This window comes from Dasypus novemcinctus, chromosome 4, assembly GCF_030445035.2.
Source record: "Dasypus novemcinctus isolate mDasNov1 chromosome 4, mDasNov1.1.hap2, whole genome shotgun sequence".
In the NCBI taxonomy this organism is placed as follows: domain Eukaryota; kingdom Metazoa; phylum Chordata; class Mammalia; order Cingulata; family Dasypodidae; genus Dasypus; species Dasypus novemcinctus.
The window spans coordinates 35,431,483-35,503,571 of record NC_080676.1 but is presented as its reverse complement, the minus strand read 5'-3'; positions in this window follow the sequence as shown (position 1 = coordinate 35,503,571).

Genomic DNA, 72,089 nt, shown 5'->3' with positions numbered 1-72,089 from the left:
TATTGGACACCATTAATAGCATGTAGTCCACGTTTTCCTACTTCTAGTATTCACCTGACCCCAGTCAGGTAAGTGAATCCTGCAGGATTAAATTCAGTGATACCCCTCATCATAATTTTATTTTAATTCTCATATACATACTCTTCCCTACACTTAGAAATATTGGTTATTTTCTCATTATATTAGGAAAATGAACTAATATATAAAATTGTCTGTATCTTGTCTCTCTCAACTATTAATGCATTATAGAAATTCTTACACTGTAACTGGAATCAGTTCCCAGAATATCTGTATAATATTTTATGATATTGAAATATTTATTTAACCCTTCTCCTCTTACTTCCACATAGATGGACTTTTAAAAATTTTCTATTTATATTTTTATTTTGTTAGGACTTTGCTATTACAAATAATACTTCAAAAGACATTCTGAAGAACAAATTGCTGAGCACAGAGCTTTCCAACATGTTATTCTTTTATTTTTCTGAGACAATAAGTGCATGTTTAATGCAATAGTTTTAAAAATATGCTTTTATTTCTACAGTATGGAGTCCATAATTGGGATTTCTGAATTAATGAGTGCATTTGTAATGCAATTGATTTTGAAATATGCTTTTATTTCTATTGTATAGAATTCCAAGAATAGAATTGCTGGGTAATGATATGCATTTTTAATGCAACAATTTCCAAATAGAGCACTAGGAAAATCTAGAGTTCAGTGAAAGCTTTTTGTTTTTATAGTTGTTATTCTTGTTTATTAAAAGATTGAGGGATGTATACTATGTAGTAGATAAGGTCTCACTTCTTTGCTTCAACTAGAGCAGGTCTGCTTTTATACATATATACTGCTATGACAGATGTTGTTAGCTATTAACCATAACCCATTTCTCTCTTTTTCTGGGTACATGTAAGAGTTACATTTCCTAGCTTTCCTCCTGTTAATTATTACCTTAACAGAGTTCTAGACAATGAGATGAGATGAGAACAAATGAGATAAGTCTCTTCTAAGTCTGGCCAATAAAAACTCCCTACATGTAGAAGAAACATCCTACATGAAAGATTTATCCCACTTTTCCTTGACTCAGTGGAGACTACCATAGTGAACTTGGCAGCGATGTGTTGAAGATATGAGACCACTCTCTCAATCTAAGAGATTGTAGGGAGATAGAGTCCCTGCTGATGAGGTACAGTCACCTTGGGAAATTATTTTGCAAGGAGAAGAAAATAATTTCTTTGAACACATATGTTTTAAGGTCTATTTTTTCTACATTTATCATTAACCTAACTAATAATATTAGCATTCCATGTATATTATTCAAGGTTCTCTAGAGAAATGGAAACAACAGGGTATGTGTGTGTGTGTGTGTGTGTATGAAATGAGATTTATTATAGGAATTGGTTCACAGTTATGTAGGGGAGGGGAGGTTGCAAGTTGGGAACTCCAAAGGTTTCAGTGAATTTCTCAGGAGTTGCTGCTGGCTAAAGATGAGATATAACTTTTTTTTTTTTTTCTGACTGGTAAAATCATCAGTTCTTTCCTTTAGGCCTTCAACTGATTGGATGAGACTTATTTCATTCCTGAAGACAATTTCCTTTGTTGATTGTAGATATAATCAGCAATATATGCCATCAACTAATGATTTAAACCTACAAAATATCCTCAAAGTAACAATCAGGTCAAATTTCTGACAATGAAAGAGACATTTCTGACAATGAAAGAGAAATGAAGCTAAAATAAATTTTGTTGGTCATGCATATATGCCTAAAATGATTCATCTGGAATAAATAATTGATAAACAGATAATCCAATAAAGAAAGTGAATAGAGGAGCAGATGTAGCTCAGTGGTTTGAGTGCCTGCTTCCTATGTCTGAGGTTCCAGGTTCAATCACCAGTATCTCCTAAAAAATAATGGATAAAATACTTGAATTGATGCTTAAGAAAGAAAATATCTAACTGGCCAGTAAACATTGGAAAGCTATTTAAATTTCTTAGTTATCAGAGAAATGTAAATTAAAAACATAATATGATACCATAACATTCTCTTAAGAATAATGACAAAGAAAGAGAAGAGGAAGTAGAGCAACCAGAACTCTCATGCACTGCTGGTCAGAATATAAATTGGAATAAGCACTTTGAAAAAATGTTTAGCAATATCTTGTAAAGCTGAATTTATACACACCATATGATCTAGCATTTCATTCCTGGCTATACATTCAGTAGAAATGCCTGTGTCTGTTCACCAAAGGATATGAATAAATTATTCATAGCACAATTTGTAATAACCTCTGTTAACTAATCATATACTATCAATAGGAAAATCGATAAATAATGGTATATTGGTGCAGTGGAATACTATGCAGCAATGAAATTAAATGATATATAACTACATATGATAAAGATGACTCTCATAAGCAGGATATTGACCAAAAGAAGCCAAATGAAGAAGAGTGTATGTGTATGATGATTTAATTTAAAGTAAAAATAGCCCAATCTAATATTGGTTAGAAATCAAGAAAGAAGCTATCTTCAACTAGAAATGGTTTATTGACTGGAAAGTATGCTTGGGGCCACTTCTCAAATGCAGGTAATACTTAATTTGACTGCTATTTACACAGATTACTTCATTTTGTGAAAATGTATTGGAATGTACTTATGTATGTCCAATTTTGTGTATATACATGCACATCAAAAGAGTTTTTAAAAATGGAAGTTACTGAATGAGAATTGTTTTGTAATCATATAACAAAAGAGAATCTATTATAAACAACACAAAAATGCAACAGAGTCTAAAAATTTCAATTAAAAGTCTATATGAAATTATTTTATTAACATTTGATTTGACAGGCATATTTAAATGAGCACCATAAGGGTCACTGTAATTTCTGTAATTTTATTGAGTGTTTCATTACTCCAATTGTAACAGGGTAAGCTTCTGAATAGAGACTATTTTAATAGTAATTCTTAAAATAACATTGTTATTTTTGCATTAATATTTTTATTCCTAGAGTTTTGAAAAATCCAGTCAATGCATCTGCTTGAATTGTATCACATTTAATTTTTAAAATATGGAATGTCTGAAATTTTATGGGAAATTCACTTTTAGGAATTGCAATCATGGACTATTTATAAGTAATATAGTGGATAGAGTTAGCAAAACATCATTTTAGCTTTTTGATTTTTTGCCTTATGCCTTGTTTTGTTTTCTCTGACTACAGAGAAAACGGTGCTAAGAAATTATCATTTTTTTCTCTTTAGGGAATATTTCATAATCTTTGGCCCCAAGAACCCAACTAATCTCTACTCCTTTAGGAAGGGAGGCAAAAAGAAAGAGCCCTTGAGTTTTACTGTTAGAAAAAGAAAGCTCTCTGATGCTTGTGTGGTATCTAAGAGCTTATAATAGCAATAATATATGCAGGTTTGCAAAGCGGTCAGCTAAGCAAACCTATATACACTTCTGTGGTGATGTTACGCATTTGAAAGTACCAGAACCAAAGAATGCCACTTTGGGAACCCAGAGGATATCCTGGATTGTCTGACACTAAAAGAATGGAGTTGCCTTTGGAATCAATCTCAATGAAAGATAATTCTAACCTCTGCCTTGAACAGGTCCAGCAAGGCCGAAAGGCACCAGGGTCCTGACTGCAAGTAATAAGAATATGGAAGATGCGTGTTCAACAGCATCACATCGCGACACCTGGATGTAAGAGCAGCAATGGGTGGATTAAAAACTGGAGCTCTCACTGATTTTGAATGGAAGTTGAGAGGATATCTTTTGAAATGTGTAGATTTGAAAATGGATTATAAATTATTTTAGAAATTAGAATCTGGGTGGATGGGATGTCAAAAAAATATTAGACTTTGTTCTACTTGGACCATGGTTTCTAAAGATGGTTTTAATTTAATGTGAAGAAGAAAGGAAATCGACCATACTAGCATCAGAGTATTGTGGAGCATTCTACATTGTTTTGGGATTAACATATTTTTGGTACCAAAAAAGCAGATCTAAAAATAAGAGAAACAAATTTTTAAAAATCTAAAAGATATATAGACATTGAAGAATAGCTTGCTGCGAATAAACATAGGGAAATGTTTGTGGATGTATTTAAGTAACATGTAAAAAGCATGGAATATTTCTGAGAAAAAAATCCAATATGAAAGAATAATGAAATTATATGGAGTCAAACACAAAGATGAGTAAATATATTTCTTTGTACCAATATATTGAATATTGAAACCAGTCTGAGTCACCTTTGTTCAAAAACAATATTGACAGAATAAAATAAAATAGATTAAAATGGGGAAAATTATGTCAAATGGGTATATAATGGAGAATGAAAAATTATTTCATTGAGAACAGACAAGAGCTTGACTTAATTGGCTAAAAATTAATTACAATGAAAAATGCATGATTTTATCCTTTTATTCAATATACCACTACATATTTATTAATGGTTAGTCACTCCACTAGGCTATAAGAATGCATTAAGATGAGAAAAAATAGAAACAGAGTCTACATTCATAGATTTTGTGCATGCTTTACCTCATTTTATATGTATAGATATGTACAAAAATGTACCATATGTTTGCCATATAATATAGGGTTCTATAAACTATGGCCAATGACGAATCCTTTCTGCCATTAATTTTGCATGGCTCATGATATATGAGTTATTTTTCCATTTTTAAATGCTTGAAAAATACCAAAAGAAGAATAACATTTTGTGACATAAGAAAATTGCATGAAATTCAAAATTCAATAACCCTAAATACAATTTTCTTGGAGAACAACCACACTCATTTGTTTATAATTGTCTATGTTTTTTAATACATTTTTAAAAGATTTATTTATTTATTTCTATCCCCTTCCCACCTCCTCCCCCCCCAGTTGTTTCTTCTCTGTGTCTATTGCTGCATGTTCTTCTTTGTCTGCTTCTATTGTTGTCAGTGGCACGGGAATCTGTGTTTCTTTTTGTTGCATCATCTTGTTGTATCAGCTCTCCGTGCATGCGGCACTATTCCTGGGAGACTGAACTTTCTTTCATGCTGGATGGCTCTCCTTATGAGGTACACTCCTTGCACGTGGGGCAATATTGAAAATATTTGTCAATTTCTGATAAAATACCATGTGGTTCTATATCCCATAAATCTAGTGTTCCAGGTTAGTTATGATTAGGCACAACTCAGCCACAACCCATGTGGAAGGTAAAAGAAGCACTTAGTTTGGTAGTTGTCCATTTTGATATGGAAAGAAAATATTTGCACTTTTTTTACCAATTTTTTTCTTCAAATGTACCAAATTCATTCTACACATATCAATAAATATAAAGCTGTATTAAACATGTATATTCATAAATAAATACACATATACATATGCCCATCAGAGAAACAGTACAGTGAACAGTCGTGGGTTTGGCAGGACTTCCAAGTTGATAGGCAGATCAAACCGGGTTTTGTGATGAAGAAAAATGATTCTTTTCATTGACATTCCATCTTATGAATTATCCCTAACATCTTAAAAATGGGGCAGGTAAAGGGAAAAGGGAGGCACAAGATGAAAATTTTAAAAGAATTAATATATTCTATTCATATGCTTAGCTTTTAATAAAATAACAATTTTGCTAATATTTAATTAAAATCTAATGAGTGTTACTTGATAGGTCTGGAAAAGAGGTTACTCAATATATATATACCACAAGAACATTGTCCTACAAATTCAGGAATTAGAAGTCAAATGTCTTCTAGCATCAGAGTATTATGGAGCATTCTATACTGAATATAATTTCATGTATATTTAAAGGAAGACACTACTTTAAGGAGTGTCAATACTTGTTCTAAAGTAAGCAAAAGTCACCTACACAAACTTTTAGGAGGACATATAATTAGTGAAAACATAACAGCATGTAGTGTGCTTATCCTACATGGTTTAATTTTTTTCCCATATTAAGGTAAGTATTTCCATTTTAGTATTTAGAATATAATGTAAAGTTATAGCCTGGTTATTCTACATGGTAGGTAATATCAAATCGCACTGCAACTAAAATCCAAAATATTTCATGATTACTTTATGGTTTGTCACCTTATTCACACTTACACTTTGTCATTATGTTCCTCTATGCTCCTTAGACATTCAATTTCCTTTTGTCTTACTCTGTTAGCCATATCACCCTCTAAATTAGTAACATAATTAGATAAGGCAATAACCAAGAACATTTTATTTTCAGAAATTAAATTGTATAAATTGTATTTTTTGGTTAGTTCTTTTTAAATTATAATCTCTATAGTCAAATAGCAAGCCAGCATACATTTATATCTGTGAAATTTTTGATGTCATGGTAAGCTCTAAAAAATTACAATATTTTCAAAATGCATTGGGATAAAGTGATGGGTCTCTTTACTCCTGTCAGTGATGGGTAAGGGGGATCCAGATAACTAAGAACTCACCCAACCCCACTGAGGTCTGAGTGGACTAAAATCTTGGGTGTCTTAGCTGAGCTCCCCAAGAGTAGACCCTGAGATAAACTATTTCAGGTAGATAGTTTATTTAGGAAGTCACATCGCAGTGGTGGAATGAGGAGCAGAGGAATCAAATAGAAAAAGGGAAGCGTTGGATAATGTTGCCCACCACTATGGGCCACTGGACCTCAGTCACAAACTGTCTACCCAGTGTGTAAAAAGGGGAAGGAAACGTTTATTTATCTATGGGCTTCCAGTTTTCATTGGTCAGTGGTGTCCTCGTAGACACTGACAGGCTTCACTTCTGAATTGCACGTACCATGAGTACTCAGTGGGTTTTGGTGCCATTTGTGGGCATTAGTGAGAAGGCCTAAAACAAAATGTGAAAGGCATACAGTAAGGGCCCAAGGTGAGGTTGCACCTGTAAAAGCTGATTGAGATGTTCGGGGACTTCTTATCACAGCAGCCACTAGAGGAAGAGATGGAGTTAGGAGGATGCAAAGTGGTACAAAGGAGATACTTGTCAGCCTTGTGCAGATAGTAGCCCATTAACAATGCATTGGCAGCTCTCCATTATTGGAACCTTTAGTAAATCTCTGTACTTAAATTCAGAAGCAATGAAAAAAAAGTTTGGGAAAACACAGAATTATTTCTCCAGGTTAACTTTTCATTCAATTAATTCAAATATTGGTTTGTTCAGTTATCTGCCTCCTTACCTTCACATGTAAGATTCTATCTGGTTTTACTACTTTTTTACTTGTTAACAAAGCTTTACTTCATTTTTAAGTGTTTTGAACACTTGAGATATAATTCACATACATTAATTAACCCGATTTGAAGTATGTAATTCAATGAATTTAGCATATTCACAGGGTTGAACCACCATCACGACAATCTAAATTTAAAACATTTTTGTGACATCTAATTAAAAGAAGCCCTGTACAAATTAGCAGTAAAAACCACGAGTTACTACTTCACATCCACTAGGAGGATAAAAATGAAAAAGATAATAACAGGAGTCAAAAAGGATATGGGGTAATTGGAACTGTCATACATTGCTAGTGGGAATATAAAATAATGCAGCTACTTTGGAAAATAACATTTTCAATTCCTCAGGTTTAAACATAAAGTTACACTATAGCATAAAGTTACCATATAACCCTGCAGATCCACTCCTAGGTATATACCAAAGAGAATGGAGAAATGAAAATATATGGCCATACATAAACTTGCACATGTATGTTCATAGTAGCAATATTCATAATAACCAAAAGGTAGATACAACTCAAATGTCCATTAACTGATAAATGAATAAATAAGAGGTCATATATCTGTACAATGGAATATTACTCAGCAATAAAATATGAAGTATAGGTACTACTCAGGAAGTCACAGACACACTCTCAGCCATCATGTCCCAGTCCTCTATCCTCCCTCTTCTACTGTGTGATGATGTTGAAGTCTTTCTATTCCATAACCCTGGAGAGATGTTAGGTTTAATGAAAAGACCTGGCCGGACCTTAAACCAGGAAACTGGGAACAGGCACCCCCAGATGCTTAACAGGTCAGATATTTTCAGTGGCAAGGCCTCCTCCTCCTGGAGTGGATAAATACTTCACACTCAAACAGCTCAGGGTCTCTCCTGTCTGATGCAAAGAGTGGCATGTGGAGCTGCCACCTACCAACTCTGACCTGAGCAGTTTGGCCTTCTCAGGAGACTAGCCACAATGGAATCTCTTCCCCCGCTCCTTTGGGCATGTTGGGCTATGTAAGTAATAAAGCATTCATTTGCTGAAAGTTTCTTTTGTGTCCGAACTTGTCTTCCTAACTCACTCCACAAATTTATGGCATAATATCAATTAAACTTGTAAACATACTAAGGGAAAGAAGCCAGTCACAAAAGAGCACATATTGCATGATTCAATTTATGGCATGTCCAGAATAAGCAAACGTGTTTATTTCTTCATTTTGATGCTGACTTGACAACCTTTTATATCACTGTCCCCTTATGATTGATCTTCTTCTCTATGCATGATGTATCAACCCATCCCATATACCAATACACACACACACACAGACTTGTGCCCTTGCAACAATGCTAAGAAGTTTGAAAGATAAACCATCCTGACTGAGGAGAGTTAAGACACCATCAGGAAATCTGCAATATATTCAAGCTAAATACAACACAGAATCAAGTTCAGCCACAGATGAGAACAAGTGATTGAGTCAGTTCCACACGATTACAACCTTGAAATGGCACTTTCCTCTATAATAACCTTCAATAAGGTTTTGTGAAATCTTATTAGATAGTTAACCTTGTGTATTTTAAAATGGGAAGTATCCACCAGAAATTCCATTTGTGTTTGGTCTGGCAGACTTCACAGCTATATATTTAATGACCATAATTTAACGTGCTGATATTTCTCCCTTTCATATTTCTGGTTTTGAGGAATTATGGTCTGTTGTGCTCTAATAGCAATATCCATTGAGTTATTAGAACTCATTTCACACTCTCAATTTTAATGGATAATAATAACCCTCCCATTGCCATGTTATCACTAGATGTTTTTTATTCTTGGAATGATACAAAATCCAGATACTTTTATAGTCTTGCAAGTTTGCCTCTTGAAAAGATGAATTCAAGTAACTCAATGCCATTACTTGATTAATAGTTTTCATTTAAAATTTTTTATTAATATCCCTTCTTAGTAATTAGGCATTACCTCTTGCCTTATTTCATAAAAATAAAATATATTTGTGGCAACATTTTAAATGAAAAATAGTTTCTAGTAAAGATTTACTCATTCAAAATTTTCAAACATAGACTTGAGAGTAGGTAATGAATCTGTCTTAAATACATTAGGGAAACTCTATGTACAAAGAGGAAAGAGCACTGAATTAGGAGTCCATAATAGATCCTGATTTTCTAATATACCTAGAGGCCTAATAAAAAAGACACATAATTTCTTCATATCAATTTCTTCATCATAATATTACAAAATTAGAATAGATGCTTTTAAGGACTCTCCCAATTCATATATTCTTTGATTCATATATAGTCAGCTCTTGAATATCTGTAAGTGAACAGACTTATCTCTTCTTTGCTATTTATGGGCACATGAAAGATGCACTTAACTGAATAGGCATTAATGTCATTATAAATAAAATAACCATATATCCTCAGAGTATAATGTTTAATCACATTGAATTCCCTTGTTTTCATAATGATTGAGCTCTTACTAAAACTGCATACATGGACTAAAAAAAATTGTATAGCCAATCCAGTACAAATTCAAACTCAGTGAAGGAATTATTTGTACTTCCTTCCTTTATGTAGACACCCATATTTTCCTGTAACACTTTTGGTAAAAAAAACAAAACAAAGACTTCCAATAATAAGAAGCTACATTAACACAACATGGCAGCCTATTCAATATTTTAACAGGTTCAACTATTCAATTCAATCAAATACATATTTATTGAGCAGGTACAGCAATGTAGTTACTTTTTAGGCAAATTATAATATTCTTCCTCATACTGTGGAGTGAGTTGCTAAAATGGCACATGATGGGAAAGCAAATTTAAGGCACACACACAAAAAAATTTTCAGCAAATGATCTCTTTATTACTTGCACAAAATAGTCTATAAAAGCAACTGGTCTATTTGTTACTTACATAACACAAATAATTCAAAAGAGCAGGGAAAGAAATCTCATTATGCCTTTTCTCATGGAGGGGGGTGTTGAAAACTACACAGAACAGGTCCCACTACATGCAGGGGAAGACAGACAAACCTAGACTGCTTGAGTGTGGTTTTTATCCACCCCAATGAAAATTCCTGTTCTGATAACTGATCTGGGGCTGCTAGTTTCTGATTTAAGGTCTGCTGGGTCTTTTCATTAGAGGTAACATCTTCCCCAAGTTGGGAATGGCACACAAAAGGAAAAGAGGCAGTGGAAACAGAAGGTCAGAGGTTGGCCACTTAGTTCGTGTTTGTGACTTCCCCAGGGAAGTTGGTGGGGTAGTTGAGTGTCTAAGACTTCCCTAATAAATACTGAACTTAAGTGATCTTCCATTATATTTTTTCCCATTTGGATTATATAATTAATGACAGAGATTGATATGCCTTCCCACTGTGATTATGTTTTCAAATAAATTGAAATGGTGGCCCTATGTATCTTTGTTAGAGATTTCATTGTTAATTTTCTATTCAAAGAAGAAATTTGATTCTAACACTCTAGTGACATATTCAGCATAGAGGAGAAAAATGATAAGGAGTATAGATACTTTCTCTCTTCAGTTGTCTTTTCATGTGATTTCTGTGTAGCCTTGACAGGCAAGTTTGCCCTATTCTATGGGTAGTTAGATGACATTTCCTTCATAAATTGTCAGCATGTTCTATCTTCAAAATTGTAAGGATGACCTTAAACAAAGACAAATGCCTTGTTAGAATACTAAATTTCTTCTTTAAAAGTCCTAGCCTTCAGAAGAAATATCAAGATCTTTTTATGTAAGGGCACGTCCAGAACTTTGAAATGCATGCAAGTTAATAGCTCTATGTTAGTGTTTTCCTCACCTTAAATATATATATATATATATTAAGGTTAACTTAAAATTTGGCAGGTTTTCTCTAATTCTCTAATTAATAGTTATATTAATCATATATTAATAGCTATATTAATCATATACGAAATCACAATAAATTTTAGTAGATTACATTGGTATCTCTCTTTAATTTTTATTCTTTCCACTCAACCTTAAAATACTCAAGGGTATGCTATCATTTGGGGCTCCCCAAATTGTCACTCTTGATCTCCTTTCTATACTTCAGTTAAAATATATATGTATTCAACTCAGGATTTATGTGTTTTAAAGGGTTTTCTATTATTTTTACATGTAGTTGATATATGATAATTTGGTTACAAAATACTAATCTGAATTTCTCTCTACTTTTGTATACTATGTGCATGTATAGAGACAAAGATCTTCACTTCTTTTATGTAACACTCAGAAGGACACTGTGTTCACTAATAAGTGGACATATAAGTCAGACAGAAGGCAAAGATGATATCATTTCCTTTCTTTATGCAATATATTTTACACAGGGCAGAGAAGTTACCAACCTTCAAATTAGTATAATCAAAAATAACATCAAGTGAGTTATATGTTTTTAGAAATTTAATGTACGTGTTGTTCACTTTTTCATGCAACAAATATTTACTTAGTAGTACTGTGTATAAAGAACTTGAGATACAGAATTAGAAAGAAAAAATAAAACAGTCTACTTTCAAGGAAATATCTTGTCTAATTTAGTGTAAACACCAGCCCAAATAGTTGTTTACCATAAAATAAAGTGGTTCCTAACTTATAAATTTAGTGGCATTTATAGTATTTGTATATAAACACAGTAGAATAATAAGTTCAGGAGCATAGACAGCTTCTATGAAGTCTCCACATGGCTGCAATCATGATAAATAATCTAATTTTTGTTTATCATTATGATTTTGTTTTAGGTTTGGAGAATTAATTTCAGGGAGTCAAATTATTTTTCTTTTGCATTTTTTTACATGCCTGATTCACCTATCATCTAAAGACATTTTTCCTCCATAGTAATTTTAAAGCAATCAAATCTTAGAAGTCTTAACTGCTGCATAAATTTTAGAAAGGGGATGGTGTAAAATTTCAAAGCTAGCAATGTAACTGTTGGACAATCAAAGGAATAAATAAAAATCAGAGTGTAGCAACAGAGAATATCACTTTCATACTTTGAAAAGGTAATGCTTCTTTGGCTAGAGAACTGATGTTATCAAAGCTGCTATTTCATAGTTAAGGCTTTTCTACCTGAACACCTAAATTTTACCTTTATTTTTTTCTGCATTATATGATAGCTGTATCTCATGTGTGGTCTTCAGTAATCTTTGACCTCTGGTTACTTTGCTCCCTGTCATATAGCTGCATTTTTATTTGAGCTTTGTTTGTGGTCATCTTGCTGCTGTTTTGTTTATTTTAATGGTTAATCCCAAAAGGTCTAGTAGAAAGAGAATTTTGTTCCTTGGGGGAAGAAAGACTAATTTCTAGCTGTGTTTTCCCCAAAATAATCATGCATCCTGAGGATGTAATCATTGTTTCTCCCTCAAACAAAAGTATATATTTTAATGCAAGGGCCAGCAAACTATAGCCTGCCATCAACTTTGCAAACAGAGTTTTCATGGAGCACATCCATCCCCATCTATTTATGAACTGTCTGTAGCTGGTTTTGTTCAGGAACGTTGAATAGTTGTGCCAAAGACTATATGGTCTGCAAAGTCTAAAATATTTATTATCTGCTCCTTTACAGAAAATCCTGAGTCCTGGAATAGAGGAAAAGAAGTAATTATTGATAGGCAGAGAATAGTAGTAGAAATCAATACGCAGAGTTGGCACTACTCAGCAGGAGAAGGAAGAAGAATGGATGGAATAAAGGAGAGAAAAGCAAAGAAGACCTAAAAGTACTAGAGGAAAAATATGTGTTAATGCACATATGAAAAAAATTTAAAGGCCAACAAAATCTTAGTAGTGATAATTACAATTATATGTTCTGGTACCATAAATTAAAAATTAGGAGTGTTATGAAGTCAAAATGTAGCAGGCCAGAAAGAGGCAAGATTTGGGTCAGATATCTAAATAATTCTGATATAATAAAGTGTCTGTCTGTGTGAATTAATCTGATTTTAGGAGAAAAGCATGAGAGAGCTGTTCATGTATTTTGTCTAGTTTTCAAGAAACATACTTTGGGCAAACATGATGTAGAACTGGAGAGTTAAAGAAGGATATACAAGAATTGATGAGCAATATACTAACTGGCAAGTATTGGGCAGCAATTATCTGTTAAGCCTTTACCCAGGATCCATCAGCCCACCCTCTGCTAAACTGCAGTCTGGAGAAGTTTAATCCTGAGGAAATTCTAATCACAACTGTAGCCTCCTTCTAAGGATTGTAGTCCTAGAAGGAAGGAAGAGGTTTAATTTCAGAAGCAACTCAGGTGCCAACTGTCCTCAATGGTGCTGCCTTTGATGCAAAGATTGACCAGAAAGCAATCTGTGCTTCATGGCAATGCCAGGAGAGAACTCCATCCTTCATCCCAGTGGAGGAATATGGCATCAGTTTTGTGACCATCAACTTCCACACAGAGCAGACGTACGGATACAAGTTGGTGAATTTTGTGGTAAATGAAGTTGTTGGTCAATGTTAACAGTATGTGTTATGTCTGACGATTTCCTGAAGAATATTTAAACCATCCAGCTTGATCTTGTAACCTTTCCCCTCAGACTCCACCTCTTTGTGGAGGTATCTTTTACTCAGGAATTTTTGTGCTTTTTTCGTTTCTGATGTAAAGCTTAAGTTTCAGATAGAGAAAATAGTGACTTCAGTTGTATATTTTGGAAAAGGAAAGACACAAGGTAAAAAGAGGAACAGGGTAATGTCTTCATCACTGCAACAAGGCTAGAAGTATTTTAAGCTGTGATAGTGGAGCCTGAGAGACAAGAAGTATTTTTATAAACCAAATAACGAAAGGACAATAGATCCTAAGGACAAGAAAGAAAGTGAGTGAACATTTGCCCTAACATCTCTGGCCAGTTCTCTGCTGCAAATTCCCTATGCAATAGAAATTAAAACCTCAACAATATAAAATATTGTTTAATTTGACAAAATATAATCCAGCATTGGGGTATATAATAATATACAATTATTTTCTTTGTTCTAGATTACCGGTGTAAGAATTCTAACAAAGTCAGTGGTTGCATCTTACATGATTACGCGTTGTCACATCTATTTATTGACCCATTAAACTGGGAGTAAGGCAAAACAGGCTGTAATTTGCCTATGACCCAACCTACATAGAGTTTAATGGCATGAGAAAAGATAAAATAATGTTAAGGTTTTGTGGAAGGAGATGGTATACCTCGCAATTGGTGCATTGACCTAGATTTTTATAAGGTATAAATATTCTCCAGTTACAAAAAGGCATTAGTTTAGTAGTGAAAATTGAAATACTAAAGTTGTGATTTAGCACAGACCTCTAGTATCTCCAAAAAGCAAATGTAATTTTCTTAACAAAACTATGAACAACATAATCTGGTCCTATATGTTTCTTGAATTAGTAGCATCAGAGATTTAGGTCTAAAATAATGTTTTGTTTTGTATAAAAATATATTGAAAAATCATTAGTAAACTGGTTCTTGGTCAACATATAATGTTGATTAGAAAAGAATCTGTTTAATGACTTTAAGGTTTTGATAAACTATGGCATAATGTAGAAGCAATTTTTATGTTTAGATATTTTATATGTTAAGGCCTGCCATTTATCCTAGAGCAATTCCATTTTCTCTGCTGATTCTGTTTGCATCAAATAACTTTATATACACCTTTAAACCAATTGATATAACTTATTTCCAGAAGATTGTGACATGATATTTTACTTGCTATGATTCCTAATATAATCATATACATTCAGTTTTTCAAGACCACCTGGGTTCTTTGGCACAGCAAACTGAGAGGAAAAATAATTCTCAGTGCATTATAATTTTAAATTAAATAACATGCCTTCTTTAAGAACCAGACATTACAGAATTAAAGATATGTGCAATTATCATTACAATAAAGAAGAATTCATCCACTCAGAATCCTCCCTCCCTCCCTCCCTCCCTTCCTTCCTTCCTCCCTAGTATAATTTTTTTCTCCTCTGATGACTAGAAACCTTCAAGTAGGTACTTGGTCCAACTTATTCTAGAACTTTAGAATGACCCATGTTTAACTGATCAGATTTTTTCAGCATTTCTTTATTTGATTCTTGCTCTGGATATGTGGCACAATTTTTAAGATTGCATTATTTGCACAGTTGTTTCACTCCTAGGAAAAATCTTCCTTTTCTCTCCTCCTCCTTAAGGAATCTTGATCTGTTATGTTTGTTTTTGTATTGCCTCAATAGTTGTTTTTTTTTTTTTAAACAGTCCTTTCATTGCCTCTGACTGCTTTTACCTGGAGGGGAAATTCCTGGAGAAGGGTCATTGCAGAGAGGACTCTCCCAAGACAGTATTTTCCTGCCAAAACAGAGCCAGGGATGCATGCATGTGGTGTAGACTGGTTCCAAAGTGCCCTGGGGAGGGGACTAGAAAGGACACCAAATATTTCTCTAATGGCTCCCCAAAGCTGTGCTTTTCTGACCTACTCAGCACATGACCATCTTCAGCCAACTGTTCCCCCCAGCTCTAAGAAGGTACTGTGATTTTAAATCTCCATCACTTCCACCCCTTTCAGTGTTGGTTCACCCCTGCTGGCCAACTTTGTCCAGTGTGTGTTGGAACAGTAGCTCAGAGCTGGGACCCAGTGGTTGAAATTCACTAATCAAAAGCTGTGATCAGTGCTCCTCAATGCCCCACTTTTTTTTGGGAAAATTTTTGGGGAAGACCATTTTTGGGGAAGAGCTGCACTTCAGCAAACCCTTTCATGCAGCCCTAAAAAGGCACGGTGTCTTTAAATCACCTCCAACTCTAGATTTCCTTTTAAACTTCCTACATACTTACCTAATTTTCCTATGTTTCTGTGAAGGCATTCGCATAGGGAACATAAAATGTATTTGAATTTCTCCAGTCTTACAGTCTGTTCCTATTTCTTGTTTTATTGTGAAAACAAATTTTTCGAAGTTTATTTTTTCTCATTTTCTCTATTTATTTCAGGAGGAGGCTACTTATTACCCCCCCCCCCCCCAAATTATAGACATAGGACTGTGTGTCAGTTATTTACCTACATTCTAAATCACTTTATTTTAAATTTTCTCTGTTTTGGGGATGAAAATTGGCAAACTATATTTTCCCAAATCTGTTACCAGGTAGCTTCTTATTAGGTTCTGCTAATGAGATGAGCTGTGGGGGAATTGAAAAAGAATAAAGGGGAGGCAGGGACATGCTGCTTCTTTCTAACTTTGGTGGATATTCTTTAGCTGTTGCAGATGGATAAGCCGTCAGTCTCAGCTTCCATAGGTACTTCTACTATCACTATGCCATGATTTATCATGGGTAGGCAGAGTATTACCTAATGGCATCTGAGGCCAAATAAGAGACCCTTGTCCAAATAGCAAGATTCTGGTAATATCACGTCTTCCATTTTTTCACCTGCCACTGGGGTCATAGCTGCATCATCAGTTTCTATCTGGGTTTACTCATCCTTCACTTTTTTTATTTCATTCTTTGAAAACCTGTGTAACCAATTTCTTGTACTATGTCTACATTGTCTGAAATATATTGGTAAAAGAAGGATCAACTTCACTTTTAATTTTATTGATTTTATTGTTTTTTAGAAAAGGACAATTTATTTGAACTTTCTACTTCTTCACCAAGAAAGCTTCCTCATCTGTTTGCTCCTTGTTTTTTTGTGTTTTTCTTTTGTTTGTTGTTTGTACTCTGTCTGTTGGTTGTTTTTTTTTTTGTTTTTGTTTTTGCTCATTGTCTACTCCTTCTCTCTTCTGTTTTTATTTTTTTGTTTTTAGGAGGAACTAAACCAAATCTGGAACCTCTCATAAGAGAGGTGGGTGGACAACTGTTTGAAATACATCCATTCCCTGTTTGTTTGTTTTGGCTCATTGTCTGCACATTGTTTTTTCTCATTGTCTGCTCATTGTTTTTCTTGGTGTCTGCTTGTCAACTGCTATTTGTTTGCCTTCTTTAGGAGGCACCAGGAACCAAACATGGGATCTCACATGTAGGAGGCAGGTGCTCAACTGTTTGAGCCACCTTCCTTCCCCTGATTTTATTATTTTAAAATGTGTCCATTCTTAAATTATTTTTCCCAACATCATGAATAATTGCTCTTTGGAAATATTAGTCTATTTAATATTGACAAAAATCATGAGAGATGATTATTTCCAAGTTTTAAGAACAAAGAAACTATGACTCAGAGAATAAGGAAAGTAAGCTTACACACCTAGAAAATAGTGGAGGCTGTCTTTAAGTGCCAGCACGTTCACTGAAAAGCAACTGAGTGTACATGTTGAATGAATAGTACAAAGCCTAGAACTGTATAATACAGCAAATCCTGTGGTGGAAGATGGACTGTGGTTAACAAATCAAATATCAGAACTTTCTCTTATGAACTATAACAAATATATAATATAATACAGGGTTTTAATAATTGGGTAGGTTGTGGGGGAAATTAGACCAAATATAAAATATGGGATTGTTAGTAGTAATGTTTTGATGATACTCTTTCATACTTTGTAACAAATGTTTCAAATCAATCCTTAGTATCGGTGGTTGGGTGATGTATGGGAGTCATGTATGATGATATGCATGTTTGTTTTGTAAGTTCACAACTTTAACTATTCACTTATTGTCTATGTATGTTCATGTATGTATGATATACTTCAATAAAATTTTGTTTAAAGGAAACCCATGATTTTAATGACTGCATAAATTCTAGTATAGATTTCAATATCCAACAATTAAATAGTAAGGCTCCTAATCAGCTTTAAACATATCCTAATGATTTTATTTGAGAATATTTTCCTTTTCATAGCATTTCTTTATTATTTTTTTTAACCCCTGATATGGCTCCCTCATCTTTTTATTTGTTGTTTTTGCTCATTATTTGCACTTGTTTTCTGCTTGCTATTTCTCTCTTTCTTTCTTTTTTTTTCCCCGCTAATTGTCTGTTTATTTCTTTAGGAGGCACCAGGAACCAAACCCAGGACTTCCCATGTGGGAGGTTGGTGCTTGAGTCACATCTGTCCCTGCTCATTGTTTTTATTCATTGTCTGCTCATTGTTTTTGCTTGATGTCTGCTAGTTGCTCATTTTTTGTTTGTCTTCTTTAAGAGGAACCAAGAACCAAACGCAGCATCTCCCATGTAGGAGGTGGTCACTCAACTGCCTGAGCCACATCTGTTCCCATTTTCATAGCATTTTAATATGCTAATATTTTCTTATGAAAACCTGGAGTTTCAAGCATCATTTTTCTGGAAACATCCCACTACTACGTATATACCCAGAAGAACTGAAAGCAAAACTCAAACAGATATTTATACACTGATATTTATAACAGAATTATTCACAGTTGCCAAAACATGGAAGAAACAGAATTATTCACAGTTGCCAAAACATGGAAGAAACCCAAGTGCCCATCAACCAATGAATGGACAAACAAAATGTAGTATATACATACAATGGGATATTATCTAGCTATAAAAAGAAATAAAGTCCTGTTATATGCAACAACACGGATGAAACTTGAGGACATTATGTTGAGTAAAATTAGACACAAAAGGACAAATATGGTATGATTTCACTCTTGTGAACTAATTATAATAGGCAACCTCATGGATTTAGAGTTTGTTATGAAGTGGGGAGTTGTTACTACAGATTTCCTCCCCCCCCCCCCCCCCATGTAAGTGAGTGGTAAAGGTTAGGAATTGGATGGTGGTAATAGTAGCACATTACTGTAAGTGTAGACAAGAGCACCAAACCGTACAGGTGAATGAGTTTAATAGCAGAAAATTTTAGTATGTATATATTACTACAATAAAAATTGAAAGATAAAATTGAACTGTACAACACAGTTAACCCTATTGTAGATAGAAGACTATAAGTAATAGCACAAATATAAGAGTGTCCTTTCATGAATTATAACAAATGTATGACACCAGTACAAAGTGTTGATAATAAGGTGGTATATGGGGAAATATACACCTAGTGTAAACTATAGATGATAAGTAATCATACTTTTTAAATAGTCTTTCATCAACTGTAACAAATGCAACTACTGTTGCACTATAATTATTTTTAAAAAGTGCTATTATAAATTGTAACAAATGTTCCACATCAATGCAAGATGTTGGTGGTATGGTGGGGTATGGAAATACTGTATTTTATGCATGGTTGTTTTATAAACCCACAACTTCTCTCATAAAAAATATTACATACAACAGTAATCTAGGCATCAATTTTCTTAGTCCAGAACTAAGGGAACTTCAAAAGATATTGAAATACAGAAAAGAATGATCCCGAGACAAGAAGTCAGTGCTAGTTATTAAGGAGTAGTTTAAAGAAACAGTACATAAGTATACGGAAAGCATTTGCAAAGCAGTGCATATAAAATATGAATATTTTATCTAATGAAATAAACTGTAATATAAATACATGAATTTACCAAAAGACATTGTCTTATTTAAGAGTTGATAGCTATGTTCTTCTATTTGTGGATTGTAATGATGAGATGGGATTTTTAATTAGATGAGTTAAGAAGTAGAGTCTGAGACATATTAAAAAAGCACAAACTAAGGATTGTGGGAAGATGGCAATGAACTAATAGGCAGAGCCGAATGCTTTTCTGAAAACAACAAAGAAATAGTCAAAAGCAGTCTGAGGGACCTGGTTATCAGACAAGGACAGTGCTACACAACTCCCAGGAGTGTGAGGAAGAGGGAGATGAAGAAGCCAAAACAACAAACACAAGTTACCAAGCCCCCATGGTAGCTGGGAAGGGCTCCCCTACCTCCACCCCCAAGATATTAAGATGGGGTGAAACCCCTGAATCATTGCCGCTAGCTGAGAGGGGAACAGATATCTTCTTCCCTGTCAGCTGTTTCAAGGGGAAAGGGAGAGTTAGTCGGGGACTTTTCTTCAGTGACTTTGGCCTGCAGAGTCCATTTAAAACCTACACTCTGGAGATTCAACACAGGATCACAAGAAAGTCAAGACTGAAACACCTCTGTGGAAGGGTGTGCTGACGGGCGCCATCTGCTGGCAGGTCTGTAAATTGCACAGCCAAAAACTGTTGTAGAACTCTCTCTATCCAACCCCTGGGGGAAAACCTGTGCTCCACTACTAAGTCCTGGGCCCAATTCTGATAGCTTAAATGGGCCAATTTTAAAGACTTAGAGTAAATAGAGCCAAATATCAAAAAAGAGCTGTGAAAAAAATAATAGGCAAGAGAGAGAAATTGGCCATCAGATTAAATTCACCAACATATTCAGATGCCTAAACATGAGCAAAAAATTATAAGCCAAAAGAACTAAACAAATATCCTGAAAAGATACAGGATTTAAGACAATCAGTGAAAATTACACAACTATCTTAAATCATTTCAAAGAATTTAAAGCAAATATGTCTAAAGAAATAAAGTATATCACAGAGAAACTGGGAGAGCATAAAGAACTATTTGAAAGCTTGCAAAGTAAAGTAATGGGGATGAAAGATGTGACAGATGTGATTAAAATACATTAGAGCCACATAAGAACAGATATGAATTGCCTGAAGATAGAATTAGTGATTTTGAAGACAGAGCATCTAAACTGGAAAGGACAGGAGAATGGAAAGTGTGGAGAATGGAGAAAATGGAACAGTGTCTCAGGGAATTGCGTTGACAGCGCAAAATACACAAACATTATTATTGGTGTTCCAGAGGGAGAAGAGAATGGAAAAGGGGCAGAAAGAATATTTAAGGAAATAATGACTGAAAACTCCCCAACCCTTAGGAAAGACAAGAATATCAATATCTGAGATGGACAATACACCCCAAACAGAATAAGTATGCATAGACCTACCCTGAGACACCTACAATTAAGAATGACAAATATCAGAGACAAAAAGAGGATTTTGAAAGCAGCAAGAGAAAAGAAAATCATCACATATAGGGGAAACTTGATAAGATTAAGTGCCAACCTCTCATGGAAAACTGTGGAGGTCAGAATAAATTTGTATGATATATGTAAAGCATTGAAAGAGAAAAATTGCAAGTCAAGAATTCTGTTTCCATCAAAACTGTCCTTCAAAAAGGAAGGTGGGTTCAAAGTTTTCACAAACAAAAGCTGATGGAATATGTTACAAAAAGACCAGAAATAGGAGAGATACTAAAGGGAGTGCTGCAGCCTGAAAGGAAAAACAAAACAAAACAAACAAGGGCAAGAGATTTGGAGAAGAGTTTAAAAGTGAAGATTACTAGGATGGGTAAACTAAAGGGTAAAAAGACATTCAATAGAATGATATGAGAACAGAGACCTGAATGTCAAAATAGATGAAGTAAATAATGTCTTTATGGTGATAATAGTAAACGTTAGTGGATTGAACTCCCCAATCAAAAGACATAGACTGATAAAATGAATAAAAAACCATGAGCCATATATATGTTGTCTACAAGAGACCTACTCAGATGTAAGGACACAACTGGGTTAAGAGTGAAAAGTTGGATAAAGGTATTCCATGCAAATAGTAACCAAGAAAAAGAGCTGGAGTAGTGATACCAATATTGGACAAAATAGATTTCAAATGCAAAATTGTTATAAGAGATGAAGAATGTCATTATATCTTAATAAAAGTGGCAATTCCCTAAGAAGAATAAACTATACTAAATATTTATGCACCTAACCTGAACAAGAGGCACACCTGGCAAAACTGAAGGGAGAAATAGATATCTTTACAATAATGTCTGGAAACTTCAATACACCACTCTCAGTATTGAATATAACATCAGGAGAGAGGATAAATAAAGAAATATAGAGCTTGAATAATATTAAATATGATATAGACCTACAAGACATCTATAGAGCATTGCACCCAAAAACAGCAGGTTGTACTTTCTTTTCAAGTGCTTATGGATCCTTCTCCAATATAGACCATATGTTGGGTCACAAGACAAGTCTCAATAAATTTAAAAAGACTGAACTGATACAAAACAGTTTCTCTGATCACAACAGAAGGACAATGGAAATCAATAATGGACAGAAAAATGAAAAATTCATTAATATATGGAGGTTAAACAAAACACTTAAATAATCAGTGGGTTAAAGAAGAAATTGCAAGACAATTCAGCAAATACCTTGAGATGAATGAAAATGAGAGCATAACATATAAAAACCTATGGGACACTGCAAAGGCAGTGTTATGAGGGAAATTTATAGCCCTCAATGCTAACATTAAAAATTAAGGAAGAGCTAAAATTGAAGATCTAACTGTACACCCGAAGGAACTAGAAAAAGAATAACAAACTAATCTTAAATCAAGCCAAAGGAAAGAAACAGTAAAGATCAGAGTAGAAATGAGTGAAATCAAGAACAAAAAAATAATAAAGAAAACCAACAAGACCAAATTTTATTCTTTGAGTACATCAACAAAATGGATAAACCCTCAGCTAGACTGGCAAATAAAAAAAGAGGGAAGATGCAAATAAATAAAATGAGAAGGGAGGCATTACCAGTGACCCTGCAGAAAGAGAGAGATCATGAGAGGATAATATGAACAACACTGTGCCAAAAAACTAGACAATTTAGAGGAGATGGAAAAATTCCAAGAAACGTACAAATCACCTACCTGGACCTTAAAAGAAATAGAAAAGCTCAACAAACCAATCACAGTAGAGATTTAAACAGTCATCAGAGACCTTCCAAAAGAGAAATGGTTGGGACCAGATGGCTTCACAGGTGACTTTTATGAATACTTCAAAGACAATCTAAAACTAGTTTTGCTAGTTGAATTGAACAGGAAATGTTACCAAGCTCATTCTATGACGTCTACATCACCCTAACACCAAAACCAGACACAAATACTATTTAAAAAAACCCTTACAGACCAATATACCTAATGAAAATAGATGCAAAAATCCTCAACAAAATATTTGCGAACAGAATCCAAAAGCACATCAAAAGAAGTATGCATCATAATCAAATGGGTTTTACCCAGGTTTGAAAGGATGGTTCAACACAAGAAAATCAATTAGAGTAATAAACCACATTGATAAATTGAATAAGGAAAATATCATGATCCTCTTGATTAATTCAGAAAAGGCATTGGACAAAATACCCTTTTTTGATAAAAACACTCCAAAAGATAGGAATAGAAGGAAGCTTTCTAAAGATGGTAAAGTGCATATTTGAAAAATCTACAGCTAGCACAGTATTCAATGGTGAAAGACTGAACATTTTCCCACTGAGATCAGGAATAAGAAAAGCATGCCCATGTCACCATCACTATTCAATATTGTGCTAGAGGTTCTAACTAGAGCAATTAGGTTAGACTAAGAAAGAAAAGAGGGCGGTGGGGTTGAATGGGACCTCATATTTTTTGAAGGTAATATTTTTAAAAAATGAATTAAAAATTTAAAAAAAAGAAAAAAAAAGAAAGAAAAGACACTCACGTTGGAAAAGAATAAGTAAAACTTTCACTATTTGCTGATGATGTAATCCTATATGTAGAAACTACTGAAAAATTCACAACAAAGCTACTAGAACTAATAGATGAGTTCAAAAGTGTCAGGACACAAGATTAATATAAAAAGTCAATAGCATTTCTTTTTTAAATATATTTTATTTACTTTTAAAATATACTTAGATTACATTAAATGTTACAAAAAATATATCAGGAATTCCCATAGTCCTCACTCCCCACAGTTCCCACTTTTTCCCATATTAACAACTTCTTTCATTAATGTGGTATATTCATTGCAATTGATGAACACATTTTGGAGCATTGCCATAAGCATGGATTATAGTTTACATTGTAGTTTACACTCTCTCCCACTCAATTCTGTAGGTTATGGCAGGATATATAATGGTCTGTATTTGTCATTGCAATGTCATTCAGGGCAATTCCAAATCCCAAAAATATCCCATATTATACCTCTTTGCCCCTCTCCCTGCCTTCAGCATTTCCTGTGCTCACTGTCTCCACGTCAATGATATAATTTCTTCCATTGCTAGAATCACAATAAGCCTATAGTAGAAGACCCATAAGTTCATTCTAGTCCATAATTTATTCCCCAGTCCTGAGGATTCTGTGATGGTGATGCCCACTCCACCTCTAATTGAGAGGGGGCTTCAATCCATTATGGCTGATGGATGGGACTCACTTGTAGTTGTAGACTCTCTCAGTTCCTTGGTGTGGTGGTTATCCATCCTTACCTCCTTGTTAGTTGTCCTGGGGTGAGTCTAATGAACTGGAGATTAGGTATTGCAACTCTGCTGCAGCTCAGGGTTCAGCTGACACATGTACAGCCCAGAGATTCAAGTCTCTTGGATATACACCTACCAACTCTAGCACCAACTTAGGGTTCAAATAAAAGGGACTGAAGAGGTGTGTGTAGAGAGATCACATCTGAATTCAACTCTGTCACACTCAGGAACACAAACTCCAAAGTAGGGCTCACTGTCAAGGCACCAAACTCCAGAGCTGTCTTCTATTACTGTCAGACCTAGGTGTCCTCAGAGCCCTCAGGAGCCCCACTATTTGGGGTAGTATCTACTTTGCTATCTATGACATCCTGCTGAGATGTGCATGAGTGTTACCTCTCTGATGACCTTCTGACTCAAGTTGAAGTCTCTTAGCCATATAAACTCTTTTGTCTTTACCTTTTCCCCTTTTATTAAAAGTCTTTTTTCCAGTTGCATCACCAGCTGATGCTTGGTAGTAATCCCTTGGTGCCAGGGAGCTTCATCCTTGGGAGTCATGTCCCATACTGGGGGAAAGGTAATGCATTTAAATGCTGAGTTTGGCTTAGAGAGTGGCCACATTTGAGCAACTGGAGGATCTCAGAAGGTAAACCTTAGATACTCTACAACACAAGGCTAAGTTGCAATTTCAAGAGCAAAGGCATTTATAAGCATAGTCATCAATATCAAGGGCCTATCAATGAATCATCCTTCTTCACTAGCCATTGCCCCTATACTTGGGGAATCATTGCTTTTCCATTAGAGAATGTGGCAGAGTTCTCCAGCATGGGAATTCACTATTCTTTATGTGTGTGTGTGAATCCTACCCACTGTGGCAATGCCTTATGAACATTTCAACATATTTATATACCTTTTATATACTACTGATGTGTAATCTGAGGAGGAAATTGGGAAAAAATTCCACTTATAATAACTAAAATAATTAAATATTTAGGAATAAAATTAACCAAGGACATAAAGAACCCATATTCAGATACTGTAAAACATTGCTAAAAGAAACCAAAGAAGACTTAAATAAATGGAAGGACATTCCATGTTCATAGATTGTGACTAAATATCATTAAGATGTCAATTCTATCCAAACTGATTTACAAATTCAACATAATCACCAAAAAATCCTAAGTCTTTTTTGCATAAGTGGAAAAAACAATTATCAAATTTATTAGGAAGGATAAGGGACCCTGAATAGCCAAGAAGTTCTTTAAAAAGAACAAAGTTGGAGGACTCTCATTTCCAGACTTTAAAATATATTAGATATCTAAAATGGTAAAAACAGCACAGTACTGGTGTAAAGACTGATACATTGGAAAATGGAAATGAATCAAGAGCTCAGAAATAGGCCCTCACATCTATAGTTAGGTGATTTTTGACAAGGCATTCAAGGCCTCCCAGTTTGGCCAGAATATCAATCTACTCAACAAATGATGCTGAGAAAACTGGATAGCTTTATCTAAAAGAAAGAAAAAAAGACCCCTATGTCATACCTTATACAAAAATTAACTCAAAATGGATCAAGGACTTAAATATAAAAGTAATGACCATAAAACTGCTAGAAGAAAATATAGGAAAACATCTTTAAGATCTTATGGTAGATAGTAATTTCTTAACTTTACACCCAAAGCATGAGCAAGAAAAGATAAACTATGTAAGTGGGACTTCCTCAAAATTAAACACTTTTGCACCTCAAAGGACTTTGTCTAAAGGGTAAAAAGGCATTCAACTTAATGAGAGAAAATATTTGACAATCACATATCTGATAGAGGTTTAATATCTGTGATATGCAAAGAGATCACACAACTTAACAATAAATAACAAACTACCTGATTTAAAAATGGGCAACAGATTTGAAAAGACAATTATCCAAAGAAGAAATACAAATGGAAAAGAAACATAAAAAATGTTCAATATCACTAGCAATTAGGGAAATGCAAATCAAAACTACAAGGAGATATCATTTCACATCTATTAGACTGCCTATTAAAAAGTCAGAAACTTTTTAACTTGGAGAGGATGTGAGAGATACAAACAGTTATTCACGGTGGGAATGTAGAATGGTACAGACACTGTGAGGGACTGTTTGGCAGTTCCTAAGGTAGTTGAATATAGACTTGCCTTGTGACCCAGTAATATCCTTACTAGGTATATACCCTGAAGAATTGAGAGCAATGACACAAACAGACATCTGCACGCTGATGTTCGTAGCAGCATTGTTCATGATAGCAAAAAGCTGGAAATAACCCAGGTGTCCATCAACTGATGAATAGATAAACAAATTGTGGTGTATACACATGATGGAATATTATATATGGGTAAGAAGCAATGAAGTCATGAAACATATGACTACATGGATGAACCTGGAGCACAATATGTTAAGCGAAGCAAGCCACATACACAGGGACAATTACTGATGATCATGGAATTGTAAACTAAATATACTGTGTAAAATCATGGGACTAATAATTAGAATACAAGCCATTAGAAAATAGAAACAAGCTAGGGAATGGAAAGCTGAGAGTTAATCTGTGCAAAACTGGTAAAAGGTTGTTTGTAAATCTTTGGAAATGAATAGAAATGGTTAAAACATATCATGCTGATTGTAACTAGCAGTGCTATTTTATATGGATATGACTGTGGTTGAAAAGGAAAGTCTAAGGTTCTGTAGCTTTCTAGGAGGAAAGCTAAAATCTGCAACATGGGCTTATAAAAGTAAAATCTCATTTAAATACAGATATTACATATATAAGATGGTTTTTATAAAATATAAATACAAATATACTAGAAAGAAAGTAGAAGAATAGCAGCTATGTACAGCAGGCAAGGCATAGAGAGATTGAAAGGTGATGAAGATTTTTTTTTTTATTATTATTATTATTACTACGAAAGTTCCCTGGGAGCGATTGGGGTGATGAATGCACAAATATGTGATTACATAAATACCAATGACTGTATTCTTTGGATGGATTTATGCTTTATTAATATGTATCAATAAAATTGAAAAAATAACTAATCAGACCAAAAAAAAAAAAAAGGCACAAACCAAACCAAAACCCTCCACCATGTTCATACTCCGCACTTCATGGACCATGCACCAAATGATTCATGCATAATCAGCATGTGCTATTGCAAAATAATTATTGAATATTAAGTGTAAATACCTTGGAGGAAAACAGTAGTCCCTTGGGGTTATTTAAATTTGATATCGGAGAATGAAATAATTTTAGCAAGCAAAAGTCTCACTTAATTGGTTGGGTTTTCAGCAAATATGCAAAAAAAAACAAAGAGCAAATATATTATTAGGTAAAAATGAACATTTGAGAATAGAATTTTAATGTGATAGAATTTTAATTGGCTTCTTTAGTAAAGTGGTATACCAGACAAAAAGTAGCTTTAGTGAGGTAGCTATGCATTCTCATGTGTAAGACAGACTGCCAGGATCAAATCCTACTACAGTCACTTAACTTCTTGTGCGAACTTCATTACTTAATATCCCTGTGTCTCAAATTTTTTTTTTAATTTTCAAATCAAGGATAACAATATTACAGCTTTGTATGTTTGTAAGGACTGAATGTGTTAATAAAAGTAACATACTTAGAAGAAAACCTGATTGATATATATATATAAAATGCTCAAGAATATGTACCATTGTTATTGATGATGTTGAAATTTGACAGATATTTTAAATTTTCCTTTGTTCAAGTATTTAGTTCACTTTCATGGCATAATGAAATTTTCATAAATAAAAGTTGGCGAATAGGGTAAGAAATGAGAAAACTAATGACAATTACCTTACCTTTAAATAAAAACAAAAGTACATTTCTTCTATTCTATTTCCTCTTTCGGTTCATTTCTAACCATGGCAGTCTCTTCACTACAATCGCATTGGGATCTGCCCCCACTTATTCTTCAAATACATTAGTCTTTTTTATATATAAATATTTGCACACATTTTCTACCCTCCTCTTGGAAAACTACTTTTCCCACCCCTGCCTCCTATATTCAAATTTGTCATAGCTCATATTTAGTTTATTATTTATCTTTTCAGGGCGGATTTCCCTTATATTGCATTAGGTCCTAACACACAAGCGTCCATAGAATTTTACACTCTTTACAACATACACCGTGTTTTCAATTTTGTTTTTAATGCCTTTCTTTTGCATTACAGATAAGCTTCCTGGGGGCAGAAGTCCTTTCTATCTTATAAAAAAACTGAAACCCTAGTCTATCTCAGTGCTTGGGATTTAAGACCCACTCTGTAAATGCTTGCATGATGAATCAATATTTAAATATTTTTTGAAAAATAAGTGTTGGGTTTTCTGTTTTTGAAGTGGTAAAGCAACTTTTATTGGATTGACCTTGCTACAAATAACAATTAAAAATTTTAGACAAAATATTCTGTTAAAGTAACCAACAATTTGAAGTCTATGGAAACTTAATAAAAGCAGACAGAAACTAGATGCATTTTATCATTGAAAGAAGTAAACCCTACCAGATGAGATCCATCTTTATATATGTTTTCCCCTGAGGATATTTCCCAAGTAGCCTGATATGGGGAAAGAGGAAAACCACAGTGTTTCTGGCCTGATCTATTAAAGAACAGAATTAGGTGCTATTAGAAAAGATGAAAATTTGTGGGGAGAATTCCTGGAAAGGAGGGAACAGAGTTGGGAGAGCCCCCAGATTGGCATATAATCTCCTGTCCAGCCCTTGGCTAATCCCTGAACAAAGCCTGCATGGAAAGACTCTAAGGAACCCAAAGAACAGAAATACCAGAATGCTTAAGAGAACTGGACAGAAACTTGAACTTTTACCCATGGCAGGAGAGAAAACATATATGGAGTTTGAGTCCAGCCAAGCAATAGTGCTTAGTATATACTTAGGAAATTCCACAGGCTAATGCTATCAAAATGTTAAGTCAAGATTTCATGATTTCAAGAATTTCGGCTTGTAATTTAACAGCACGCTTTTAAAACAATCAACATTCTTCAGAAGGTAACAGGATTTACAGTCTCTTCAATGTGTCTCTCACATAGCCCCGCATACAATCCAAAACCACAACACACATGAACAGGAACATATAAATCATATTTTTGGAGAAATAGAAAAATACTGAAAAAGAGTATTAAAGGGAAGAATTCAGAAAATGCCAAATCATACAAGACAGAAGTCAGAAGAAACCAGAGAGGCGAGAGATTATGACTACCAACACTGGGAGAAAGCCAGGCCTTGCCTCCATCTTGATTTTGGACTTCTAGCCTTCCGAAACAAGAGACAATTACAGCTTGTCATGTAATCCAAACTGCTGTGTGATATTTGTCATAGCAGCACTGTAAAAATAAAACTTGCTGTCTAATATCAGAATCCAAAATCCATCTGATTTTTGCAGGGGTAAATTAAATAAAATGGGTATCCAATATGACAGTCGCCTTCTAACAGGTATGTGTGTTTCAATGATGTACTCTATTACTGGGCAGAAGCCAGTGGAATATAGTAGAATTAGACCTTGCACTTATAATTTTTAACTACTTGTAGATACTGCATAGATCCAGAAGCATAGCAAAGAAATAGAATCAGTGTGAAATACAGAAAGTGTGATTTGACATTTGAGCTGGCAGAAACTTTTGGTGAGGAGTCCATAAAACCCAATAAGGTCCTTATAGATGATATAGGCAAAGTAATACAAATCCACATTCTCAACTGACTTCCTAAAAATAGTAGATTGCCAATAAGAACAGGGACTTTTTTCTATTCTGGTAATAGAAATTCTTCAGAAGCCCTCTAAATGTCTGGATAGCTTCAAAATTGCTTGCTCAAAGACATTAAAAAATTTACTGAACTCTTTCATTAAGATAATCATAGTTACTGAGCTGATCCCAGACTCTTGAACTCTGTGGTGAAAAGGATGTTGTTGCTTTTGCCTTGACATTTTTTTTATACTTTTAAAATTAAAGTTAATAAATCATAAAGAATGTTATATTAAAAACATAAAAAACATGAGGTTCCCATATGCCCTGCTCCCCAACCCCCAGCCCATCATTTTTGTACATTGTGCTTTATTGAAGACATATACATCAAACAAAAAAAGTTACATTAAAAAATATAAGAGGCTCTTGTATACCTCCCACCCTTCCACCCCACTCCCCCAACACCAACAACCTCCTCCATCATTGTGGCACACTCATCACACTTGGTAAACACCTTTTGGAGCACTGCTGCACCACATTTTTGAAGAACAAACTATCATTTTCATCTTCTCAAGAACTTTCTGCTAAGTGTCATGTAAGAGGGTCATAATTTCTGTAAAAAAGTGGAGATTATTAAATTTTAAATTCCAGTAGTTACTAATTGAATACTAGAGTTTTATTCCTCACGTAATTCATCATTTGTAAACTCTGCTGCTGTAAAGTGTTGTTGTTGTTGTTTTCTGGCATTCCTAGCTTGGCAACGTTCCCTTTCTATAATTTAATTGAATCCCAATTTCTTTATCACCATCTTGTTTACAAAATATGGGAGATATTGTACCATCTTGATAATAAGTTATTTGGACCACATTGTTGTTATATTTTCCTACTCAGTTACTTCTTTAGTTTCTGTGCCACCATTAAAATTTACATAGTAAACACTATATACCTTTGCTAATGTCTAAAAAATGTAGAAATGATTTCTCTAACTGTGGTGCATCAGTTACACTGTTGCCACAATTTTAAGCTAGCTATAACCTGTATAAAACAGCAGTCTTCATAGTTATTCTTAAAATATTAACAAATCATATTTATTTAATTGACATAATAAAAAGCAATTAGTGATCTTTCTTTTCTCAGATACAATATATGAGCACCATGACTGTACTCTTTTGTCTACGAATAAAATAGTTGCCCCCCAAAATCAGAATTTGCCAGGTGTCTCTAGCAGAAATGACAGTCACAAAAATACTTCAGGTTTTAAAAATAGTATTTGGATTCCAGTAATTTCAACTTAAACTATATAAGGTTAATTAGTAGTAGTTGGAAGCATTCTAATATTAATTTTAAGAATATTAAATAAATAAAAACTCAGAAAACAAGCACAATTACAATGATAGACCGTAATACCTACCTTTTATTTTTCTCTATCATTATTAATAAATGAACAGGCAGAATTTTTACATGGTCTTTGGATTCACCTTTTGGTTTACCTGAAGTACTCCAGAAATGTCTTTCTGACCCGTATTTCCTTCCCTTAAAGATGCTGATTCCATTTGTACTAATTAAGCAGACTATTTTCATACTGTAAATGTCTAACTATGCTAATATAAAAAGAAATAAAATAAACCTTTTTTTGAATTTGTGTTTGAATTAGGAAGATATACTATTTATTTTACAGGAAAACTACTGTCATGGACAATATGGTCTCCAATTTTTCCAAAATCCATCCTTTGAAATATGGAGATTCACTAGTTGGTTTTTTATTGACTTAGCTTATTTTAAAGAGATTTAAAAAATATTTAAAATGGAATATCATCTATGAAAACAATCTCATATTTTAAACAGTCCTCTAGATTTTCATTTATTCTAAGAGTTATCATATTATCAAAAATGACTGCTTTGCCTATTGGCACCAATAAATTTGACTATCTTGATATCATATATCAGGAAAAAAATAAAGCTTTTAATCTGAATATAAATAATAATGGATTTAAATAATTTTGTTTAAATTTGGGTGAAAAAATTTATTCTTCCATTAAGATTCAATTTATGAGAATTGACAAATTATAAGTACAAAAGCACAAAATATTTTTTAGTCCTGAGCAAAAAAAAGGATATTAATTTAATTTAGAATCTATTTGCAAATATTTTCCATGGGTCATTCTAGAAAAATTTCCAGACTTAAAATATTAGCAACTGTAAAATTCATAAACCAAAACAAATAACTACATAATCCAAATAACAGGTGCTAATTCTAGACATTAGAACACTTCCAAAACAATGTGTTCATTTTATTCTTAGGAAGATAAATTGATATATTGTACAAGGCAATTAGCATGAAGATGACAGACATACATCAAAATGACAAGTTTGATATGAGATAAAGTTTATTGTCTGTCTGATGTCTGACATGGCCATGTCAAGGACAGTACTCAGTTTCTGGGCTATAAGGGAGCATTCATTCAGAAAAGAGAATAGACAACTATTAACAAGCAAGCATAAATGGAACTCTGCAGTGAACAATTAGAAAATGTTCATTCTTTTCAATAGCACATTGAATATTTATATAAATCCACAAAGTAATATCCCCAAAAATAAGTTCTACACATTTCTAAGAAGCAATATTATTTAGAACAGGCTATTACCACAATACAATAAAGACAGATGTCAATAACTAAAAGAAAAAAAAAAAACTCCACACAAGCAATATAAACTATTTAACTCCCAGGTGAAATAATAAATCTTAATGGTAATTAAGAAAACATTTAAAAATAAAAATTACAATCAAATTATGGGATCCAAAGTAAATATCTCATCTTAATCCTGACCTACTCTTAAATGTATATATTAGAAATGGTAAACCTGGTACATGGTGACCTAGAGAGGGTGGAGGTAGGGAATCAGAGCTCATGCAAAGCAATGATACTCTGCACACACATAGGTACAGATAAACACATTCCCTGTTTTTTGTTTGTTTGTTTGTTTTTTTAGTTTTCCCAATAGTTTTTTTTTTGGTCTTTATTTTTTTAATGTTACATTAAAAAAAATGAGGTCCTCATATACCCCCCACTCCCCTCACCCCATTCTTCCCCCCATAACAACAACATCCTCCATCATCATGAGACATTCATTGAACTTGGTGAATATATCTCTGAGCACCGCTGCACCTCGTGGTTAATGGTCCACACCATACCCCACACTCTCTCACAGTCCACCCAGTGGGCCATGGGAGGACATACAATGTCTGGTAACTGTCCTTGCAGCACCACCCAGGACAACTCCAAGTCCCCAAAACACCCCCACATCACATCTCCTCCTCCCACTCCCTTCCCCCAGCAGCCACCATGGCCACTTTCTCCACACCAATGCCACATTTTATTCAATTACTAATCACAATAGTTCATGAATAGAATGTCAGTAAGTCCACTCTAATCCACACTCTATTCCTCCATCCTGTGGACCTTAGAATGGTTGTGACCACTCCACAACTATATCAAGAGGGAGCTTAGATTCCACATGGATGCTGAATGCAATTCTCCTGTTTTCAGTTGTAGGCACTCTTGGCTCCCTGGTGTGGTGGTTGACCTTCTTCACCTCCATGTTAGTTGAGTGGGGTAAATCCAATAAACCAGAGTGTTGGAGTTTCAAGTCTGTTGAGGCTCAGGGCCTGGCATGGTCAGTCAGAGATTCAGGTCCCCTAGGTATACATTAAACCCCAGCACCAACTACAGATCCAGTAAAAGTAACAGGAGAGACTTGTGGACAAAGATCACATCTGAGTCTAGCTCCATCACACAGAAACACAAACTCCGAAATAGGGCCAACTGGCATATATTTTCCACTGGAAAGGCTTAGAAGAAGCAAGAATTCAACTGCAAGGAACATGTCTAATGACAGATGTTTGTTTCTAAATACTGTTTTCAAACAAAAGGAAATAGGGTTACTGGAAGAAATGTTGAATTCCAGAGTTTGAACAATGATAGTAACATGATCCTGGAAAATCTTATTGTGCCAGGAAGTATAGAAATGATTGAAATATAAACAAGGCATGTAAAAAGGTACAAAAGCCAGCTTGATGAATTCTTACTCAAAAAATCTGTGATATTTCAACAACAAAATAAGTTATGATAATGAAACATTACAACCTATTGTATGAAATAGAAATCATTACTCGATGATGATATAAATAAATACACATATAAAGTGAAGTTTAGAAAGGAATAGAATATTTGTATTATCTCAAGTAAAATTATTAAAGACAGAGAAAAATAAACATTTCAGTGGGCATAAGCTGGCATACATCACTTTAATCAACTGGTTAAATTTCATATCAGTAATTAGGCAAATCTGAATCATGTGCCACCATATAGAGGAATACAGTGCTACTTCTGGTATACCTGCCAAAGGAGTAAAACAAATCTATTCATGAAGAAACAACACACAAACCAAAAATTGGTAGTAACTACAAAATAACTGGGCTGTAAATCTTTAAAAGAGTCAAGGTCATGAATGCCAAAAACAGGCTGAAGACTTTCAGAATGAAGGAGACTACACAGACATTTTAACAAAGTGTAACACAACATTTTAAACTGGTTTTGATTTATAAAGGACAATATTGGGCTACTAGTGAAATCTGAACGGAATTTTAGCATTAGATGATAGTAATATATCATTGTTAATTTTCAAACATTGGTGGTTGCACTGTGACTATGTAATAAAATGTTACTGTTTGTAGGAAACATTATTCAGGAGTGACAAAACAATATGTCAGAAGATTACTCTCAAATTGTTCATGTAAAAAATTATTTGTACTGTATTTACAACTTTCCCAAGTTTGAGCTTGCTTCATTTATTTTTAAATTAAAAAATGAAAAGAAACACAACAGAAAAAAATAAAGGACAGAAAGGATATGAATTTTTTTTACTATCATTGTATTTTTTGTACGAATATTTTTGTCCTTTTTTAAAGATACATAGATCGCAAAAAATGTTACATTAAAAAATATGAGGTTCCCACATACCCCACACCCCACCCTCCACCCTACCTCCTGAATTTATTTTATATATGTGCAATCAGTATTTACTTATCAAGCATTTATTATACTCTAGATAATATTTTAGGTGTCCAGAATTGGACAAACTATATAAAATCCTTCCCCTTGTAGATACATAAATACAATAATATTAACAAGATGCATAAATAAAATACATAGTGTGTTATGTGTGAAAATGAAATAGTAAAGTGGGGATAAGTTAGGTGTATATATATATCTGTGTGTGCAAAAAGGGGTGAAATTTTAGGTAGGGTGGCTAGAGAAGGCTTCTATAAAAAGGTGGAATTTCAATAAAGAACCAAATGAAGTATGAGAATGTGTCAATCCATATTGAAAACATGACCTCCCAGGAAAAATGAACAACAAATGCAAATGCTTGGTGTGTTGCAAAATGTGAGGAAATAAAGACAAGGTGAAGCAAAGAATTAAATTAAATTAGAGACAGAGCCAGGGGCTGATCATTGAATTTTACTTTTTGGTTTAATAGAAAGCTACTGGAAGATATTTTTATGCAGAGGTGAAAATTATTTTTTAAAAGATCAATCTCGATATTGTGTGACTAATAGACTGTAAGAGTGAAATAGAATCAGGTCAATTCTGGGATTACTGCAGCAGATCAAGTGTCAGATGATTTTAGCTTGAGTTCAGGGTATGCCTTGAAGGTAGAACTGACATACTGACAAGGTTTGCTATATTTTCAGCATAATATGTGAAAAAAAATAAAGACTTACACCAAGGTGACAAATGTGATGACTGTTATGAAATGGAGGTGTTTCAGGTAGAGATACCTATTAAAGCATTAATGAGGATATGTGAATATAAAGAGGTGTCTGTCAGAGAAGAGTTTCAGGTAGGAGATGAGAACTTAAAGGTAAGGATTTTGTTAAGTACATTTAAATTCTGTGATTAAAGATACAATCTAATGAAATAGCGTAGCTAGAAAAGAGAATTCCCATGACTGAACCATGCAGTTAAGATTGGGAAGAAGGGAGGTATCCAGGAAAAGAAAATGAAATGAAGCGGCAGTTAGGTTAGAAGAAAACAATGTGTGTGTGTGTGTTTTTAAAAAGTGAGTCAAATGCTGCAGCAAAGTAAAATAAAGTGAAAAATATGTATTCACTTTTAAATTTGGAGATATGAAGGTCACTGGTGACATTGGCAAGAGCTGATTCCATGGAGTGATGGGAGGAAAAGACGATTGGAATATGTCCAGAAAGAATAAGCATTAAAGATATGGATACCGCTAATAGAGACAATGTTCTTGAGGAGTTTTACTATAAAAAGAAACAGCAATGTCCAGTAGTGCTAAGGAAATTTGAATACTGTTCAGTACAGCATACTTAAAGCACTGACCACCTCCCCAAGGAGGCTTGTTCCATCTCAAAATCACAACTTGCCACAGAAGACACTATTGACACAAATATGTGTGTTTCATCCAGTCTTTATTTGTCTGTATACATATATATATATATATTCCCCTAATTTATAAATATATAACTATATCTATTACAGATGTGAATCTTGTGATCCCACAACTTTTATGTCTATGGCAAGTCAGTGAATGATTTTCAGTTCTCAGGATGGTTATGTGTAACTAGTCACTTATTCATCAGTAATAAGAAGCAAAAACTAATGAATTAGTGATATATGATGATAGCCATATTGATAGGTAGTATAAATTGATACTGAATCATCTTAACTGAACTTCCTTATCTCAGATATATAAGTCAGAGTGATATTTGAGAATATATAAGGTATGCGTTTTGCCAGATATGATGAATTTTATTTACCGTAAAATAATCAATAAATTTTATATATCCATGAATGGTAGATTGTTAGGCAATTACAGTTTGTCACAAATAATCTGATTGGAAAACACATCAGCTAACACTTCAAGAACTTCCTTAGGAGCAACAGAATCAATGATAAAAGAATAGAAGCAGAAAATTATTTGCATTGTTAATCAAAATATGCATCACTATACAAATTTGATATCTAAATTTTATTGTGGCAGCATGCGTACAACACAAAATTTTCACTTTAAACCACGTTTAATTGTACAATCAAGTACTAATAATTACATTCAAATGTACTACCATCATCACCGTCCACTACCATAACCTTTTCATCACCCCAAACAGCAACCCTGCATCCATTAAGCAATTACTCCTCAACCTCTACTTTTGCCCCCTTGTCCCTGGTAACCTGACTCTATGTATTTCTGTATTTTAGGTAAATCTCATAAGAATAATCATTCAATATTCGTCCTTTTGTTCTGACTTATTTCATTAAACATGATGTCTTCAAGGTCCATCCATGTTGCAGCAGGTATCACAACTTCATTACTTTTTATAGCTGAATAATATTCCATTGTATATATATACCACATATTGTTTATCCACGCATCTGTTGAGCGACATTTGGGATGCTTCCACCTTTTGGACATCATGAATAATATTGCTCTGAACACTGGAATACAAATACCTGTTTGAGTTCCTGTTTACAATTCTTTGGGGAATATACTAAAAGTGAATTTGCTGGGTCATATGGTAATTCAGTTAAACTTTCTAAGGAACCAACAGAAATTATCCCACAGTGGTTACACCCTTTACATTCTCAGCAAAAATGTACAAGGCTTCCTATTTCTTTATACCCTCCCCAACACTTATTGTTTTCTAATGTTAAAATAGCCATTCTAGTGAGTGTGAAGTGGCACCTCATTGTGACGTTAATTTGAATTTCTCTGATGTCTAAAGATGTTGAGTACATTTTCATGTGCTCATTGGCCATATATATATATCTTCTTTAGAGAAATGTCAATTCAAATCCTTAGCTATTTTTAAATTATTTATCTTTTTATTGCTGAGTTAAAGCAATTCTTTATTATTCAGAATATTAAACTCTTATCATATATATGATTTGCAACTATTTTCTCCCATTTTGTAAGATGCCTTTCCACTTTCTTAACAATATACTTTGATGCACAAAAAGTTTTAATTTTGATGAAGTCCATTTTATCCATTTTTTCTTTTGTTGCTTGTTATTTCAGTATCATATCTCAGATAAATTGCCAAATTCAAGATCATGAAAGTTTCTCCCTGTTTTCTTCTAAAAGTTTTGTGATTTTAGCTCTTATGTTTAGGTATTTGATCCATTTTGAGTTAGTTTTTTTCCTTCCCCCTTTTGTATGTGGATATCCAGTTTTACTAACACTTTGTTGTTGGGTAAAAAAACACCTATTTTTGAAGAGACTATTCTTTCCTTTTAATGTGCTTGGTACCCTTGTGGAAAATCACTTGACCATGGATACAAGTGTTCGTTTCTGGACTCTTAACTATATTCCATTGTTCTATATATCTGTCTCTGTGACAGTATCACCCAGTTGTCTCTGTGACAGTATCACCCAGTTTTGTTTAATGTGGCTTGGTAGTACTTTTTAAAATTGGGAACTGTGAGACTTCAAATGTTGTTCTTTTTCAAGATAGATTTGGCTATGTTGGGCCCCTTGTTGTTTCGTACAAATTTGAGATATAGCTTTTTCATTTCTGCAAAAAGGTTGCTTATGTTTTTCATAGGGATTGTGTTAAATTCAGGATGTATTGTCTTTCATTTAGGTCTTTACTTTCTTTCATCAGTGGTTTGTAGTTTACAGTGTGCAAGTCTTTAGCTTCACTGGATAAATATATTCCTGTACACTTATTATTTTGGATGCTATTTTTAAATAAAATTGTTTCCTAAATTTCTATTTTGCCTTGTTCATTTCTGGAGTATAGATAGATACTTCTTTATGTGTATTATCTGTATCTAGATATATCACTGAATTTGTTTATTAGCTCTAATAGCTTTCTCATAGATCCTTTGGGATTTTCTGTGTAAAGGATAATGTCATTTTTGAATAGAGATCATTTAACTTCGTCCTTCCAATTTAGATCCCTTTTATTTTTTCTTATCTAATTACTTCTCAAGAAATTCCAGTATAATGTTGAGTGTCAGTGGAAAGTAGATGACCCTGTGATGTTCCTGATCTTAGGGACAAGATTTCAATCTTTCCCATTTGAGTATCATGTTAGCTGTAGGTTTTTCATAAATGTCTATTACTATACTGAAGAAATTTCTATACCTGTTTTATGAATATTTTTACTATAAATGGGTGTTGGGTTTTGTCAAATGTCTTTTCTGTGTCTATTGAGAACTTTTTCCTTCACTCTTTTATGTGCTAAATTGTATTGCATTGATTGCTATTCCTATGTTGAACCACACAGACATTCCATGATAAATACAACTTGGTAATGATTATAATTCTTCTAATATGCTGTTTGACCTGATTTAATAAAACTTTGTTGAAGGTCTTTCATCTATATTCCTAGGGAAAAGTCATGTGTAATTTTCTTTCCTAGTAATTCTTTATCTAATTTAATTATCAGGTAATGCTGACCTCATAGAATTGGTTAAGAAGAATTTCCTTATTCTTCAATATTTTGGAATAGCTTGAGAAAGATAGGTGTATGTTAATTTTTATATGTATTACTCACTGTAGAATTCATTAGGGAAGTCATCCAGTCCTGGAATTTTCTTTTTTGTGTTTGAGATTTTCAAAAACTGAAACAACTCTTTAGTTGTTGTAGGACTGTTGAGGTCTATTTATTTTTGAGTCAGCTTAGGTAATTTATGTGTTGCTAGTAATTAGTTCATTTCATCAGATTACCGATTCGTTAATGTATAATTGTTCATAGTATACCTTTATAATTCTTTTGATTTCTGCAAAATCAGTAGTAATACCCCACTTCCATTTCTTATTGAAGTTACTTATATCTTCTTTCTGTTTTCTTTGACAGTACAGCTGAAGTTTGTCAATTTTATTAATCTTTTCAAATAACGAGCTTTTGGCATCATTGATTCTCTCAATTCTTTATTCTCCTCTTTATTTATCTCTATTCTGAATTTTTCATTATTTCCTGCCTTCGGTTAACTTTATATTTAGTTTTCTCTTCTTTTTTCAGGTCTTCAAGGCATGAAGTTATTATTGATTTTCTATTTTTCTTATTTTTTAACTAGGAATTTACAACTATAAACTTCCTTCTTGTCATTGGTGTACTGGTTTGGATCTTTTATGAACTCCAGATAATCCTGTTCTTAAAGCTAATCCATTCCTATGCATGTAAACCTATTTGGGTGTGGACTCTGGATTGTTTCTGATGGGGGTCTTTGGTTGAATTACTTCACTGAGGTGTGACCCTGGGTGGGTCTTGGTCATCTTGCTGAAGTCCTTTATAAAGGACTGAATGTAGAGACAATCAGATTAAAAGCAGCAGAGACAGAGAAATCCCATAAGGCTGGAAGAGATGAGGCCTAGAAAGATGAATCATATCCTGATTGCTCTCAGCTGAGCTTGAGAAGTAAGCCTAAAGGAGAAGGCTGGAGTAGAGCCCCAGACGGGAGAGACACTATTGTGTCTTGTCATATGGAAGAAGTCCAGGATTACCTAGAGTCTACCTCCAGTGAGCAAGTATCGCTGATGATACTTTGTTTTAGACATTTTTACAGCCTCAGAATTGTAAACTATTAATCTAATAAATTCCAATGATAAGGGAAGCGGACTTGGCCCAGTGGTTAGGGCATCCATCTACCACATGGGAGGTCTGCAGTTCAAACCCCGGGCCTTCTTGACCCATGTGGAGCTGGCCCACACACAGTGCTGATGCATGCAAGGAGTTCTGTGCCACGCAGGGGTGTTCCCTGTGTAGGAAGCCCCATGCGCAAGGGGTGCACCCCATAAGGAGAGCCACCCAGTGCAAAAGAAAGTTCAGCTGCCCAGGAATGGCATTGCACATATGGAGAGCTGATACAACAAGATGATGCAACAAAAAGAAACACAGATTCCTGTGCCACTGACAACAACAGAAGTGGACAAAGAAGAACACACAGCAAATAGACACAGAGAACAGACAACTGGAGGGGGGGGAGGGGAAAGGGAGAGAAATTAAAAAAAAAATTAAAAAATAATTCCAATGATAAAAGTCAACCCATATCTGTTATACTTCATTGGTAGCCTTTAGCAAACTAAGACATTGCATATGTTGCATCACACAAATTTTGATATGTTGTATTTTCATTTTCAATCTACTCCGAGAAGTTTCTAATTTCCCTTGTGATTTCTTCTTTGACCCAATGATTGTTGAATAATATTTTAAATTTGAATATATATTTTTATTTTACAATTTTCCTTTTCTTGTTGATTTCTACCTTCTATCCACTGCTGTCAGAAAATATATTTTGTATGATTTCAACATCCTTAAATTTATTGTGACATAATATATGGACTATCCTGTAGAATAATCCATGTACATCTGAGAAGACTATGTCCTCTGTTTTTGGTCAGAGTGTTTTATAGGTCTAGTTAGATTATAGTCCAAATTCTTTGTTTCCTTACTAATATTCTGTCTAGATGGTCTACCCTATAAGTAGAATATATTATTGTAGAACTATGTATTACCCACTTCCATAATATCATTGTTTGCTTTATGTATTTGGGGGTTCTATAATTAGGTTCATATATGTTTATAATTATTATATAGTCTTAATAGATTGACCATTTTAATAGTTATTGTCCTTCTTTTCCTCTTATAACAGTTTTTGAGTAAAGGCCTATTGTGCCTAATAATGGTATAACCACTGCAGATCTCTTTTGATTACTCTTTGCATGGGTTATTTTTTTCTAAACTTTCACTTTCCAGTTATTTTCCTCTTTGGCTCCAAGTTGAGTCTCTTGTAGCCAGCTCATATTTGGATCATGCTTTTATTAGCCTTTCAGCCAATCTGTGCCTTTTGATGAAAGCGTTTGATCTATTTACATTAAAACTAATTACTAAAAAGGCGGGGTTTTCTTTAGCCATTTTTCCATTTGTTCTTGTGCATCTTATATCTTTTCTGCCTTTCATTTCCTCCCTTTCTGCCTTCTTTGTGTGAAGTTGGTCTTTTGTAGTGAAACATTTTGATTTCCTTCTCATCTCATTTTCTGTGTATTATTTAGATATTTTCTTTGTGGATATTATGGGTTTATATTTTACATTCAAAATCTATAGCAATTAGTTTTAATTGACACCAAGTTAACCTCAAAAGCATAAAAAAAATCCCTGTTCTTATATCTCTCCATCTCCTTCCATTTATTCTGTTCTTGTCACATATTATATATTTATATTTTGCATGCCAAATAGCATAGAATTACTATTATTTTTATTCATTTGAGTTTTAGATAATCTAAGAAATAGAGATACAAATTAAGAATTCAATAATACTTGTGTTTATATTTAGGCATATGATTACTTTTATCATGGACACTTATTTCTTCATGTGGCTTCCAGTTACTGACTAGTGTATTTTACTTTCATCCTAAAGGATCCTTTTAACACTTGTTAAAGGACAAGTTTAATGGTAAAAATTACCTCAACTTTTATCTGATGATGACTTGATTTTTCCATCATTTTTGAAGCCCAGCTTACTGGATATAGAATTCTTGGTTGATATTTTCTTCCTTTGAGTATTTTATATATGTCCTCTCACTGCTTCAACCTTCATGGTTTCTTTTGAGAAATCAGCCCTTAATCTTATTAATGATGTGATAAATTTTTCCTCTCCTGTTGTTTTTAGCATTCTTTCTTTGCCTTTGGCCTTTGACATTTTTACCATAACATGTCTTGGTATGGATCTCTTTGAGTTAATACTATTAGGAGGTCATTGAAATTCTTGTATATGTATATTCATATATTTTGTCAAGTTTTTGAGAAATTTTCAGCCATTATATACTCAAATATCTTTTCTGCCCTTTCCACTTTCTCTGCTCTTTCTGAAGCTCCCTAATGAGTTTGTTGATATGCTTCATGGTGCCTGTCCTGATTTGAGATTTTTGTGGACCCCAGAAAATACTATTCTTAAAGAAAACCCATTCCTGTGCCAGGAAAATTATTGTATGTGATGGGACCTTTTGGTTAGAATCATTTAAGGGAACTTTTCATAAGATCACTTCAGTTAAGGGCCTTTGACTAGATTGTGGGACCCTGTGATTAGATTCAATTCAGTTGAGGCCTTTGATTGCAGTACTTCAGTGAATAGTGACCCAGAGTTGGTCTTGGCCCTCTTGCTAGAGACTTTTATAAACAGGAGAAGCTGCAGAAACAGAAAAAGAGAGCTGCCATTTAACCTTCCTTATAAGTGAGGACTCAGCCTGCAGTTGCAGAAAGACAGAGAAACCATGAGAGGTTGGGAGAGAGGCTGGAGGCTGGAATCAGTGAAACAGCCTGAAGCTATAACAATGAGTCCCAGAGTAGAGGGTAGAGATGAGCCATGTACCCAATTGCCTTCAGTTGGTCTCAGGGAAAAAGTGGGCCTGGAGAAGAAGGTAAAAACTAGATGCTATTTTGCCTGGAAAGAGTGCAGGACCACCAGAAGCCAACCTTTCATGAGACAGCATCTCTTGATGATACCTTGATGTGGACATTTCACAGCCTTGGAACTGTAAGATTTTACCCTAATAAATACCAATTAGAAAAGCCAACCCATTTCTGGTATTTTGTATTGGTATCCTTTAGCAAACTAAAACAGTGTCCCACAGGTTCCTTAGGTTCTGCTAATGATTTTCTTTTCATTCTTCTTTTTATCTTCTTCATTCTTTTTATCTTAATAATTCCAATGATCTAATCTTCATGTTTGCTAATTCGTTCTTCGGCCTGTTCAAGTCTACTTCTGAACCCCTCTAGTGAATAATTTATTTAACTTATTGTATTTTTCATCCCTAGAAATTCTGTTTGGTTCCTTTTTAAATTTTCCAATTAATCTTATTTATGTATCATTTTTCTGCTTTTCTTTCTTTGTCCATGTTTTCCTTTAGCTCAATGAAGTTATTTAGGATCATTGAGTTAATGTCTTTACTTACTAATTCCAATATATTGGATTTCTCAGAAATAGTTTATATCACTTTATTTTGTTCCTTTGAATAAGCCATCTCTTCCTGTTTCTTGGTATGCTATTTTGAGTTTTTGCTGATTTCTGGACATTTATATATTTTATGTATTAACTATGGAAGCCAAATTCTTCCTTTTACCCTGGGTTCTGGAATTTGCTTTTATTTGTGTTTTGTTTTGTCTTGCTTGCTTTTTGATTGCTGGAGTCTGTAGTATGCATCTGTCTTGTGTCAAGGCTCTCCTTCAATGTTTAACACAGCTTACAAGGAAACTTTGGGTCAGCCTGAGGAGATTCTTTTCAGTTCTTCCTGAGCATGTGTCTTCTGAGCATGCTTGTTACTTTCAGAAATTTTCCAGAATGTGCATTATGTTCCTGTCCTAATGTGATCTAGTTTCCTCTTCAAGAAAATAAACTCTCCCCCATCTTTTCCTCCTGGGCTGCAAGTGCAGTATTTTATGTCTCAACTTCAATTTTTCAACCCAAGTGGCTGCAGTTTTCTTAGTTCTGTGCCACTTCTGAATACCACTTTTGTACCAGGAGTGAATTCCATGTAAGGTAACACAAGCAAGTCCCTCAAATCAACAGTTCAGGGAATGGTGGGGGCAGTGATATAAATATACCAAATTTTCTCTTTAGAAATGTCAATAAACAGATACCAAGGACACACTAGGAATATGAATTGCTACACTGTGAGTGCGGGCTGCCTCATTCCCACAGAATGCAGAGCTGTGCTGGTAGATAAGGTGGGACTATGGTAAGTGAAAGTGTCCCACAGAGTATCTAGAGTTTTAGGCTTTCTTTTTCCTGAAGCAGTGTTTGCTTGGTTGTTGTCTACTCTTGACTGTTTTCCACAGTTCAGGGAAAGTTAGTTCTGACAATCTATGCTTGCTTTTCTATGTTTCTGTTGGAGGAGTTGGCTTTCCTAGGTGCTTCTTACACCACCTTTTTGTTGATATCACTCTTATATCAATTGTTTTTAATTTTTTTCATCATTTACTCATTGTATTCAATGGAAAAATGTGTTCTTTCCACTTTTACCGCTAACTGAGATAAGTTATTTATCCTACTTGGGAGTAGCATACTTAGTGTTGCAATACAAGTAATAACCAATAACAAAAATTATAAACTGTTTTTAATGTGGAAGAAAATTAAATGTTTTATATAAAATATAAACTTGTTAATTTAGCCCATAACCAACTAATGAATAAGCTGAATGATACCAAAGTTATGGAACAAAAGTAAAGTAAATTTATAAATAAAATATGCCAATCATGATATTGTGTAAAATATCTGCTTTGAGTTCATCTTTTTCAAAGAACATATTCACAACTATTAAAATGTTAGGAACTTATGTGTCTCTCTCTATATAGAGAGAGATTAAAATTGCTTTCACACAAACTTTACTGAAAGTCAAGGCATACAACTTATATTTATATTTGATCATTTTTTTCCCCCTAAACAAACACATCTAAGCTGCATTTTTTTTAAGAAAGCATGTACCTCTCTCCCTGAGAGCTAATTTTATTTAGGTATCAACATCCTTGCAAAGGTCTGTGAAGTCAAAACTGTCACCCAGAATGATGGAGTGAAACACCATGATTACAATCTGTTCCATAATTTCAGTGGTAATGATGGAATCCTGGAGTATCAGAGGCTAAATGGCAGCACTTAACAATCACATATATGTTGCACATAATTAATGTAATGGACTGTGGGGATGAAGTGTCATTCTGAGGGTTTTGACTTCAGAGGTACTTAGCAATAGTTAATCACCTTATTTCTAGAGAATGGATGGATAGCTTTCAAAATATTTGGTGTGTTTGATAGAAACATGAACTGAGCCACTAAAATTGAATTCATTGCTTTTTATGACCAGAATCCATGTTTTAGCCAAGTCACAGAATCACAGTATTGTGATTGAAAAAATGGCTGGATTCTATTCAGAAAGGGCCCTGTAACACCCTCATAAATATTTACTGTAAATATTTATCCAAGTCCTCCTTCCTCAAAGCCTGAAATAATTTACTAGGGTGATTAGGCACAGCAAAAGGAAGCATCCAAGGTTTGGAAGTTAACACTGTGATCCACCTGTCAAAGTGGAGGTTAATGAAGGTCAGGTTATAGATGGAATTTTATCTGAGTCTATTTTTTATTGGACCTGGTCAGTCCAACCTGTTTATATTTCCTGTGTTCCTAAGTATCTTACTGGAATAGAAACATTTGATAGGTGGCCGAATCTCTGCATTGATTCTCTAACTTGTGAAATAAAGACTACTATGATCAAAAAGGCAAATAAAAACCCCTAGAAATTTTTCTACGAATCATAAGATAATAAGACATCACATATTGGGGAGAATTGCTGAGGTAATTCTCAGCATAAAATGTTTGATGAATTAAGGGCAGTGATTTTTATTGAATTTACATTTAGGTCCTGCTAGTCCTGTGTAGAAAGCATATGAATATTGGAGAATGCTTGTGAATTATTGTAAGCTTATTTAGATGGCAACTCCAACTGCAATTCCTGTGCTAGACATGGAACAAAAAAACATGGAGAAAACCATGCTTTTGATGCACATCTATTGAATTGACAGATACATTTTCTCTATAACAATTTTCAGAAAGCAGTTAACTTTCATCTGGCAGAAATAGCAATGTCTTCTTTGTCTAAGGGTTGTGTTAAAACTTCTGCTCTCTGCCATAATATAGTCCTCAGAAATTCTGACCATTTGGACATCCCACAGAATCCCACACCCTTCCTTTATATTGGAAATATGCTGTTGGCTAAACCTGTTAGACAGATACCTTGGTAAGCCATATTTTTTAGAGTTAGATTAATTTTTGCAATACCACTAAAATCAGTGTTTTACCATCTTATTGAAATTTATAGGGGTTCAGTACTATAACACATGCTGAAATATCCCATACAAAGTGACAGACATGTTACTGCATCAAGATTATCTACCACTATAAATGATTATAAAGCCCTACCTGAGGGGTCTACCTGGATTTTTGAGGTAACGTATGCCACATGTCAGTGTGCTGCTCTGGCCCATTTATTAAGTAACAAGAAAGTCTATTAACAGAACTACTGGATGGGCTGAGTGAAAAGCTTGAGAAATTCTGTTAATAAAAAGTTAGCATAAAATTTTGCTAAATTGTACAATCCAACCATTTAAACCCTTGGTAATTGACCAAAGAGGCACACAGTAAATCTAGAAGAGTTATTTTTAAAACCTCTTATGTTTTTTAATGTAACATTTTTGAGATGTATATATCTTCAAAAATATATAATTTACAAAAATGGGGGTGGGGCTTTGGGAGTGGGTTATATGGGAACCTCTTACGTTTTTTAATATAATGTTCTTTGTGATCTATTAACTTTAATAAAAAAAAGTGTTAAAAAATAAATTCCCACTTGGATCAGAAAAAAAATACTGAATTTATTTTTTAACAGTGGGAGTTTGGGGTACTTTAGCTAGGAACTGATCCCAATTCCACAATGCTGTTGCAAAGTTCTACCCCAGAGGGCAGTGCAGGAAAGGCCATGGTGACTGGTAGCTCCACTCCCCTCCTTAGATGGCTGGTTTACTTGGAGTGAAGCATAACATTTCAAATATGGAGGCACTGTTGAAAGCAGTACTGTCAAACTACCAGAAGGCTAAGATCACAGCTCACCTAAGGTCATGATACAGGCTGAGGCAAGCAACAAATGCCAGACAAGTCTGAATTTTAACTATTTAATTGGGAGATACAGGAAACTGGATAGTCAAAGAAGAGTCTTGCTGAAATCCCAATTATTCCTCATAGTTTGAATGACTTTTTGCATGCTCAAGGTTGTACCCATTCAAGAGAAATTGGCTTCTCATCTCTGGCTTGGTGTGAGGCTTTATTAAAAGAGAAAGTCGACTGAAGAAAACATGGAAACTGCTTGAAGTTTAAAACATCATCTGCACTCACAGAGAATCATCAGCTAAGGGTGGAAGTCTTACAAACTGAAGGTTTTTAAGCATAACCCTGGAACAAACACCATTGTATCATTAAGCTAACATAACTGTGATGGTTAATTTCATGTGGCAACTTGGCCATGCTATGGTGTTCAGTTTTTGGTCAAATACCTAATTGTGACTATGAAGTTATCTGGTAGATGGGATTGACATCTCTATTCAGTTCATTGTTTCTGAAATCTTATCCAATAAGTTGGAGGCCTTGAAAGCCCATATTGAGAGTTTCAGAGGGTAGAAGAAGAATTTCTGCCTCAACTTCATCATTGACTCTGCTGAAATTTCTAGCCAGTCATCTTCCCTTGGGCAAGACTTCAACATCAGAATTTATAGTCTGTGGCATGCCTTACATAATTCAGACCTTCCAGGTCCTTTGGTCATGTGAACCTATTCCTTATAATAAAATATATACATATATGCATGCATATATATACACATATGTGTATCTTGTTGGGTCTATTTCTTTCTTGGGAGAACCTTAACTAATTCACTGAGCTAAGGGTAACTACTAAGAAGTCTGTCTTAAAAATTAAAACAGAAACGAGGAAAAATCTGAAAAGAAGCATTAGAAGTTACAAACAGTAAGAAAAACAGACTCCACAGATAGAGTCCATGCATGTCATTATGAAATTAAAAAGAAATAAAACACACAACAACTACCCCCATCATGGTGGGGGAGGGTGGCTAGAATTCAGGGTTGCTGCACTATGTGATCTTAAAAACAAAGTTTTCCACAAGAAAATTATGAAATCTGCAAAATAAAAAAGAGGAAAGTGTGATCTAAAGTCAGGAAAATTAACAGTGACTAGAAGCTGTCTTCCAGGGGTCAATATGTTGAGCTTAGTAACAGACTTCAAAGGAGCTGTCATAAACATGATAGGAATTAAAAGAGAACACTTCAAGTACTTTAAGGGAAGTAAGAGTACAGTAACTCATAAAATATGTGATATCAGTAAAGGGATACAAATTATTTATAAGAACCAAATGGAAATAATGAAACTTTCATGAACAAGTACTGAAATGAAAAGTTAATCAGAAGGACTCAACAGCAGACTTGAACTGGTAGAAAAATAAATTAGTGATTATCCAATATAAACACAAAAAAAGAAAAATGAATGAAGAAAGGGAACAGAGGCTCAGAAACCTTTGGGATGATGTCATGGGTACCAACATACACATAACTGGAGTCCTAGAGCGATGAGAGAGAGAGAAAAAAAGAAAATATATCTGAAGAAATTATGGATGAAAACTTCCCACATTTGGTATAAACAAACAAAAGATCATTAAGCAATGAATTCAAGAAATTCAGGGAACTCCAAGTTTGATAATAACAATGAGAGCCATACCTAGACAGATCATGGTACAAGGGTTGAAAGAGAAAGACAAAGTTAAAATCTCTAAAACAGCAAGAGAAAAGTGATTCATCATGCACAAGGCACTGCAATGAGACAAGTGGCTTCTCATCAGATATAATTGAGGCCGTAGCACACTGAAAACGCTGAAGGAAAAAAAATGACAGTCTGTAATTCTTTACCCACAAAAATATGCCTTAACAGTGAAAGAAAAACAATGCATTCTCAGATAAAAACTACTGATTAGAATTTGTTTTTAACATACCTGCTTACAAGAAATATTGAAGTTAGTTCTTCTGGATGAAAGGTCAAGACACTAGAAAGTAAACAAATCCACATGACAACAGAAACAATAAATATTTGTATGTGTATAGAAGACAATATGAAATATATTTTCATTTCTTCTCTTACCTTCTTTAAGACATAAAATTATATAAAACAATAATTATAACTCTTTCCTGTTGAATTTATATCATATAGAAAAAGTATATATGACAATACCAGTACAATAATAGGAGAGGGAGGGAATGGAATTTCATATTCCTCTGAGTTAGATTTTGATAAAATAATATTGATATAATAATTCCTGGGGCAACTACCAAAAGTAATTTAAAACATATTTTAAAAATCAACAAAGTTAAAAAATATATTTAACTAATCTAAAATGAAAATACAATTTATCAGAATTTGGGGGATGCTGCAAAAGCAGTTCTTGAAGAGAAATATATAGTGTTAAATGCTATAATAAAATGTACATATAATAAAAGAAGAAAGATCTAAAGTCAATAATTTACTCAGGACCTCCTGACCCGTGTGGTAAGCCGGCCCACGTGTAGAGCTACCTGTGTGCAAGGAGTGCCGTTCCATGCAGGGGCAACCACCCATGTACGGGTGCCCGATGGGCAAGGAGTGTGCCCTGCAAGGAAAGCCACCCTGCATGAAAAAAGCACAGATAACCCAGGAGCTGCACAACACACATGGAAAGCTGGTGCAGCAAGATGACACAACAAAAAAGAGATGCAGTTTCCCAGCACCATCTGACAATGCAAGCAGGTGCAGAAAAGTATACAGTGAATGGACAGAGAGCAGACAATGGGGAGGAGGGGTGGGGAATAAATACATCTTAAAAAAATATGAAGTCAATAATTTAAACTTCACCTTGGGAACTTTGGAACTAGAATAAGAAAAGCAAACTGAATCTAAAGTAACCAAGTAGAGAAGAAATAATGAAAATTAGATCAGGAATCAATAAAATTGAAAACAACACAGATAATCAATCCAACCAAACACAGATTCTTTGAAAATATGAATAAAATGGAAGCACTTCTAGCCAGACTAACCAAAAAAAGGAACAATACACAAATTAACAGTTGCAGAAATGAAAGAAGGAATATCTCTACTGAGAGGAAACATCCAAAGGCAAATAATTTTATGACAACTGAATGCATAAAAATGCCAAAAGTCACTCAAGGAGAAATAGATAATCTGAATAGGTCTATTTCTATTAGAAAAATGGAATCATCAATTAAAAACAAAAACCTTTTAAAACAGAAAGCACCAGGCCAGATGGTGTCACTGAAAAATTTTACCAAATATTTTTTAAAAATGATAATAATTCTCAACAATCTCCTTAAGAACATAGGAAAGAATTCATCTTAATGCATTTCATGAAGCCAGCATTAACCCTAATATGAAAATGAGCAAAGAAATTGTTAAAAGGGAAATTGCAGAGAGCAAAACCTCTCATGAACATAAATACAAAAATCAACAAGAAAATATTAGCAAATCAAACCCAGAAATGTATAAAATGAATTATACAGTCAACAAACTTGGATTTATCTCAGTTATGCAAGACTGGTTCAACATTAGGAAATCAATTAATATAATTCATCATATCAAAAAGTTAAAATCATACCACTAAATGCAGAATAAGTAGCACTCAACCACTGAGCTACATCAGCTCCCCAATGGGAGGGTTTTGTGGTTTTTTTTTTCATTTTTTTGCTTGTATGTTTGTATGTATGTTTTTAGCAGGTGCCAGGGATCAACTTTGAGACTTCTTATGTGGGGGGAAGCAGGTGCTCACCACTTGAGCTACATCTGCTCCTCCAACATGTATTCTTGATTAAAAACTCTCAGCAGACTAGAAATAGAACTGAACTGCTTTAACTTTATAAAGAACCAATACCAATAACTACAACCAACATCTTATTTAATGGTGAGTAAGTAGATGGATTTCCTCTAAGATTGGGAAAAAGGTCCAGATGTCTCTTTTCACCCCTCCTATTGAAAATAACAGTAGGAGCCTTAGCTAATGTAATAAGATAATAAAAAGAAATAAAAGATACACAGAAGGAGAAGGAAGAAATAAAATTTTGTTTAAGATTATATGATTTTCTATGTAGAAAATCCTGAAGAATCAATGAAAAAGCTTCTGGAACTAATAAGTGATTATTGCAATGTTACAGGATACAAGTTTAATATACAAATGTCAATTGCTTTTCTATATACCAGCAACAGCAATTGGATTTCGAAATTAAGACCACAGTATAATTTTCATTAGCACCAAAAGAACACATACTTACAAATCTAATAAAATATGAACAAAATGTATTTGAGGAAACCTGCAAAACTCTGAAGAAAGAAATCAAAGAAGATCTAAATTAATCAGGAAATACTTATATTTATGCATAAGAAAACAACATTAAGATGTCAATTCTTCCCAATTTAATTTATGAATTCAGTGGAATCCCAATCAAAATCTCTGAAAGTTATTTGTAGATGTTAATAAACTGATTCAAAAGATTATATGTAAAGTCAAAAGATCTGTAATAGCTAATACAACATGGAAGAAAAACAAAGTCAGAGAACTGATACTACCTGACTTCAAGATTTGCAATAAAGCTACAGTGATTAAGACAGTGTGGTATTTCTTAAAGAAGAGACAAATAAATCAATGGAACAGAATGGAGACATGAGTAATAGACCTACATAAATATTGTCAACTGAAATTTACAAAGGAGCAAAGGAAATTCAATGGAAAAAGGCTAATCTTTTTAACAAATAATGATGGAACAATTGCACATCAACATGCAAAAAAAAAATGATTCTCCAGACATATCTTGTGCTATTCACAAAAAATTGACTCAAAAGGTATTCCAGACCTAATGTTAATTGCCACACTATTTTAACTTATAGAAGATAACATGAGAGAAAATCAAGGTGAAATCTATTAAATGTGATATTATTGGTTGGTTTTTCATGTATGGCTTTTATCAGATTGATCATGATATATTATCCTTTTTATATTTTGATTGATTTAGTTTGGAAATATTTTGTTACTTTTTTGTGTTTAATTTCATGAGGGATATTTGTCCATTATTTTCTTTCCTTGTCTATTTCATCAAGTTTTTGTGCATATTCAGAATTTTAATTAATATATTTCATAATCTGCTTATTATCTAATTCAATTTTCATTTAAAGTAGTTTCCCCATTTTTTTTAAGTTTTGCAAACTGAAACAATTTTACCAATTGTTTCTTTTTCTTTTGTAACAGAATTCGATAATACCTCCAGCAAAATGGTAAAAAGATTGTTATTTGTCCTTATTATCACTATAGTGGGAAATATATTTTACCATTAGGTTTCTGCCATTTGTACTAATGCATATTTAATTATGCTAAAGATATACATGTACATTTTCTTTTTTATTTTCTTTTTTATTTTTTCAAAATTAGTAAACTTTATTGAATCTTCAAAATAAACAACAGAAAAAGTCAGTTTAATTAAGGAAACATTTCTTTGGAAATTATTTTTTTTAATGTATTTTTAAATTTTTAATTGAGTGCTAAAATTGTCAAAAGCCTCCACATATATAGAAATTATTTATATTTCTATATAATTCTCCAACATAAGTTTTATTCATGGATTTTTAGCTCTATTAATATTACACATTATATTAATGGTTTTCCTAATATAGGAGCACTTATGTTTCTTGGAATGACACTACTTGAATTTTTTGCATTTTTTAACATGCTATTGGAGTCTGTTTGCTTCTAATTTATTTAAATTTTTAAATTCCATACAATGTTCTTGATTCAGTTCTTTAAATCTCTCTGCCAATATTCATATATTATGTTATATATACATTTTTCCAGTTTGTGGAACCATATTGCTGGGTAAGTACTTTGTCTGGTCCTTCATCTTATCAATTATATAATATTGGATAAGTTATTAAATGTTAATGTGACTTTGCTTGCTTAAATATATCTTAGGAATTTTTTAAGGATTAAATGCATTAATAAAACAAAATTCTTCACTCATTGTAAGCACCCATTAAATATTTTTAATTTTAAAAATCATCATGGTTACTTATTGATATTTTATTTATTTTTATTTCATAAATTCAGTTTATATTATATAGGCTTTCATTCCTCAGGGTAATAATTCCAAGCCAATTGATATAACTGTAATTCATTATATTTCTTGGCTGGATATTATTTTCTGTTATGTGTATCTTAATTCACTAAAATATTGACAGAGGGGTTCTTTCCATGTTTTTATTTTGCTTCTCTGACCAGGAACTTCATACATACATTATTTCTATGGGACTAGTTTTTATTGTATCATTTCTCAGGAGTGAGATTAATGGTTCAAAGTTTATATGACTTCTTATTTTTTAATATGCTACCTTTTTGCTATTCAAATTGCTTTAACTATTTACCACCAGTTTTATACATAAGATAATTTTTCTCAGATTCCTCATCTGTAGTAGGTATTATTTCAATTTTTAAAATACCCTGTCATATCGGTATGAAATGTTTGTTTAATGCTACTTTAATTTGCATTTTAACTAATATTTGGTTTCAGTATCTTCTTATATACTTTGTGACAATGTTGTTTGTTCTTCTGTGGATTGCCTCTTCATATCATTTCTATAGTTTCCTACTGTGATTTTGTCCTGACTTATGAAATATTTTCCTTTTGTGCTTGGAGATATTTCTTTCCACTTGATATTTTAGGTCAAACATTCTGGTCTCGGGAAGCAGACTTGGCCCAGTGGTTAGGGCATCTGTCTACCACATGGGAGGTCTGCGGTTCAAACCCTGGGCCTTCTTGACCCATGTGGAGCTGGCCCATGTGCAGTGCTAATGCGCGCAAGGAGTGCCGTGCTATGCAGGGGTGTCCCCCACGTAGGGGAGCCCCACGTGCAAGGAGTGTGCCCCATAAGGAGAGCTGCCCAGCGTGAAAGAAAGTGCAGCCTGCCTAAGAATGGCACCACCCACACGGAGAGCTGACACAACAAGATGACGCAACAAAAAGAAACACAGTTTCCCATGCCGCTGACAACAACAGAAGCGGACAAAGAAGAAGAGGCAGCAAAGAGACACAGAGAACAGATAACCCGGGTGGAGATGGGGGGGTGGGGGAGAAGGGGAGGGAAATAAATAAGTAAATCTTTTTAAAAATTTTTTAAAAAAAGGAAAATGGAAATAAAGGGCTAAAATTTTTTTTAAAAATTCTGGTCTCAACACGAAGTGATTATGTTTTCTTCACCTCATTTCCTAAATTGCTCATTTGGGAAATCATATGTATTTTTTTATGTTTCCTTTTTCTAAAATAAATGCTTTTCATACATGTGTGCTTGCACTTGAATTTCTAAATTACTTTTGTTTTTGTTATTCAAGTTGCTGTTTGTGGATTCCAACAGCTGTTTTCATTGCCCTGTATTGTTTTTGTTTTAACTGTTCTTCCTGTATTGCTACTTGATTGCATTATTTATTGATTGATTTTGCATTTCAGATCTGGTTGATGCACTCCTGAGCAGCTGGAACGGTAAGTATTCTCTACCCTGCGGCGTGGGGGTACAGCAGAAGGCAGGCTGCCATTCTCCTACTTAAGGCACTAAGAGAAGCCTGTGTTTCTTAAATTTCTGAGGGTTTCCTCAGGCTTCAGGCCTCAGCATTGGGGTGACCCATGCTACTTATTCATTTTCCTCTGTCCTCATTGGGTTCGCATTTCGTATAGTAATCAATGGATTCCAGAGGACCAAGGTCTTTCCAGGACATGCTGCATCCCAATATTCACCTGTAAAGCTTCAGTCAAGCCTGTGCCCAGAGGCATATCTTTATCAGTTCCTCCCAAGAGAAGCATCTGCAGGAACATGGACAAGTACTGAAATTGTGAAGTTCAGAGTAAAAGGAAGAATGTTGAATTTGACTCTCAATATTTTCAGAGTTTTTTCATGTGTTTTCTTCTCATGATTAAATATTCACTGATTTAGATTGGCTCATAGTTATTTGAATATATTGATCTCTTTAAAATACCCCATCCTAAATGGCTAACAGCATATAACTACAAAGTGAAAATAATCCTATTTAAAATACATTACTAATACAGTTGAAATTAGTAAATACCATTTTGTCTCAATGAAATGAAAATGTATTTCTAATCATTTTCTTCTCTGTATTTTCCCTTCTATTGTATTCTATCTTGTCAATCAAAAATGTAAGAAAGAAAATAAAATTGAGATGAATATAAACTGTGCTATTCAGCTTTTTACACAACCTTCAGCAAGCATTGCAGTTCTACTTAAAATATAACTTGTCTTGATAATTCACACAACAGGGAAAATTCTGTTAATGATGTACAATGTTCATTCTGACAATATATTTATGAGTGGTGTAAGTGATCCACATACTTCAAAACTCAACAAATTCCTATTTTTAGAATTTTTTCTTTTTTCTCAAGTTCATGTCCCCAAAATTTTTCAAAAACGAGTTGTCTAATATCTTACAAAGAACTAAACGTCATTTGTTTTACTTTCATAAATCTCTTCAATGAGAATGTTAAAAAAAATCTTCTTTTTAAATATTTTGTGGTAAAATTAATAGTGTACAATTATAATTCACATTTCATTTAGGATTATTTTGAGACCAGCAGTTTTCAAAATATTAATGCTATGTTTTATCAATGCATGTTTTTGGTATACTTGCATATTTATGGACAGTTTTCTTATACAAAGAATGTGTCTCAAAATAGACTATTATTTTTATGCCTTTAGATAGGTTGTCTTAAACATGCTTCACATACTATGGGCTCATTACTGCAAGCATCAGTGTTCACCTACCTAACTAAAATTGTAACATATTCTGAGTATCATCAGGTTAATTCCTATAACTAAATAACATTATAAGGAAAATATTGTGGCCGCTTTAGAAAATCAGAGGCCATATTAAAAATTATAAGGAATTAGAGTATAAATGATAGTATGATAAAATTTGATTTGTTACTTTCTTTCTAAAATAAAATAAAGTTGACTATGAAAAGAACAATTAAAGAATTCATAGAGATATGCAAGCAGGGAAATCCAATAATACTGAAAGTAATATTTATCAGTGCAATATTCCTGAAAAACAGTGATTGCAACCTGAATACCTACGTTTAATTTTGACTTTATTTTATGACGTATTACTTTCAAAATTTTTGGTAAATTATTTTATAATCTCTGAACCTCATTTTTCTTATGAGTCATAGGGGAATTAGTATTATCATGAGAATAAAGAGTATAATATGTATGAAAGGGGTGTCAAATTTCAAGAAGTACAATTTCAAACTATTGCTATAGCCAAAAATAAGTGCATTTTATCATATGAACAATTACATTGTATAATAGCTCCCATAAATTTCACAATATTGCACCTTTGAGAGAGAGTTATTAAGGAGATTCTAAGTATTTGATTCTAAGAAGAAAGGGAGGGAGGAGGAAAGTAAGGAGAAGATGCAAGAAGAGAAAGAATGTGGAGGAGGGAGCAAGCAAGCGAGAAAGAATGACAAAATAACAAACTAAATTCTAAAATAAAAAATATCTTTCTGATTTGTACATTATAGAACAGATTTATATTAATGTAAATGAAAAATAGGTACGTCATCACATTGACAACACTATCCATAAAACATGTAATTTGATTTTAACATAAATATCCAGTTTTCTATTTAAAAAGTTTCACATTTTAGTGTTCGTGTGATTTCATAAATGAATCTGAATCATCTATAACTATTTTGTCATGATAATATTATTCATCAGTAGAGCAGGAGATTCATTCTTTACTGAGGTAGTGTATAGTTGTTTTGTATGTTATGTCATTTTATCCTTGCAATCACTTTGAATAATATTTGACCCCCATTGTATGAAAGACGATATCATGTGACACATTCAACATTACACATTCAGAGAGTGGTGAAGTTAGATTTCAAGCCCAGTATTACTAAATCCAAAGACATTGCACCAGCTCCCTTTGGCATATGCTTTTATGTTCTTACTAATTAGATGAGAAATTGAAAGGGAGATACGTTAATTTGGATAATATGAGAAATGTAGTTTAACAAGTACAAGATTAACATTATTAAGTGATCTTTAAAAAAGAAGTAAATTTAGAGAAAACAAAATCAGTAAGTTCGGTAGTCCCACTTCAACATAACCTTTCACAAATGTTTCATTCTAACATTTGAACAAACAGAGCCTGATTACTCTAATTTGATCATAGATATCATTTTTATAAAAAGTATAAACATTCACTTACTGATTATTAAATGTGTGAGAAAGTCACAATTTTACAATGTCCTTTTGTAACAGGTTTTTTCCTTTGGAAACTTAAAATAACCTCAGTGAAATCATATTAATTATAAAAGACTTTAGAATGAGTTTTATGCATATGCTTAGATAGTGATGTCTCTTTTCAAATTTTTTTTCCATTTTTTATTAGTACAAATATATTTTGATATTTATCTATGCTCTAGGCACATTTATTTGTGGTTTCTTACTATCGGTATTCAAGAGCATTGCATCTATATTTTTTTATTCATTCAGTAATGAATAAAATATATTATATTTTAGAGATGAGAATATATCCTGCCACTTAACCTCAAAAGTAACAAACATACATCATGAAAAAATAATAAGTGGATTCTCTTATGGATTGTAGAGAAATCATCTGGGATTATAACAAGGCATGAAATTCCTGGATTAATGGAATAAAAACATTCAGTGCCACTAAATACTCTAAGATTGTTTTCCAGAATAGCTACTATTTCACCTTGAGCTTTAAATGGTAGTTTTGTTGGATATAATATTTGTGGAGACAAGTAGTCTTATTTATCTTACTTATCTGATATCTGAACTTGGAGGAGATCTAGCCACAAACTGGCTTGGATCTAGGCCCTGTCTTTACCCCAACAGTAGAGAATACAATCAATCCAATGTCTCATGGGACTCGGGACTCCCTCTCCATAGCAGAAGGGGCACCCATTATCCATGAGCCCTAAAGGTCTTCATTGGTTGAACAGCTCTTTTCTTGGTAATTGCTTTAAATTTTTGCCATCTAATCTCAGACAGCCCAAAGCATTCAATTCAGCTTTGGACCAAGCAAATATTTCCAAAAATTATCAAAAAAATCAGGGAAACATATACCTGCTCTTCTTCTGCTTGTGAGATTTAGAAAACACTAAGCTACAAAGTTGGTATTCACCTTGAGTCCAGAACACATAAATAATTGTTTAAATGCCTATAAAATAAGAACATTGCCTGCTTGCAAGCAGTGTCCTTGGAGAGAAACATTATACTGTGATTCTTTTTTTCTGTAGGTGATCATGTTTTTCTTTCTAAAAGATTTTACAATAGTTATCTTTGTTTTTCATTTTCTAAAATTTCAGAGCAATGCAGAAATATTTAGAGTATTATTTTGGATTATAACTCAAAATTTTCTGAAATTTTACTATAACTTATCTGGGTGATACTTTTTATTTAACCTCTTTGGCTCTCTATGAGATGTTTCTGAATGAAACTTTCCATCTGTCTTTAGTTTAAGAAATACTTGTTCATTGCTTTTTCAAATATTTACTTAACTCCAATTATTTTTCTTTTCCTCTTTATAGTAATTGACTTGTGCCCCTTACCCCAAAGATATGTTCATTTCCTAAGCCCTGGCACCTTTTAATGTGGTATTATTTTTATATAGAATTTTTGCAGATGTATTCAAGTTAACATGAGCCCCAGATCCAATGACTGTTGCCTCTTAAGAGAAAAGAGAGGGAGATTTGAATACAAAGAAACAGAGAGACATGGGAAAAGAAGGCCATGTAACAATGGAGACAGAAATTGGAGTGATTCAGCCATAAGTCAAGGAATGCATGAACTATAAACCACCACCAGAAGTTAGAAAAGAAGCACAGAACAGAATCTCCCCCAGAAGGAATCAGTCTTGTTGACACAAAGACTTCAGAATTCTGACATCCAAAAATGCAAGAAAATAAATTCCAATTGTTTCAAGCCACACAGTCTGTGGTAATTTATTACAATAATTCTAGGAAACTAATGCACTCTCCTTCTGGGAATAGTGTAATGTGATGTTAACATTTCTTCTGCTATTTCCAATTCTCTTTAATGTTTTATATTTTATATCTCTCTGTCTCTATCATATTCCTTTGGGAGAGTTTTTTTAACCTGATATTCCATCTAAGTTCTCCTAATATCAGTGTTGCTATTCAACTCATCTATTCATTTAATTTTTCATCTACTATATATTTGCTACCCAATTTCCAATCTGTTCTACTTTATGAATATAATTTCCTACATCATGTAACCTCATAGTTCTCAAACTTAGCTGTCAATAGATTTATCTGGGTAGTTTTTAAAAATGGCAATGCCAAAGCTATATCCCAGACTAAATATATTAGAATCTAATGGGGTGAGGCTTAGGCTTCTGAATTTTGTCCATTTCCCCAGGTGCTTCTAATGCGCAGTTAGGTTGGAGTATTATATATGCATGAAACCCTCTTCTTATATAGTTTTCATTAAGCCTTTTTTTTTAAGGAAATCAGTTTTATTGATATATATTAATAAAGCATACAATTCATCCTAAGTCCATATTTGCTATAATCACATCACTTTAGTCATTATTAGAGCATTTTCATTATTTCAATGGTAATAATAAAAAAACAGACAAACAAGAAAATTTCTGACCTCTCAATCTCTCTATACTTCCCCCAATGAACATAGCTGCTATTTCTGGCTATTCCATCCAAAGTTTATGATCACTGGCTTTTAATATAATCACAATGTTGTACATTCATCATATCAAAAATTTGAGAATAATTTCTTTACTCCAAAAAGAAATCCTTGTTTTCATATGTTTATAAATTTTGATATATAATTAATGTATAATATATTTCAATCCATTTACAGTTTACATTCATTTAAGCTGTACAATTTGATGAGATTAGACAGTTCAGTACAGCCATTATTTAAAACACTTCCATCACTCCCAAAAGATTCTTGGTACCTATATTAGTCAGAATTTTCTAGGGAGACAGACCACATAGGAGCTATCTGTAAATATTATAGATTTTTCTAAAATTGTATCACATGACTGTGGAGATGCACAAGGCTAAATTCCATTGGGCAGGCTACAAGCTGGGAACTCTGATGAAGGTCCTCCTTGAATTCTTCAGGAGAAGCTGGTGGGCTGAAGTAGAGATGGAAATCATCACTTTCCCCTTTAAAGTCTTCAACTGATTGAATTAAATATCCCTTACTGTTGAAGAGAACCTCCTCAGTTGATTGTAGATGAAATCAGCCACAGATGCAATCAACTTATTGATAATTTAAGTCCATGAATTGTCCTCACTGTAGCAATCAGGCCAGTGCTTTTTTACCCAAACAACTGGATGCCATTACCTGGCTAAGTTGACATATGAGCACAGGAGTCCTTTAAACTGGTACCAGCCCTAAAAACCATTGGCATACTTCCATCATTTTAGATGCTTATGTTTCCTAAAGATTTATATAAATCGAATTGTGTAGTATACACCCTTTTGTTCCTGGTTTCTTGTACTCAGTATAATAATTTTGAGATCCAGCAATACTTTTGTGCCCATAAGTAATTCGTTCTTTTTTTATTCCTGTCTGGTATACTGTCCTGTCATCCCTTGCTAAATTCACTTGTTAGTTCTAGTTAGGCTTTTTTGTTTGATTATTTGTTGTTTAGTTGCAGATTATTTATAACTTTCTTCATAAACAGGCATGTTATATAGAAATATAAATTAAACAGATATAAAATGGACTCATTTTCTGATCTTTACATCATTTTCTTATCATTTTATTACACTAGCTAGGACCAGTGGTTAAACATTGAATAGAAATGGTAGAAGTGGGTATCCTTGTCTTTTTTCACAGCTTTAGGGGAATAAGTTCAATATTTCACCAGTAAATATGATGCTACCCATGGGTTTTTCATAGATGCAATTTATTAGTTTGAAGAAGTTTATTTCTACTTTTCTGGGAGTTTTAAATCATGAATAGATGTTAAAATTTGTCAAATGCTTTTTTCTTCATTATTAAAGTGATCATATGATTTTTATCCTTTTTTCTGTTGCTATTGAGAAATATATAAATTGCTTTTAAAACAATACTATTCCTCAAATAGACCCTATATTGTTTATTGCTTATGACACATAATCATTTAAAATATTATTGAACTCATTTCCCTAATTTTTAAAAATATTTTTCATGTATGGCAATGAGGTCTGTGATTTTCTTTCTTTTTTTCTTTCTTTTAAGTTGAAAGGTTTTTGTCAGTTGCTGGTGCCAAAATTATATTGTCTTCATTTAACTAGCTCAGCAATATTCTACCTGCTATTTTCTGGAAGAATTTATTTAAATTTGGTATTATTTCTCCTTTGAATATTTTATAGAATTGACCAGTGTAACCATGTAGATATATAGTTGTTTTAGTGGAATGTTTTTGATATCAAATTCAATTTCCTTAACAGATATAAGACTATTGGTTAAGTTTTAGTTTTCAGAGAATTTGCTATTTATTTGGAGTTGTTGAATTTTTTGGTATAACATTTTCTATAAGATCTGTTTTGACAAACACTCTTACATTCCTGCTATTGCTGATTAATCTTTTTTCATGAAAAAAAAATTGGAGCTAAGAATTTATCAATTTTGTCAATTATTTCAAATAAACAAAATTTGACTTTTCTTAAATTTTTCAATGGTTTACTTTCTTTTTCTTTAATGTCTGTTTTTATATTATTATATCTTTCCTTTCACTTTAGGTTGGATTTGCCTTTACTTTTTTTTTTCTTTTTCTTTATTTTTAAAAAGATACTTAGATTATATTAATGTTACATAAAAATTGTAGGGGATTCCCATATGCAGCAATCACTATTCCTCCCACACTTTTCCACATCAACAACATCCTTCATTAGTGTGGTGCATTTGTTATAACTGATGAACACATACTGAAGCATTGCTTAGTGTCATTCTAGCAATGGAAGAAATTGTATCATTGATGTGGAGGCAGAGGCCCTTGGAGGTTCTGAGGGAAGGGAAAGGGAAAACAGGTGTAACACAGGGGCATTTTCAGGACTTAGAAATTATCCTGAAAGACATTGCAATGAGAGATACAGGCCATTATATATCTTTCCATAACCTACAGAGTTGGGAGGGAGAGTGTAAACAGCAATGTACACTTTAATCTACACTTAGTGACAATGCCTTTATTTTCTAACTTCTTAAAGTACAATCTTCCTTGGGAGGAAATCAAGAAAAAATATCCATTTACAAGACCAACAAAAAGACTCAAATATCTAAGAATTAATTTAACAAGGAATGTAAATGATCTAAATTCAGAAAACTACAAAACACTTCTCAAAAAATCAAAGAAGACCAAAACAAATGGAAGTACATTCCATGTTCATGGACTGGAAGACTAAATAAACATTGTGAAGATGACAATTCTACCCAAATTGATTTATAGATTCAATGAAATACCAATCAAAATGCAAACATCCTACTTTACAGAAATAGAAAAGTCAATTACTAAATTTGTTTGGAAGAGAAACAGATCCTGAAAAATCAAAAACATCCTAAAAAAGAAAAGTGAAGTTAGGGGACTCATACTTCCTGACATTAATGTTATTATAAAGCTACATGGTCAAAACAGCATGGTATTGGCATAAACATAATCAATGGAATTAAATTCAGACTTTAGAAATAGACCTTCACCTCTGTGGGTTTTATTAGCCAGCCAAAGGGGTGCTGATGCAAAATACAAGAAATTGGTTGGTTTTTGTAAAGGATATTTATTTGGGGTAGGAGCTTATAGATAACAGGCCATAAAACATAAGTTCCTTCCCTCACCAAAGTCTGTTTTCATAGGTTGGAGCAAAATGGCTGCTGATGTCTGTGAGCATTCAGGCTTCCTGGGTTCCTCTGGGCTCAGTTCCTCTGTTTCCTCCTCAAGGTCAGCTGTATACTACCAGGCAAAAGGCTCTGTTTCTCTCCCCAGGACTCCTGCTTAAGACTTCATCATCAAACACCAACATCAAAACTCCAACATTAAAAGCCCAACTCTGTCCTTTGCAATGCCTTTTATCTGCAAGTCCCCACCCACCAAAGGGCAGGAACTCAACACCCTACTAACACAAGAGGTTTACTTGATTAAGTAATCAAGTAATGAATTCAATATAATCTCACATGCCCAGAGGAAAAGATCAGTTTACAAACATAATCCAATATACATGTTTACAAACATAATCCAATATTTCTTTTCAGAATTCATCAATATCAAACTGCTACAATGGTTGACTGATTTTTGATAAACCTAACAAGTCCACTTTTCTGGGACAGAACAGTCTCTTCAACAAATGGTGCTTGAAGAACCGGATATACATAAACAAAAGAATGAAAGAGGACCATTATATCACTTCCTATACAAGAATCAACTCCAAGTGGATCAAAGACTTAAACATAAAAGCCAGAACCATAAAACTCCTAGAACATAATGTAGGAAAACATCCACAAGTTCTTGTAGGAGGTAGGTGTCTCCTAAACCTTACACCCAAAGCATTAGAAACAAAAGAGAAAATAGGTAAAGGAACCTCCTCAAAACTAAACACTTCTGTACCTCAAAGGACTTTGTGAAGAGGGCAAAAATGCAGCCTACTCAAGGTGAAAAAATATTTGGAAATCACACATCCAATAAGGGTCAAATATTAATGATCTATAAATAGATCCTACAACTTAACAATAAAAACACAAATGTCCCCACTGAAAAATGGACAAAAGACCTGAATATATAATTTTTAAAGAAGAAAGGCAAAGAGTGATAAAACACATGAAAAAATGTTCAACATTACTGGCTATTAGGGAAATGCAAATCAAAGCTACAATGAGATATCATTTCACATCTACTACAATGGACACTATTAACAAAACTAAAAACTACAAATGTTGGAGAGGATTTGGAGAAATAGGAATGTTTATTCACTCTTGGTGGGAATGTAGAATGGTTTAGCTACAGTGGAATTGTGTTTGGTGGTTTCTGAGGAATAGATCTAGGGTATGATTCATCAATACCACTACTAGGTATAAATACCCAGAAGAACTGAAAGCAGTGACACAAACATCTACACACCAATGTTCATAGTGACATTATTCACAAGTGCCAAAAGATGAAAACAACCTAGAAGTCCATCAACCGATGAATGTATAAACTGTGGGGACCCAGTCCTCCCCCTACCAGAGTCCTCAGCACATAGCCACCCACATGACCTAGACATAACTTAAAGGTTAATGACCCTCTCTGGAAGGAGTAAATGTATATATGATATCATAAACTATAATCTTCCCAAAGCAGTAAATGTACTTGGTAAATGGTCTTCCTACAAGTGTAGTGAAAACATCACCAGACCTCATATGTATGCTTCACATGACCATAGCAGGAACTCTGTTCTCATACCCTATGGAATATCCTTGTTCTGTATCCCCTTATATCACCTCCCGTTTTCCTGTCTTTTTGCGGAGCACTAACTTTATTCTCTGAACTGCCACCAATCGGGGATCCTCTCCTGTCTGTAAGTCACAATAAAGCATTATGCCTATGTGCCAATTATGTTCTTTGATCTCACAACCACACTTAACTCATGCTTTTCAGAGATGGGTTGTAATACAAACTGGTATATACACAATGGAATATTATTCAGTTGTGAGAAGAAATGAATTTGTGAAGCATATGACCGCATGGATGAAGATGGAAGACATTATGTTGAGTGAAGTAAGCCAGGCACAAAAAGACACATATTGTATGATTTTGCTATTAGGAACTAAATATAATGAGCAAACACATGGAGTTAATAACTAAAATACAGATCACCAAAAATAGAATGTGATTAGAGAATTGAAAGTTGAAGTTTAATCTTTGCAAAATTGGTAAAAATTTGTTTGTAAATGTTTGGAAATGAACAGAATTGGTGAAAGCACATCATAGGATTTGTAATTAGTCGTGCTAACATGTACGTATAATAGTGGGCTTTATTTTGAGTAATGAAAATGCTTTGATATTGATTGAAGTGGTGAATGCCCAACTCTGTGATTATATCAAATGCCATTGATTGTAAACTTTAGATAAATTATATGGTTTTAGAAAAAAAAACTTAATAGGGTAGGCTGGGGCACAAATGTAAGATATGGCCTATAGTTAGTAGTAATACTTTGACAATACTCTTTCATACTTTGTTAAAAATGTTTCACAATAAAGCAAGGTATTTGTGTTGGAGCGATGTATTGGAACCCTATATGATGTTATGCATGATTGTTTTGCAATTTCACAACTTTTACTATACAATTATTGTTTATGTATGTTCACGTATGAATGATATACTTCAATAAATTGTTTTTTTAAAGATATAACCTAACATCATATTTGTAAACAGTTTTTGTTTTCTAATACAGGCAGTTCTGTAATTAATTTATCACTTGATAATTCTTTATTTTCATTTTGTTTGATTATATTATTTTTAGTAATAAGTTAAAATATATTCCAATTTTTTTCATTTTCTCATGAAATATTTTGAAGATTTTTGTTTTAAATTCCAAATATTTTAGATTTTTCTGGATACTTAGTTGTTGCTGTTTTCTAATTTCATTCTATTTTGTTCAGATAAAATATGGTATATATTAATAATTTTGTTAATAATATTAATAATTTAGTCTATCCTCTTGTAGGTACTTGAAAAATGTGTACCCTTCATTTTTAAGTGAAATGTTTTCCAAATATTAATTATTTCAAGGTAGATGATCATGTTTTCCAAATTCTCAATGTTCTTACTAATTATTTTATCTGTTTTTTAACTCTATATCATTTGCTGTGAGATGTTAAAATATTCTAATATGATTGTGAAATTCTTTATTTCTCCCTTTAATTCTATAAATTTTTTGTTTCATGCAGTTTGTGGCTCTGTTTTAGGAAATACACATTTATAAATTTTATATATTCCTGATAAATTAATGCTTTGAAATGCTTCTTTTATCTTTAGTAATATTCTTGTCTTGAATTTTATATTTTATAGTAATATAGCCATTCTAGCCTTATTATGTTTACTGTTTGCATAATATGTTTTTTTCTATATAGTTTTCTTTTTATTTAAAATGCATCTTTTTTAAAACAGCATGTAGTTAGATGGGTATTCCTCTTTTATCTATTGTAGTAATCTCTGCCTTTTAATTAGAGATGGAGTCCTTTAACATTAATGTAATTATTCATATGTTTGGATGTAGATCTACCTCTTCACTGTTTTTTTCTGCTTTTGTCTTCTGCTTTTGTTCTTCTTTATCTCCTTTTTTGCCTCTTTTGGGAAAATTTAATATTTTTGGAGTTTTCCTTTGATTTATTTACTGATATTTTATCTATATATATATCATTGTATCACTTTTTGTGGTTGCTATAGTCATTACCTTAAATTTTTTATTATTTACTTAGGGTTACTCTTGCACCATTCCAATAAAGCATAGAAACATTACAGTAGTATAGGTTCTTACATAGCACAACCATCCTAAACTAGTTCTTCAAGTTATTGATGGCATATGTGTTATATCTACATATATTTTAAAAAGACAAGACAATTTTAATTTTGAAGAGACATGTCTTTCAAGGAAGTACAGGGAAAAATTTCTCCCTTTTGTCTTAGAACATTTATTATGCTTCTTTTGCATTATATTCCTTCTATTATAACTACTTTTCCTTTTATGAGTGACCTTGTACATGTAATAAAGAGGAATAGATTGTGAGTGATAAGATCTGGTTCTAAATTTTGCATTGAATTGACTATTTAACTTTTATACTTAATTTTCAGAAACCTTAGTATCTTCAATGTAATGGCATAAAATGAATTATTTTTGGTCCATCATCCTCTTCCCCAGACTACTCGTAGTTCCCCTTTTTGAGCAATCCACCCAGTCAGCCCTGCCCTGCATGTCACTTCAACTATCTAGCTTACATGCTAAGAGCCACCCCTAGCTACCTGAAATGGCCTTTGCTGCTTCTACCCTTTGTGCCACAGAATTTGCTTAAGGTATGTACTCCATATGGGTTGGATGATAAGATTTGCACTCTTCTTCTCCTTTTGGCCCTCACTGCTTCTGCTTTTCACATCAGATAGTTTAAAGCTGCCAATCCCCATCATCCAAGGAAAAGCCTTACCCAGCCCTCTAGGTTACAATAAAGGCAGGTCCTGGTACTCATATTTTTCCTTCTCACTTTTTCTTTTGATCCTCATGGGAGCCTAGATTAGGTAAGCCCCATACCCCTCTGCCCCTCCAGGCCCTTTAATCTAATAAAGCTGTCCTTTCATGCATTCTCAGCTGACTGGCTATTTGTTATTTCATTACCTGAAGAACTTCCATTTAATACCCAAAACGGTTTCTTAAACTGAAAAAAATTTGAGATAATTATAGATTCAAATGAAGTTGTAAGAAATAGTATAGAGAGATCTCTTACATGCTTTGTCTAGTTTTCCCCATTGATAATATTCTGCAATAATATACTATTATATCACATCAGGATATCAACATTGATACAAGCCACTCATTCAGATTTTCCAAATTTTATTTGTACACATATGTGTGTGTCAAGTTCTTGAAAATATTATCACCTGTGAGGATTCATGTATTTACCATGACAGTCAAGATACTGAATAATTGCAGCATATCAAGAATCCTTTATGTTTCCCTTTTCACTCCCCTCTATATTCTCATTCACCTCCATCCCTCCAACTCTAGGCCCTGGCAACTGCTAATCTGACCTCTATTTCTTTCACTTCAAAAATGTTATGTAAATGGAATCATACAGTAAGTAACATTTGAGATTGGATTTTGCTTGACATAATTCCCTGGAGATCTCTCCAAGCTGCTGTTTATATGAATAGTTCATTTATTTTTATTGCTGAGTAGAAACTCAGTATGTATGTCCCATCTTTGTTTAACCACTCACCTGTTGAAGTACATCTGAAGTGATTGCTGCTGATGGCTATTACAAATAAAGCTGGTATGAACATTTGTATAGGTTTTGATGTGAACTTAAGTTTTTTATTTGCCCAGGAGTGCAATCATTAGTTATATATTTAATATTTTAGAAACTGCCAAATTGTTTTCTTGAGTGATTATACCATTTTAGATTTCAACCAGCAATGAAGGAACGATCCATTATCTCTTCCTCATTGCCAACATGTGGTGCTTGTTATTATATTTTATTTTAGCCATTCTGATAGGAGCACAGTGATAACTCATTGTGGTTTTAATTTGAATTTCCCCAGTGACTAATGATGTTGAATATCTTTCATGTGTTTATTTGTCATCAGTATATCCTCTTTGGTGAAATTTCTTCTCATGATTTTTGCCCAATTTTAAATGAATTATGTGTGGGGTTATTTTTTTCTGTTGAATTCTGAGAGAACTTTACACTTTTTCAATACTACTACTTTGATAGATATGCAGTTTGCAAATTTCTGCCAGTATTTGCTCATCTTTTCATCCAATTTACATGGGCTTTCAAAGAGCAAAATTCTTAATTTTGATGAGGTTCAGTGTATCAGTTTTTGTTTGCTATATTATTTTGGTGTCATACAAAAATTTTGCACTATATACCAATGATTTTCTTCTATGGCTTTCTAGAGGTTTTATATTTATCTTTTACATTTATGTCTATGATTCATTTTGACTTAAATTTTTGTAAGGTATAAGAGAGAAGGCCAAGGTTTGTTATCATTGTTGTTGCTTGTGTTTTTTTTGTTTGTTTGCTTGTTTTTGGTCTGTCATGTCCAATTGTTCCAGCACCATTTTTTGGAAATTCTTTCATTCCTCCATTGAATTGTTTTTGCATTTTTGTCAAAACTAATCTGAGAATGCTTGCATTAGTCTATTTCTCTCTATCTAGCCTTTTCTCCATAAAGCATGGTCTTGATTACTCTAGCAATATGTAATAACCCTTACTTTTGGAGAATGAAGACTCCCACTTCATTTTTTTTTTCCAAAATCACTTTAGTTATACTAATTCATGTTACTTTCAATATTAATTTTAAATAATACTGTGCAATCTCTATAAAAAATGCTGGGATTTTGGTAGAAGTTGCATTGAATTATGCACGTTTTAGGAATATTGGCATTTTTTACTATATTGAGTCTCCCAGTGTGGACAAGATATATCTCTGCATTTATTTAGGTCTTCTTTGACATCTTTCATAGCATTTTGTAATTTTAAGCATATTTATTATGTAAAACGTTCGTTAAGTTTACACCCAAATCTCATATTTATGGAGTGTTTGTAAATGATATTATATTTTTAATTTCAATTACTACATATTAATTTTTGGTACGTAGAAATTAAGTTGATTTTTGTTGGTTGTCTTATTTCTGGTAATACTGTAGCTTGTTTGGGATTGTCTATATATCCAACCATGTCATCTGCAAACACAGAATTTTATTTCTTCATTTTCAATTTGTATGCCTTTAATTTCTTTTTCTTTTCATATTTCAGGAGTTAGAATTTCCAGTATGATATTGAATAAGATTTATTAATGTAGATGGCTTTCCTTTTTCCAAATGTTAGGGTAGAAAATATTCAGTGTTTCATCATTAATGAAGTCAGCTGTAGATTTTTGTTAGATGCTCTGTATCAAGTCATGGCAATCCCCAATATCCCTAACTTGCTTAGTATTTTGTCATGAAAGGGTTTTGGATTTTGTCAGATGCTTTCTCTGTATCATTGATATAATATTATGATTTTTCTCCTTTAGCCAGTTTACATGCCAATTGATTCTCAAGTGCTGAACCAGCTTTAATATTTCTGGAATAACTCACATTTGTTATGATGCATTATATTTTTTATACATTGGTAGATTCTGTTTGCTTATTATTAGTTGAAGATTCTTGTACCTGCATTCATTAGAGTTACTGGTCTGTAATTTTGCTATTTATACTCTGTTTGGTTTTGGTTGCAAGATAATACTGGTCTCATAAAACTGGTGAGGGAGTGTTCAGCCCTCTTCTAATTTTTGGAAAAGTGTGTGTAAAATTGGATTTATTATTCTTTAAATGATTGTAAGTGTTCTTCAAGAAAACCATTCTGAATCTGGAGATATCTTTTTTGGGGAGTTCTAAATTAGGAATTCAAAATATTTAGTCGTTAGATTTTTGAGGCCTTTCCACATTTTTAATGTGAACAATTAGTGCTATAAATATCACTTTCTGCACAGCTTTAGCTGTATCTTTAATATAGTGTAATTTCATTTTCATTCAGTTCTATGTATTTTTTAAATTTCATTTGAGACTTCCTTTTTGGCCACGGATTATTTAGATGTTCATTGTTTAATTGGCACATGTTTAAAGATTTTCATGTTGACTTTCTGTTATTGATTTAAAATTTGATTCTGTTGTGTTCAGAGAAAAACTTTGTATGACTTCAATTCCCTTATTATTATTTTTTAATGGTCCAGTATATGTTCTATCTTGGTAAATGTTGCATATGGTATTTGAAGAGAAAATATGTTTTCTTTTGGGTGGAGTGATACATACAAATTAAATCCTGTTGTTTGAGTTTATTGTTTAGATCTACAACTTGATATGTTGTCTCATCATTCTATCACTTGTTGAGAAGGGGTTGAAATTTTCACGTATAATTGAAGATTTGTCTGTTTCTCCTTTCAGTTCTATCAGGCTTAATTTAATGAATTTTGAGACTCCAGGTTTGTTGTTGGTGGTGGTGGTGGGTTTTTTTGCATACATATTTCTGATCATTAGGTCTTTCTGGCAAATCGATCCTTTTATCATTATCTAATGTCCCTAGCTGTCTCTAGTAGTTTGTTTGTTCTAAACCTCATATTTTTTAATATAACATTTAAAAGAAAATAAAAAAGAAAGAAAAAGAAAAAGAAAATAAAATCTTCTTTAAAAGATATTAATATAGCCACTCCTGCACTTTATTAATTAATATTTGGATAGAATACCTTTCCCTTAATTTTACATTCAACCTGGTTATGTCACTGAATCTGAAATAAGCATTTTACAAAGCATCATACATTGAGATCATGCTTTTATAATCTATTCTGACAGTTTATATCTTTCAATTGGTATGTTAAGACCATTTACAATTAATCTAATTATTAGTATGTTAGCACTTAAGTCTGCCACTTTATTATTTGTTTTTTATTTGCTTCTTCTGGTTCTTTTCACTCAGATTCACTTTTTTGTTTCCTTCTATTTAATTGAATACTTTAAAAAG